The 72089-nt window shown below is 34.5% G+C and overlaps 1 protein-coding gene and 1 non-coding gene across 2 annotated transcripts; one reads left to right on the top strand and one right to left on the bottom strand.

The window, feature by feature from the left end:
- Nucleotides 1-56097: 56097 nt before the first annotated feature.
- Nucleotides 56098-57252, bottom strand: LOC133034554 (uncharacterized). The gene has a single exon (XM_061109660.1). The coding sequence runs from the start codon at nucleotides 57250-57252 to the stop codon at nucleotides 56098-56100; it is 1155 nt and encodes a 384-aa protein (XP_060965643.1).
- Nucleotides 57253-63635: 6383 nt separating this feature from the next.
- On the top strand, nucleotides 63636-63742 carry LOC115721565 (small nucleolar RNA R71). Its single transcript, XR_004012580.2, has one exon. It is a non-coding gene; the product is annotated as a small nucleolar RNA R71 (small nucleolar RNA).
- Nucleotides 63743-72089: the final 8347 nt, after the last annotated feature.

Genomic DNA, 72089 nt, shown 5'->3' with positions numbered 1-72089 from the left:
ACAATATGAAACAAGAAGATTGTATAAATAAGATAACTTTGACTCTCGCTAATCGGAGCATCGTTGGATTCTTATTTAAAACGAAATTATCCTAATTCCTCTTAGATTATTCATTTCGAATTAGCTCAATGACATATTATTGGATGAATGGTTTATAAATCATATAAAGTCATTTTATATTTTCTCTTAAGAAATTAAATGACGAATATGATTATATTCCCGAAATTCTATCCCGAAATGATATAAATCCTCAATCTTAGAAATCTCCTACTTGTATGGGCAAATCAACTTAGAGTTAGATTAGTAGTGGTGGTCCAAGAATGAATTACTCATCATACAGTTACACTTTCACAAGTGTTTGATAACCATTTTCTATCAATGAATTCAAACTGTATGAGTTGAGTATTCTGTGACCAGAATCCACTTGCACTATTCTAAGAACTCTTTGATGTAACTAAATCAAGTCATCAAGAGACACAACCAAATAAATCTATGGCTTTTGTATCTTGTTCATAGTGGTTTTGACAAGATCAATCTCTGCAAAGAGTTAATATGCCTATATCCACTGAAAGTAAGTTCATCTCATTCGCAGATGGATGTAAATTCAGGGGTGGATATGAGTGTTTCATTGTATTCTTAAAACGATCACTCTAGATTTAACTTATGCAAAAGAAATTTGAAATGTTTGAAAAATTTCATGAATTTCTAGCAATGGTGATAAATCATTAAGGAAAGTGGTTAAAGATCTTGCGAACTGATAGGGGTGGAGAAATAGTTAGTTGATATGCAGTTCAAAGATCATTAATTTGATTTTTGAATTATATCCAAACTTACCTCCCCAGAAATTCGATTTGCATATTGATAATTAGTTACTAGTCATTGCCTAAATCCTTCTATGGTAATATAATTTCAAAATGATGCAATAGTTGTATACTTAATGTAAATCATTACTAGATTCATGGATGACCTAATCAAAATCTTATGAAAAGCTAGAACTGCTAACGTTGGTTTGCATGTTTGTTAGCTATTCTAAGTGATTAGGGGTGGACCATTTCATAGTCATTAGATAAGAAAGTGTTTGTTTAAACAAATACTACTTTTCTAAGAAAATGACTAAGTATGAAAATAAAGTAGCAAATAAAGGAGAAATTTTTTTTTTTCTTGATTCCAAAAGTATTCTATCATCTTATTTGACATATGATGATCGCACTGCCTCTATTGTCTTGACACAACCGCAGAGGTCAATACCATTTAGTTTTCTTAGACATAATTCACGGTACCTTGTCGTAGTGGGAGAGTTTCTAGGAACTCACCTTCTTATGACTTGGAAGACACTAGTGATTAAAATTCATTATGAGTTTAAACAAGTAATTGATTGTCAAGATAAGAAACTAAGAAGAAAGCCAATAGAACTATGGTTTTATCCATTCACATGGAATAACCTTAAGTTTTCTATTACAAGGACATAAATGGAAATTTTTGTTAATAAGTCTATTCAATGGACTTAACAAAACTTCCTGTTCCTAGTATTATAGGTTTGAGTTTATCTAAACCTATGGCTTGTGGTATACCTGGTAATTACTTACTCTAATGCAAGCAACTTACTTTAATAAGATGTTGAAGCATTTTCTTTCCAATGGAAATCTATGGAAGCTTCACCACTTCTAAGCATAGATTTTATTTATCTAAGGAAAAGTCTCAACTATTCCAAAAAAGATAGAGCCATGAAAGAATTTCTTAAATCAATAGTGAGAGGTCACCCATATGCTTTAGTATGCCTTAGACCAGACACCTGCTGTTGAGTGGGAGTAATGAGTAGGTATCAGATTAATCAAGGAGAAGAACATTGGAAGATAATCAAGTAAATCTTAAGATTAAGAAAAGGAACTATGTGTTAGTCAATAAGGGTGTGTTTAAAACTCTTAGACTACACCACATCAGATTTCAAGACTTGCCTTTGTGCTAGAAAGTCTGCTGATAAGATGGTGATTACTCTGGGGGTGGAATAGTGATTTTGGAGAAGTGTAAAAACCTATCTGAAGTCTCTTAGTCTACCAGAAAGAGACTGAACGTTAAAGTTGCAGGAAAGGTACTTATTCAGTCTAAGGAAAGTTCTATACATTTGTGGCAGCGTTCCAACTTGCCTTAACTACTAGTGTTACTTCCTGAATAACCAAGAAGTAGTTGCCAAAAATATAGAATCGAGTATCCCAAGAGAGTAGACATATAGAGAGGAATTTCACATTATCAAGGATTTTGTGATTAAGGAAGAGTAATGGTGGAGAAAAGGCTGTGTTTAATTCAACCTGTCGGATCCTATTACGAGGAGTTTACTACTATTACACTTAATTTGTATATCAAGGTGTTAATGATTATTTAAAATGCACATTTTGTTTTATATTAGTGCAAGTGGGAGTTTGTTGGGTTTTGTGCCCTAAACAAAACCCATTTCAATGTAATCAGATTTACTTATTAATAAAGATCAGAAATAACATTTTATGTTGCATGGTTCACATGATTTATTTCATGATTATATATATAATGTATGAATTCTATTTAAGTCCAGAACATATGAATTTGTTAATGATTATAGTGTTGTCAGCACAGTGGAATATAATCATAATTATATGTTCGAAAGTTTAGCCCTGATTTGTCAGAATACTGGATTTAGACTGACATGGTATAGTCAACGATAGGTATTCTTACACCTTGGAAAAGTGTTATGTCCTTTCCAGGACATTGGCAAAAGTTTACCAGTATCGGATGTATGGAGTATACATCGGAAGGGACCGATATTGAACTTTGATTAGATATATTAGAATTTACCGTAATATCTATTCAATTCAATATCACCTGTTGATTCTAGATCAAATGATCTTAATCCTGATATGATTAGATTCAATCTCAAGAGTGTTATTCGTGTTCTTTGATTTGTTAGTTAAGCCTACTTTTGGGTTAGGGTGATACGTATATTTTGGGAACACGGTAGTGCAATTGAGTGGGAGCGCTAACATAAATATGGAATCTATAGCTTCTATCTGGCGAATAGAAAGTAAAGGATGATTTCCTTCGAGCTTAACCAAACGAAAATAAATGGTGGAGTACTCATTTCACTTAGCTGAAATATCACTTATACAGGGTTAAGTGTTTTAAGGATAAAATACATTGTAGGGTGTTACGGTAATTTAATCCCTTTACAGTGTAAATAATCTATATAGAAGATCATTGATCACATTAGGATTATAACAATGGATAACTAATGACGTATCTATATCGTGAAACATATAGAGCGTTCTATATGACTGAGAGTGCGATTCCAAGTTCTAAGAGTGGATTCAATAAGGAATTAATAAGTTAGGGAATTTACTTGGAAAATTCGGTTCGACTTATTGGAAGCTCGGTTATATAGACCCATGCTCCCCATACTAGTTGAGACCATACGGCTTGTAAGACTCAGTTAATTTATTTTAATTAATCAATTATAATTCTAAAGTTAGACTATGTCTACTGTATGGATTTTCACTAAGCAAGGGCGAAATCGTAAAGAAAAGAGATTCTAAATTTATTTATTAATTAAGATACTTTATATGTCTAAATTAATAAATATATTTAATGGTAATATTATTTAATAATTATTTTTAAGTTATTAAATAATTAGAATTGGCATTTGAAATGGTTAAATTGGAAAATTAGCATTTTTGAGAAAATGGGAATGAAAAATAACAAAATGGGAAAGTTGCAAAGTGAGGCCCAATTTCCTTATATGGGCCGCCCACTATGCAAGAGGTTTACCATTTTATTTTTTCTATTATTTTAATGCCACACAATTGTAACCTAAACCTAGAGGGCATTCTATAAATAGAAAGTGTTGGCTTCAGGAAACTCATAACTTTGAACATTGTTTCCCTCAGAGAAAAGCCAAGCCGCCCTTCTCTCTCTTTTCTTCTCTTCTAATTTCGAAATACCTTGAGTGATAGATTAGTGCCGACACACATCAAGTGGTACCTCAATCATAGTATGTAAGACTATGGAAAATCGGCATCAAAGAAGGAGAGAAAGAGATCCAGATTCAGATCTTGATAATGCTCTGCTACAGAAAGGAATCAAGGGCTAGAGATCTGAATGGAAGGAGTCATTATATTCCGCTGCACCTAATGTAAGGTTTTCTTTAAGTCTTATGTGTTTATTTTCTTTGTTTTAGAATTCATATTAGGATGTTAATAAAACATACTTGGTAGTAAATCTAGATCCTGGTAAAATATTTCCAACATAGACTACTTAGACTTGGCAGATATGGGAGTGGAAGGATTTGCAGCAGTCAGCTCCTCAAAAAGGTTAATGACCTTTCCAAAAGGCCTCTTCTCTGAAGACCCTCTCCGCCCTTAGACTTCTTGGCCGGAGGGGAGGCGCTAGAGCTTCCGCTCATCCTCTTCCTTAAGGCGTCGATCATCTGCTGAGACATGTCTGCACAGGATAAAAATAGCGTGGTTAGCAAAAGCTAGCAAAAAATACAAAGTATGAATGTCAAGAAGCTGAGAAAGAAGTAAAGCGCAGAGTGACTGCCCGTCCAGAAAGTCAGAAGTCCATCATCACCTGACATCGACTTTATCTCAGCCATAACGGCCTTCCCTTTTCCAGCATAAGGATGGGATGGCCCAACAGGTGAAATGGGCTCCCTTATGCGAATGGCATGTTCAACGGGCCTGGGCGTGGCTGAGAGTTTCTTCTTCCTCCTCAAAGGAGCCACCTGCTCAGCCTCAGCCTCAGCCTCGGCCTCGGCCTCATCTTCAGGATTCATAGACTCCTGAGCATACTGCTTTGCGAGTACGTCCCTTCAACTTAGCTTCACGCTTAAGTTGAATGAGCTCATCCTCTTTATGAGCTCGTTCAGGCCGGGTACCAGCAGATTTCCCATTCTTCCCCGTCACGGACTTAGAATAAAAGTCATCTGGGTAAAGCCCGTACTGCACCAGATTTGCATCGGAGCTCAACTGGATGATATCCTTATCTTCCGCCAGCAACCGGGAAAGCTTCTGGGCCCTATCCCTAACAGTAAGGGTGAGGGGAGAACGGTGATATGTCGGAATCTACTGAAACCGAGTCCAGGTGATGTTCGGATCCTTCACCATGAAGTATTCATCAACAAAACGCCCTATTTTGCTGATGGCCTTATGGTCCGTCCCGCTCAACCACTTGAAGCCTGGTGAGAGAAGTAGAAATACCCCGACCTGCCTTGCTTGGGGGTAGACTTCAGGTTGAAGAACCAAGCAACCTCGTGGGTAGAAGGAGCGCCCCATCCCTGGGAAGCATAGAGGACGAAGAGAGGGGATAAATACTTAATGCCCTTGGGAGTAATCTGGGCCGGGCAAAGGCCGAAGAAATTTGCCACATCCCGGAAGTACTTGTGCAAGGGCATCAACGGCCCTTGCTGGCCGTGAGCCCCCGACCAGGTGCACATCCCCTTATCAGGGTTTGTAGCGCGATTGTTGTGGGCAGGAATGTAGCAGTCCAGCTCGCCCAGGTATTCGTCCTGGTCGAGAGTGCGGAGGCGTGCCTCCAAAATCTTGGACGGAGGACTCACCCATCTGGCCCCCAACGCACCCTGCCTCCTATGAGGAACCGCCTCGACAAGCTCCTCAGTGACGTAATCAATACCCGCAACCAGGACGTCCCCATCAGCATCAACTGGTTGCCCAGCCTCATTGTACTCCTCGAAGTTAGGGGGTTCAGTCTCTTCCTCTACCTCAGGAGTGAAAGGGCTGCCCGGACGCGCCTCGTCCAGCTCCTCAACCTTCTAAACGTCAGCGTCCCCCTCACGGTCCTCCTCCATTGGGACCGCCAAATCTTGTTCGGCGTCGGGCAGAGTGGCAAGCCGAGCCACCTGGGGATCAGAAGCGTCAGCCAGACGCATAGTTTTCTTAGTACAAGCCATCATCCTATGGCTGAGTACGGAATCAGAAGAATATCCTTCTCTTAAAGGAGGAATATCACGAAGACGAGGATGGACTTCGTGAAGAAGTTGAAGCAGTTCCTGGTCAATTTGATGCTCGGGCTCCCAAGACTCACCTGGGTTCATCTACAAAAGATAACACGCAAGATGTGTTGGGTTTTATGCCCTAAATAAAACTCTTTACAATCTGATTAGTTATCAATATAAGAAATTTGAAGTGATTTATGTTTGCATGAATTTTACATGCTAATGGTTTAATATATTTATTACATTTACCCACAAAATCAGTTAAATATAGATCATATGTTTATTCATAATTATAGTATCGTCAACACAGTGGAATGTGATTGTGATCATATGAATCAAAAGACTAAGTCCCTGTTTCATCAGTGTTTTAGATTTACAGTAATGTGATAATCCGCGATGATGTTTACTTACACTTGGAGTAAGTGTTATGTTCTTTCCAGGACATTAGTAACGTATACTAGTTTCGAATGTATGGAGTATACATTGGACTGGACCGATATTACAACTTAGTTAAGATATTACAAACTTACCGTTATATCTTTCCAAGTCAATATCAGTAGTTGATCTTAAGATTAAAAGAATCTAAATCCTGATATGCTTAGGTTCAACTCAGGAGTGCTATTCATGTTCTTTGATTTATTAGTTAAGCCTACTTTTGGGTCAGGGTGATACGTATATTTTGGGAACATGATAGTATGATTGAGTGGGAGTGCTGAACATAAATATGGAATCTATAGCTTCTACTTGTGTATAGAAATCAAGTGATGATTCCCTTCGAGCTTAGCAAATAGAAGTAAATGGATGAGCTATTGTTTAAGTGACTAATTCTTAGATCACTAAATACCATTTACAGGTAGCTAAGTGTTTTAAGGGGCAAAATACATTGAGGGGTGAGAATGGTAAAATTATCCCATCTCGATGTAAATCATTTCTTGTGTTCCGAGTCGGTTTGACTTTTATACTTAGTCTGCTTATTGCAAGCTTAGGTATGTGTTATTCTTCTCTAGTGCCTCGCTATTATCCCTTAGCGAAATATGGATATGGTTTCTAGTTAATACTCTAAGTACCAGTTTGTACATTGATTCCTCGCATAAGACTTTACAGTCAGCGGGTTACAAATATACTCTAGTACTTACACCATTAATGAGTTGTTCCATAAAAAATATGGCACCGATTCACATTCCCTTTATATTGACACGTGTCCTCCAACTGAATTTCAGGTATAACACTCATGATAGTAGTATTTATTTTCTAAACATTGTGTTATGACTTTAATATATGTTTGTTATGTTTATTTTTCACTTTGTATTTGCTCTTTAGACTTTTTTCTTTATTGAAAATTGCTCTCAAGACTTAATGTTATCACTATTTAAAATAAATATGCTTTATTATTTTTTACTTGTATTTTCTATGAAGACTTTATGGCTATTTGATATCTATATCATATATATATTTTTTTAATATTTACAGGTTTATTTTAAATTAAAAATAATGACAGACACCGATGAGGAGATTGAGTTACAATCGATGTATGTAGCTACATACCTTGTTCAACATTATTATACAATATACATTGAAAAGACTCCTTGTAGGAAAGTAGATGTTATAGAATGTTTAGGATGGAGAAAGATATTTTCATTAAATTATGCAATGAATTGGAAGCTAATTATGGATTTGAAGGTTCAAGGAGAATTAGTGCTCTTGAAATATTAGGCATGTTTTTATTTACATTAGGTCACGGTATTGGAAACTGGTTAACACAAGAACGATTCCAGCACTCAAGCAAGACAGTTAGTCGATATTTTAATAAGGTTTTAGATATTTTATGTCATATGAGTTTAGATGTATTAAAACCACCAGACCCTGAAGTTAAAGATGTTCCTGAAGAGATATTGAAAGATTCTAGATATATGCCTCATTTTAAGGTAAGTCATACTTTAAAATTATATATTTTTTAATAATTTTTTTCTCTAGCTAGAGTATAATTTTATAATCTGGTATTCTTTTTCTAGAACTGTATTGGTGCAATAGACGGTGTACATGTGAATGTCGTAATTCCACCTAAAGTTCAAGTACCATTTATTGGTAAAAAATGTGTACCAACTCAGAATGTTATGGCAATATGTAATTTTGATATGCAATTTATATATGCATATGCTGGATGGGAAGGTTTTGCTCATGGTACAAGAGTTTTTTATTCAGCTTTACGTGATTCAACTTCAAATTTTCCAAAACCTCTCCAAGGTTGCCATCTAAACACATTTATAAATTATTAAAGTCTTTATAATTTTTTAATTATATTTTTTATATTATATTTGACAGGAAAATATTATGTAGTGGATGCGGGATACCCATAAATTATAGGTTTTTTAGGACCATCTAAAGGCGAAAGATACCATCTTCCATAATTTCAACAAGGTAGCAAACCTACTAGTTATAAAGAGGTATTGAACCAGGCACATTCTTCTCTTCGAAGTGTTATTGAAAGAACTTTTGGAGTATGGAAGAAAAGATGAAAAATATTAAGAGATATGCCTAGTTATCCATACCAGAAGCAAGTAAAAATAGTGATTGCATTAATGACCTTGCATAATTACATTCGAAGGCATGCAAAATGTGATTGACATTTTGAGAAAATAAGAGATAATCCAAATTGTTGTGCAAGTGATCTAACTAATATTGAAGATGAAGATGAGACAACTAGAGCTTCAAATTTAAGTTAAATGGATAATATTAGAGATCTGATTGCTGCAAGTTTAATGGGACATAATTAAAATATATTCATGAATTTTTCCTTTTATTTTATTTAAGTTATATTGTCTTTTATTATATTAATTTGATTAAATTTGAGTTATTTCTTATGATTAAAATTTATAATAATTTAAAAATATTTAGTAGACAATATTTATGTAGATTTACTATTATTATTATTATTATTATTATTATTATTATTATTATTATTATTATTAAATGTCTAACTAATTATTTTATTATATATTTAAAATAATTAAATATTATAAGAGAAAAATTATCTTGTAATTAAATAAAAAATAATTATAAATATGTTAATATGTATGAATTTATTTAAATAAATTAGATAACAAATATCATACTTATTTTGGTAATTGTATATTTAACAGATATTCAATCATTTAGTTTATAAAATACTTATATACAACTTTTCTAACTCACAGTTGTTTTAAAATTATCTTTACCAAACACTCAGTAGTTTTTTCTCACAGAACAGCTACAACTACTTTTTCTCACAGCACAGCTACAACTGTTTTTTCCCACAACACAGATGTGCCAAACTTGCCCTTAATTAGTTTAAAATTTTAATTTATTGTTTAATTTTCTTAATCATTCAAAATGATTTTTTCTTATGATCTAAATTATTTTTTTTAAGATTTTACTAAAACAATGTTGAATATTTTTTATTTTTATTTTGAGGGGTACAATTTGATAGTTGTCAAAATTTAAGAGCCAAAGTTGCTAATTTACAAAGACATGTCAACATTCAACGGAATAATAGGACAGAACCTAACAGAAGGACTAAATTTCAGTAAATGTAAAAGTTCAGGGAATTCTTAACAAGCGGTATATTCTAGGAGGTAAAATTAATATTGTCAAAAATTCAGGGACAAATTGCTAATTATTCCAAATATATATATAGGGTTATTCGTAAGGGGGCTACTTTCTTTCCTATACTATGAGGGCAGTTTTTTCACCAATAATAAACCATAGAATTTTAGATTTACATTAAACAAAATAGACTCTTTGCATACAATTTTTTTTTTCTTATTTACGTATAAATATTTATTCTACTTACTATTATATACATTTTTTTATTTGCTATAGAAAAGCAAAAAAGTAGTTTAGTGTGGGTCTCTTTTTAAAGTAAATTAATTTTAAAAATTTTGTCTAACTATTTAAATAAAAAAATATTATTATAATTTTTTTAAAACACAATGCAAATATATAACTCAATATTATTATAAAATTTAATTTTGTTTAATAATTAATTTTGAGATAAATTTATAGCAAACTTTTAAAGGATTATTTCAGTAGATTATTTTATATATTTCGGCATCTAAAAGGGTTTTCTAATCCAATTTTTTTTCATAATCATGTACATTTAGATATCTAAGAAGGACCACCTAAAAATTCTAAGTAATTTACCATGCTAAAAATAAAATTTGAATATTTTGTTATACATGTAACTTTTTTTTTACACACTCACTGTTTAAACCTTAATTTCGACTTTATAAACTATTCACAAAATTTAAATTCATAAGTGACCGTAAATAACTGTAAAAATGAACTAAAAAACTCTTTTGGATTTCAAAACAAATAAAGGGATCTACTAAAACACTCCTTTAGAGAAGTTATACATAAATTTTCTTACTTTTGTAACTTTTAATATGTATTATTAACGAAGTTAAATAGGAGTATATCATTAATTTTATTGACAAAAATTAAAGTATTTATTTTTTTATTATACATATATATATATGGAACACTTCTTAATGGGTAATACCCATCAATGGGTATTAAAAAAAAGAATGATGTGGTAATATGTTGACTTCCTATAGCAGGTTACCAACAAGTATTTTTTTTAAAAAAATTAATATATTTTTTATTTAATAATAGGGAATAATAATTCTAACCAATAATATTAAAGAATTAAAAGTTATTTTTAGAAACTTACTTATTTTGTTTAAATTACTACTTTATCCTTACACCAACAATAGAAATTTATTAAATTATAAGGGTCATTGGTGATATTTCACTCTAACACTCATTGATGAGTTTTTTTTTTTTAGAGTTAAGGAAAAAAAAATTAAGTTGTTTGATTTTATGGTTAGAAAAAGAAAAAAAAAATAGTGGCTTTATCTTTTTAGCTCTTTGTTCTTATTCTAAGAATTATTCTATTACATTTAGTGCTTGAATTTTTTGTTTGGTGCTGGTAAGTAAACAGGTGATTAGTAAAATATTTAAACTAGAAAATGTTTTCTCCAATATTTAATTTTACAAATCCTACATAAATTTTTGACTATGTTTACTTGTTTGCTTGTTAAGAGAGAAGAAGATTGAGATGTGTATTATTTTTTTGCTCCATTAGTTCATGCTCTCTAACAGTGACGGACCCAGAATTTTTGATCTGTGGGGGCTTAATTGTTATAAAAATATTTATTATTTACTTTATATTAAAATTATAACTATTTTGTGGGGGCTTTTTACTATTTTGTTGTATAATTATTTAACTAAATAGAAAATATTTAATTTTTTTTCACACTAACTTTTTTTTTAGTGGGGGCTATAGCCCCCACAATCTTATTAGTGTGTCCGTCTCTGCTCTCTAACTTTATATGGACCAGGACAATAGAACAGTGTGTATAAAATATGATCATTTTAAGAAAATAGACAAATTGACATTAAAATAAAAGATTGTTATATTTTAGTATGACAACTATATTTTGAAGATTTCTTCTAGATAATATTATTATTAATTTTTTTTATATTTTTGAAAGAATGATTAATTTATTGAAAGCTTAGATTTTTATTTTAATTAATTATAAATACTAACTAATGGAAACATGAAAAAAGTAGGAATTAAAATTAAAAATTTCTCTTAAAATGTATGTAAAATTATAAACAGTAAAGAACAAATAATAATAATAAAATCATTTTATATTGATATGAATATTTATTTTTAAAGAATGTACACTAAATAATTTTTAATATTTACTTAAAATTTACTAATCAATAGCACATTATATATAAAGATTTAATTTTTAAAAAGTAAACTAGTTATACAAAATGGAGATTTAGTTTGTCATTAATCGTAGTGTAATAGAAAATATATTATTATATTTAAAAAAAAATTAATTGTGGTAAAAATACCAAATATTTAAAGGTAGTTGATCATTAATATTTAGGATAAATAACGGCGTGAGTACCTAAAATTTTAAGTTTGTAAGTGGCATAAACTCAATATTTATTTTTAGCGGCATAAGTATCAAATATTTATAAAACTGTAATTCTTTTCTAATTTTGTCTGTACAAATTCTGTTATTGTCTTAAACAAGGCATATATAAGGCCTAGATTCTTAATCATTGGGTCTAGACAGAAATATGTAGTAACTAATTTCAAAACAAAGTCTCTATTGACGAAACTGGAGAAAAATTACAGTTTTACAAACATTGGATACTTATGCCGCGAAAATAAAAGGGTATTATTTAGTACACCTCAAAATTTTCTTTAAAGTTTTTTCTTACAAAAAAAAGAGCCTCAAAGAATAAGAAGACTTCCCACGATTTACTCCTATGCATTTAGTTATTTTATGAAAAATGATGCATTATATATATTGCGTTATCAAAATAAAATTAAAAAGCAAAAATAAAGACAAATGGATAAAGATCTAGTGACAATATCCAACATATTATATATTATAAATCATTAAATTTTTGCAGATTTAAGTATAAGGTAAACATAAACATAAATAATAAGAATAGATGGAACAATTTTCCAAAAGTATTATTTTTATATTTGATAATTATTTTGAAATTTCAAAATTATCCATTAATGAACGATTTTATAGTTTAAAAATTTTTAACTAATAATTTTTTTTTCTTAAAAAAATTATGTAACAATCAAATCAGTTTTTTTAGTAGTGGAGTAGAAATAATTATTTTGGTTATTTTACTAAAGTTCAAATATGTAAATATATTATTGGGGTGTAGTTATTATATTACACTCCATAAAATTCTAACTATACCCCATTACTAAATTGACCCCTTTTATTTAATTTAAATTTTACTTTTTATAATCACACACCGTCTCATTTACCAAAAGGGTATTTTCTTACTACATCCCAAAACTTTCAAGTAATACGATGAAGTTGTTAAAAAAAAGAGAAGATTAAGAATCGCACCAGTTCCTGCTATTCTTTTTTAATTATAATTGCTACTGTCACTACAAATTTTTTTACTTTTAGTCACAACAAAGCTTGTGACTAAAAGTAAAAAAATTGTGACTAATTAGAAATCATCATTCTTATGTTGTGACTAAAAAATTTGTGATTAAAAGTATTAATCACAAAAATTACAATTTGTTGTGACTAAATGTATTTTTAGTTACAATATTTGTTATGACTAAAACTAAATTAGTAACAATTTGTAACTAAATGCTATGTTTTAGTCACAACATTTTGTTATGACTAAAAGTTACATTTACTCAAAAAAAAATGTTATGACTAAAAAATTATCACTAAAAGTAACAGTTTTTTATAGTGTGTAAATATTAACGAGCATTGCTATTAGGCACCAGTGGTGTCGAGCACCTTCTCGACATGTCACGTTGCGATTAGTTAGCGATACTTCCTAAAAGCTATTATATTAAATTATGTGGGACCCGATACTTAGTTGGACCAATAGCGATACTGATACATAAGAGAGTACTAGGCACCACTGATGCCTTTTAACATTTCTCATATTACAAAGGCATCTCCATCTATCCCCCAATAATCACAATATAAATGATCCTCATATCACCTTAATTAACATCTACTGAAACTCACCTATGCAAATTGCATTTTTTGAAAACTACAATTCACACTTTGTTTATTAATTGAATATCATCTTCATATTGATTACATTTATCAATATACATGGTTAATTAGGAAAATCGAAAAGACATATTATTATATTTTATAAAGATACTCTTTACATTGATTGATGAATCTCAAAATCTTTTTCATTGATTAATAATGTTAGGGTTGAAAAATACTCTTTACAATCAGTTTTTAATTTTAGAATTATATTGAATGTAAAGTAGTTGGTGTGTTTATTAAAAAAAACGTAAATGAGGATGTATTTTGTTAAGAAAAAATTGATAACTTACATGGTCTAGTTTGGTCATTTCACACAAAATTAAATATATAATTATTTCTTTTAAAATTTTGGGGTGCTGTCAAAAATTATTAGGATATAAATATAACTCCCCTTATTTTATGGTGTGTAATTATAATTTCCTATATATATATAGAATGAGATAAAAATAGAAATAATAGATAAAAAAATGTCTTCCATGTCATCAGGTAGTAGGTTAAAATAAAAAATATTAAATTTAAAAATTTAATTAATAGTTATAAATATCAACCATTAGATTTGATCCAATGACTAATAATAGAATACCCATTCATAGGTAATACCCATTAAGAGTATACCCATATATATATATAGTAATAAATTTAATCAGTGGAAATATGTCCTACACTTTTTTAAAGGATTGTTTCGGTAAATTATTTATCTGCTTTGACATTCGAAAGAGCTTTTTAGTCCAACTTTTTTTTCAGAATCCCATACATAGTTGCTATTTATGATCATTTATACATTTCAGAAAATTATGAATAGTTTATATTGCAGAAAATAAAACTCAATTATTTACTTACCACACGATAAGAAAAAACAATCACGCATGTAAAAATATATTTGAACCTTATTTTTAACACTATAAACTATTCAGAATTTTTTAAAATTTACATGCATGTGATCCTAAATAGCTACAACGTACACAATTATTAAAAAATAAAACTAAAAATCTCTCATTGGTGAAATAAATAGGGAGTCTACTGAAATAACTCTTATCGTATTATCATCTTTGTCAATATTTTAATTTTAAATATATATATAATTATGTTTTCAACACTGCTTATTTATATTTTCCCTAAAAGAATTGTTTTAAAAAATTTTTAATTTTTTTTTAGATATCTTAAACTATTACAACACGCTTTTTTTTAAAAAAAAAAAAATTATGTATTTTTAAAAGACAAAAACACAAGAAGATATATGAGTAAGGTATACTACAAAACCTTCCAATATTGTATAGAAAATAACATCGGACAATTAATACAACATTAAAAAGAAAGCTATTAATAATTAAAATCAAACGAGACCACACCTAACAAAATATATATATATATATATAACAAAATCAAATTAGGTAAATTAATTAAAAAAATATCCTAAAAGTATTTATTTGATTATGTTGTTTTTTCTAAAAAAAAGGGTCAAAATTATTTTAATTTTAACCAAAAAAAAATATTTAAACGACACACAATATGTATATTAAAAAAACATGGTAACATTTTGTAAAAAAACAAAAAAAAAAATTGATAGTGAAATATTATTGAATAATATCTAATTATCTAATTAAATATTATTATTTAAACATATAAAGATAGTATTGCATACCCACGGTGTTAGTCTTAGTAAATTATTTTTTATTTCAAAATAATATCTAATATATTAAAATAATATAAAATATCTAACAAATTATATAATGCACTCACGACCATTTTGGTACAGTACACCTTTGCCTTTAATCTTCATTGGATGCATTATTAAAGGCTGAAAAGTTTCTCCACCTATAGGGTTGTTATCTTAAAATTGGCACTCTGACGTGGCATCACATGAATGGTGACACGTGGCATCTACTTAGAGCACCTAGTCGGATTAACATGCCGAGCAGGATGCCTCGCTGGCATGTCCATAGTGGAATACTCAACGAGCCGTGCAGAATGAGCAACACTTAGCGAATTCAACCAAGCGCATCGTGAGTCACCAGCTCAATCCCTATAACTCAGGGATCAACTTGCATGGATGTGGCATACACACGATCCCACTATCAGTGTATTCAGCCTCAATTCCACGATCCTAGCATTCAGCAATGATCACACGATCTTTCTGTTTATGCGCATTGTAACGAGAGAGGAAACTCTTCCTCCTCAAGATTCCTGCCCTATAAATAGTGAGGAATGTTCACTGGGCAGGGGGGATCGATCGAAAAACTGTAAACAGAGATATTATACGCCGAAATGCTCTAAGCTAAGGCTATCTAAGAATTATATATTCAGAGATATTATTGTAAGAGCTATAAGAAAAGGAATCTTCTTCCTTATTCTTAAGTCAATACAACTAACAAGGATTAGGCTATTACCGAACTGCTCGGGGCTGAACCTCTATAAAATTTATGTGTCTTCTTATTATTGCTTTATTTACATATTCATATTACGACGTATCGTTTATCGCTTATCAAAAAGACTCATTGTCGTTGGCTAAAAGCGAAGTCAACATTTTGGTGCTTTCATTGAGAGTAGATTCACAGATCCCTCTTTCGACACGATGCTGTTAACTCGTAGAGGCCTGTCCGACCCAGCAAACTCACAGACGCTAGATCTGATGCTGCAGGACCTAGGGAGCTCGAGCGTTCCACCCGCTGTCAATCCTGGACAGACGGGAAGCGTGGTGAATGATGGAACAACTCCTGTTACTAAAACTGCGCCTGGTGTGCAAGAGACCGGAAACAACGGTTCTGCACACAGCCAGGACGTTCATAACATGATTGTTCCACCAGGCATCAACGCCCAGACGACCATCGGAGATGCAACCGAATTGCAAAACCTCTCTGCTGCGCTTAGACTCATGGAGGGTCACAACAATACCCTGCATCACGATCAGGAGGAATTACGTGCCGCAGTGAACCTCGCGTTTGACGAACAGAGGCGTATGTTCGCCGAGTGGAGGGACAAAGAGATGGAGGCATTAAGGGCTCACCATGCAGAAATCGAAGATCGTAGTCGGCAAGCCACTGTGCTGATACGAAGAGCTTATCAGACTGTAGGCCAGCAGGCGCCGAGCGTCATTCCCGTTGGAAAAACTAAGGATGACCCAACGGTGAATGCTTCCCAGACAACCAACGGTCAGTCGTCCAATCCCCGGTCACGAGTTCCACTCGTGGGCCAAGAGGTAGGCGGACAGACCTTGTTTGAGAATTCATCAGGAGGAGTCATACTCGATGGATCCACGCAAAATAACGGAGCCATTCCACCTGCCAACCAAGCGAACCAATCGCTGAGGCAGCCAGGTTCTTCTGTGTTTGAAGGGTTAGGAACACCCCATGACCTAAGGGACGACCTAAACAGAAGAAGGGGAACAGACGAGCAGAATACTATAACGAATGTGCAGTTCGGAGCCCATACTCAAATCCCCGCTCAAAAAGACGCTGACGTAGCCCAACCCGACCAGAATGCCAATGTTGTCAGCCCGGCCGTACAGCCCAGCTTGAAGAACTGAAGAATATGTTTCATGACATGGCCAGGCAGCGTAATAATGATCTTGAGTTAGACCGTGCACGCAGAAATCCCTTCTCACCAGAAATCAATCTCCTGCCACTACCTCACAAGTTCAAGATGCCAACATGGAAGATGTACACTAGGAGAGAAGATCCTCTCTCTCATCTCAAGTATTCGAGATGCAAATGGATTTACAAGGGGTGCGAGAGACGTATGTTGCAGAATCTTCCCCGCAACTCTGTCAGAGGCCGCACAACAATGGTATTTCAAGTTGGCTCCAGGAAAGTTTAGTTCATGGAAAACCTTCTCTTTGGAGTTCCATGCACAGTTCTCTTCCTCACGCCAGCTCCCATTGCATCTGGGAGATTTGGTCGATGTAAAACAGCGACCAGGCGAGCCACTCTGGGCATACATCAGCAGATTCATGACGGAAGCGACCAAGGTGTCACGGGTAACCGAGGATGGAAAGTTATTCGCGATACTGGGGGGCATTGAAGTCCTTGGCAAACTATGGAAGGACATAAGGAAAAACAGACCGCTCGACTCAATGAGTGATTTCCTTGACCGGGCCGAAGGTTCATCAAGCTCGAAGAAGCCATTCAGCGAGCAGAAGGTGAGCAAAAGCCGAACAAAACAAAGGCTCCTTCTACTGGAACGTCCGCCCAGCTTCCCCAATATTCCAGCAATTCAAGTGGCAAGCGTTCAGGCAACAACCACAAGCAAGGGAACGGGAAGAAGGGAAAGTTCGCCGAAAAACCCAGACAGACTCCCCGTGATCACGCCAAACACATTGCATTCACTATCCTAACTGAGGATATAGAAAGTGTGTATATAGCGACTCAGTCGCTAATTCCGTACAAGAAGCCCGGGCTTATGAAGAAAGATACCAACAAAAGGGACATGACAAAATTTTGTCGGTTCCATGGAGACTACGGCCACGACACCAACGAATGCTACAAATTGAAGCGGGAAATAGAACTTCTGATGAAGAAAAACAACCCGCACCTACAGAAGTATGTCAAGGCCAACCAAGGTCAAAATAACCAGGATCTGATGACTCCACCAATAGATGGACACTTGCAAGTCATCATTGGAGGCCCGCACATCGCTGGAGACACGGGCAAAGCTCGGGAGCGATATGCCTGCACAACTCAATACGAGCAAGAAAAAGTCATCTTGGCCGTGGAAGAAAGGAAGCCCAAAGTTCCACGAGCAGGAGAGCCCACCATAACATTCGACGACGAAGATGCTGTCCAGATAAGATTTTCGCACAACGACCCGCTAGTCGTGGAAGTCCAGATAGCGAACAAAATGGTATCCAGAACCATGATCGATAATGGGACTTCTTCAAATATTTTGTTTAAGACTGCTTACGAGAAGATGGGGCTCCAGCTCAAGGATTTAACTCCATGCCTTCAGCCCATCTATGGTTTCTCCAGTCAAGGAGTTGCGCCCCTGGGACAAATCTGCCTACCCCTCACAGTTGGACAAGCTCCAACGAGCATAACTATCATGGCACAATTCCTGATATTGGATGTTCCTTCAGCCTTTAACGTAATGCTAGGCCGACCAGCCTTGTATGACTTAAAAGCTGTCACATCAATATTCCACTCGTGCGTGAAGTTCCCAACCAAAAACGGGGTAGGGTGTCTTAGAGGGAACCAGCAATCCACTCGGGAATGTTACAACCTTGCAGTGGCCAAGGCTAAGAAGGAAGTATCCTCCAGCCAGAGCCCAGACAAGGGAATAAATATTCCCAAGTAGGAAACCACCCAAGGCGAGGATGAAGATGTGGATCCTCGACTTGGGGACCCAAGCAGCAATGTTGGACCTATGGAAGAATTAGAAGAGATCAAGGTCGATCCAGCTATCCCGGCCAGAAAGCTGAAAATCGGAAAGGGTTTGCTGCTCGGAGTAAAATCAGAATTGATAAAATTTTTGAGAGCAAACCTAGACGTTTTCGCCTGGTCACATGCGGATATGGTCGAAATTGATCCTTCTATTATTTCGCACGTCCTGAATATCGATCCTAATATCCGGCCAGTTTAGCAAAAGCGAAGATTGCTGGATAAAGAACGAGCAGTAGCCCTGAAAGACGAAGTTGAAAAGCGCACAACAACTTCATCATTGAAGCCTTTTACCCGGCTTGGGTTGCGAACCCCGTACTCGTGCCTAAGCCGAACAAGAAGTGGCGAGTCTGTATTGACTTCACAGACCTCAACAAAGCATGCCCTAAAGACTGTTTCCCACTTCCAAGGATCGATCAGCTCGTCGATGCAACAGCTGGGCACGAAATATTAAGCTTCATGGATGCTTATTCGGGGTACAATCAAATCAAGATGCATCCACCAGACCAAGAACATAGAAGTTTCTGACAGATATGGGTCTCTAATGCTACAAAGTCATGCCATTTGGTCTTAAAAGCACCGGAGCTACATACCAAAGACTGGTCAACAAAATGTTTAAAGATCAGATTGGCAGAAATATGGAAGTATACATGGATGATATGCTCGTCAAATCCAGAAAGGCTGGGGGGCACATAGACGACATGGACGAATGTTTCAAAGTCCTCAGAAAATACAACATGAAACTGAATCCCCTAAAATGCTCCTTCGAAGTCAGCTCAGGAAATTTTCTAGGCTTCATCGTCAACGCTCGAGGAATTGAAGCCCATCCGGAAAAAATCCAAGCCCTCCTGGATATGAACTCGCCAACAAAAACCAAAGAGGTACAAAGCCTAACTGGTCGAATCGCCGCACTCTGCAGATTTGTGTCAAAATCAACGAATAAATGTGTCCCAATCTTCAACATCCTGTGAGGAAACAAAAAGTTTGAATGGACAGAAGAATGCGAAAGAGCTTTCCAAGACCTCAAGGCACAACTCGCAAAACCTCCAGTCCTCTCTAAACCTCTGGACGGTGAGGAACTGGGGATATACCTGGGAGTAACGGAGCATGCCATAAGCGCCGTACTAATCAGAGAAGAAGATGGCGTGCAACATCTAATCTATTACATCAGTAAAAGACTCATCGAGGCCGAAGGCCGATATCCGTTGATAGAAAAGCTCGCCTACTGCCTCATCTTTGCAACAAGAAAGCTAAGACCTTACTTTCAAGCTCATCCCATTCGGGTGTACACCTACCAACCACTACGGCAAATACTGCAAAAGCCAGATGCCTATGGGTGATTAAACCTACAATTTTTGAAAAATTAAGTTTCAACCAACCTAAATATCATTTCAAAAAATATTTGCTAACTACTTTTAAATTTTAAATGTTATTTTATAAATAAAAATTAAATAAAAAATTAGAAAAGATAAATGAATATCTTTTTCAAATTTTAAATGTAACTTAAATAAATAAAATAACAAAATTTAAAAAATTAGCAAAATATCTTATATCATTTAAAAATTACATGATTATAGTTATCTTATTTTTAAAAATAGGATAAGATATAATCAAATTTTAAAATAAGATAGATTTTTTAAGCAAGAAGATAGATACTAATTCTATTCAAATTCAAATTACACTAATATCTTGAATTAAATTTAAAAAATATTAAATTAATTCAAAATGATAATTAGAATTGAATTAGGAATAGTAATAGTATAAATATAGAACTACACAAAAAATCGGAAGTTAATTCCATGAAAAAGCATGAAAAATCGAAGAAAAACGAAAAAATTGTGAGCTGTACGGACAGTTTTCGCGATCCCAGGAAAATTTCAGCACAGCCCCGATTTTTTCAAATCTTTCAAAAATTCATAACTAATTCAAATAAAATTGAAATTGAGTTCTGTAAAAAAGTAACTTGCTTAATTTATTCCATACTATCCAATAAAAATAATTCCAGAAACAGAATCGCAATTATTTTTTACGAAAATTCACAAACATCAATCAATCATCAAATAAGACTCAATACAACGTGATACCATCCAAAATCAAACAAACAATCGTTTTAAAGTCCAAATTTCTTGCAAGTAAATCAATTAACCTGGCTCTGATACCAATTGTTGGAATTATTTTACCAGGATCTTAGATCTACTCACAAGTATGTTTATTAACATCCTAAATAAGAACTTTCTAAAACGATAAATTAAACACATATAAAGTTTAAGAAACCTTACATTGGGTGCAGCGGAATTAAATGACTCCTTCCGTTTAGATCTCTAACCCTTGAATCCTTTCTGTAGCAGAGTATTATCAAGATCTGAACCTGGATCTCTTTCTCTGAATCCTTGATGCTAAATCTCCTTTGCTGATGATCTTTCTTCACGATCTTCCTCACTATGATTGAGGTATTGCTTGATGTGTGTGGGCACTACTCTAATCACTAAGGTACGTTCGAAATATGAAGGAAGAATAGAGAGAGAGAGTGGCGGCTAGAGAAGAGAGAGAAGGCTCAGTTTTTTCTGATTCAGAAAGTGTAATTTTCCTGAAGCCTTCACTATCTATTTATAGCATTCCACTAGGGTTAGGTTTGAATTATTTGGCATTAAAATAATGAAAATATCAACTTAAAAAGCCTACAAAGGTGGCCGGCCATGGCTTAGTGGATTGGGCCTTGCTTTTTGCAATTTTGCAATTTTAACACCTTTTGTATCTGATTTTCTCAAAAATGCCAATTTCCTAATTCAACCATTTAAATGCCAATTCTAACTATTTAATAACTATAAATAATTATTAAATAATATTGTCATTTATCATATTTATTAATTGAACCATACAAAGTATCATAATTAACAAATATGCCCCTATTAACTCTTTCTTTACAATTTCGCCCTTACTTAGTGAAAATTTCAGAAATAGACATAGTCTAACTTGTGAGTTATAATTGATTAATCAAAACCAATTACATGAGTCTTACAAACAATATTATCTCAACTAGTGGGGGGACCATGGGTCTATATAACCGAGCTTCCAATAAGTAGATCAAGAATTTAGCACTAAAATTCACTAACTTATTAATTCTTTGTTGAATCCACGCATAGAACTTAGAATTGCACTCTCAGTATATAGAATGCTCTATATGTTCCACCATATAGACACATCATTAGTTATCCATTGTTATAATCCTAATTTGATTAATGATCCTCTATATGAATGATCTACACTGTAAAGGGATTAGATTACCGTAACACCCTACTATGTATTTTATCCTTAAAACACTTGACCCCGTATAAATGATATTTCAGCTTATGTGAAATGAGATCTCCACCATTTATTTTTGTTTGGTCAAGCTCGAAGGAGATCATCCTTTGCTTACTATTCGCCAGATAGAAGCTATAGATTCCATGTTTATGCTAGCACTCCCACTCAATTGCACTACCGTGTTCCCAAAAAGTACGTATCACCCTGACCTAAAAGTAGGCTTAACTAACAATTCAAGGAACACGAATAGCCTCTTGAGATTGAGCCTAATCATAACAGGATTAAGATCATTTGATCTAGGATCAACTTGGCGATATTGACTTGAATAGATTTTACGGTAAGTTTAATTAAATCTAAGTCAAAGTTCAATATCGGTCCCTTCCGATGCATACTCCATGCATCCAACCTGAGCTTTACTTTAACCAATAAACTGGAAAGAACGTAGTATTTCTCCAAATACAAGTAAACTCTTGTTGCAGATTATCATATCAGTAACACCCTGTGTCTGATAAATCTAGGAAACTTTATTCACATAGTCATGTTTACTTTCCAATGTGATGACAGCACAATAAACATGATCAAGTATGTGAAAAGGGTTTAAGATGAATTTATAAATCAAATAGACAAGCAATTGATAAAGTGAACCAAAACATACACAAATGAATGAAAAATACTTCTGTTTCTTTATTGATGTTGAATAAAATAGATTACATTGAAATGGAGTTTTATTTAGGGCATAAAACCTAACAAACTCCCACTTGCACTAATATAAAACTAATTAGTACATATCAATTAATCCTAAATTCTGACGGTGCTTTTCAAAGGCTGTCACGGCCAAGACTTTGGTAAATGGATCAGCTAGGTTGTCCTCTGTGTCAACTTTCTCAACTAGTACATCCCCTCTTGCCACGTATTCTCTGATAATGTGATACTTCCTTTCAATGTGTTTGCTTCTCTTGTGGCTTCGAGGTTCTTTACTGTTTGTTATTGCTCCATTGTTATCACAGAGTAGTACTAGAGGCTTTTCCATTCCAGGAACAACTCCTAAAGAACTTTCTTAGCCAGACAAGTTCTTTAGCAGCTTCGGCTGCTGCTATGTATTCAGCTTCCATAGTTGAGTCCGATATCGCGGTTTGTTTAGCACTTCTCCAAACCACTGCTCCACCCCCAAGAGTAAACACCATCCCGGATGTAGATTTCCTGTCTTCAAGACTTGCACGGAAATACGAATCAGTGTAGCCTATGGGATTTAAAGCACCACCCTTGTAGACTAACACAAGATTCCTTGTACTCTTTAAGTATTTCAGAATATACTTAACTGCATTCCAATGTTCTTGTCATGGATTAGACTGATACCTGCTCACAATTCCAACAGCATAACAGATGTCAGGTCTAGTGCACAACATTGCATACATTAGACTTCCAACTGCAGAGGCATAGGGAATATTCGCCATGTCCTCTATCTCTTGAGGATCAGTCGGTGACTGTTCCTTAGATAGACGAATACCATATCTAGAGGGCATGTTTGCCCCATTGGCATTGTTCATGAAGAATCTCTCTAAGACTTTGTCTATGTAGGTTGTTTGAGAGAGAGCAAGAGATCTGTTCTTCCGGTTTCTGATAATCTGAATACCAAGAACATAGGCTGCTTCACCCAAATCTTTCATATCAAATTGAGTGTTGAGCCATTCCTTGATGTGAGTCATTTTCTTGACATTGTTTCCAATGATCAAAATGTCATCTACATAAAGGACCAGGAATACTACTATTTGGTCTTCCTTGAGTTGGTAAACACAAGGTTCATCTTCATTCTGAAGAAAGCCGTAGGTCTTGATGATTTCATCAAACCTCTTCTTCCATGAGCGAGAAGCTTGCTTAAGTCCATAGATAGACCTGTTTAACTTGCAAACTTTCTTTTCCTGCCCAGGAAGAACATAACCTTCTGGTTGCTCCATATAGATGGTTTCTTCAAGTACCCCATTAAGGAAGGCAGTCTTGACATCCATCTGCCAGATTTCATAATCGAAAGCAGCAGCTATGGAGAGAAGAATTCGGATGGATTTGAGCATGGCAACAGGACTAAAAGTTTCCTCATAGTCCACGCCTTCTCTTTGGGTATAACCCTTGGCTACAAGTCTAGCTTTAAAAGTTTCGACTTCGCCTCCAGCTCCTCTTTTCTTCTTGTAAACCCACTTGCATCCTATCGGATGATAGTCGTCAGGTGCGTCTACATATTCCCAGACTTTTTTCTTTTTCATGGAATCCATTTTTGAATCCATGCCGGCTGACCATCGTTTCCGTTGCGGACTAGCCATTGCCTGTTTATAGGTTAATGGATCGTCATCAATACCGTCACCTACGACCATATTGATTTCACCATCAAAGCCATAACGAGCAGGTTTTGTTGAAACCCTCCCACTACGACGAGGTACGGTTGTCCTCTGAACAGAAACTTTAGTAGTAGATTTCTCAGTTTGTTCAACTGAGGGAGTGGGATTGTCTTCTTCACGAGTGGAAGAGGACGGAACATTGAAAGGACTTATATCTGATAGCAATTCCTCTAGAATAACTTTACTTTTCGGTTTGTAGTCTTTAATATAGTTCTCTTCAAGGAAAGTAGCATTTGTAGAAACAAACACTTTATTATCCTTGTGACTATAAAATAGTCCACCCCTAGTCTCTTTAGAATTTCCGACAAACATGCATACTTCGGTACGTGATTCAATTTTGCCTTCTTTCTTTCTTAAGACATGTGCAAGGCACCCCCAAATTCTGTAATGGCGTAAACTAGGTGTTCGACCATTCCAAAGTTCGACGGTGTCTTAGGGACTGCTTTAGATGGAACAACATTTAGAATGTCATTTGCCATCTGTATAACATATCCCCAGAAGGACGTAGACAGAGTTGAATAACTCAGCATAGACCTAACCATTTCCAAAAGAGTGCGATTTCTTCTTTCTGCAACTCCATTTTGTTGTGGAGTGGCTGGGGCAGTGTATTGGGATTCAATTCCAAGTTCAATTAAATGATCTTTGAACTGCATATCCATATATTCTCCACCCCTATCAGTTCGCAAGATCTTTAATGATTTACCTAATTGGTTTTGGGCCAAAGCATGAAACTCCTGAAACTTTTCAAACGTTTCAGATATCTTTTGCATTAGGTAAAGAAAACTATATCTAGCGAAATCGTCAATGAAAGTGACAAAATACTCATAACCACCTCGGGCTTTGACATTCAAAGGTCCGCAGACATCGGAATGCACTAACCCTAGAGGGATTTTGGCACGCTCTCCCTTTGCAGAGAAAGAACGTTTAGTCATTTTTCCTTCTAGGCAGGACTCGCATACTGACAGTTCACCTAAGACGACATTTTTCAATGGACCGTCTTTGGTGAGCCTATTGAGTCTATCAAAGCCTATATGACCTAAACGTAAATGCCATAGATAAGTTTGATCGTCATTATCAATCTCTTTTCTTTTTAGGTTTCTAGGTCTAGCTACACTGAAAAGTTCACTATTTAGTGAGATTTGAGTACTCGGTCTTAAAACATAAAGCCCTTGTTCCATTATAGCAACACATATTTGAAATCCATTACGAGAAATTGAACAATTTGTACTCGAAAAATTCAATATATAAGATTGTGTTTGCAAACATGAGACACTAATCATGTTTCTACTAAAGTTTGGAATAAATAAAACATTTTCTAAAATTAAAAATCTTTGTTGAAACTTGATGCGGGCTTTTCCTCTAGCTTTGACCGATACTAATTCGCCATTGCCAACTTTAAGCTTTAACTCTCCCAGACGAGACTTTCCCAGGTTTCAAGCAACTGCAGTGAAGAACATACATGGTTAGTAGACCCAGAATCAACAATCCAGATGGATTTGTCGTTCTCTAAAACACCTGATTCAAAGACAAAAGCATTACCTTCGTTTGAACTGTTTAGAAGCCTGGGACATCGTTCTTCATGATGACCCTTTCCATTACAATTCGAACATAGAAGATTATGTCTGATAATTGTACTTGAAGAAGCAGTTTTGCTAGATCCTTCATACCTAGTCCTTTTCCTTCGATTATTGATTGCAAACCCAGGGGGACCCATTCCAATCAAGTTCCGTTCATGGGCTCGTAATTCTGCTTCGAGCTTGTCCATGTCGGAGGAGTTAGAATTGTTGATCATGTAAGAGATAACAAATTCATTATACTCCGGAGGAAGACTATTAAGGATAAGTTGGACCCATTGTTCTCTTGATAAATCAATTCCTAGTAGATTTGCCTTTTGGAACTTCAGATTCATCATCAACAGGTGCGAGTTAATGCAACTACCAGGATGCATTTTCACACTATAGAGTTCTTTTGCTAAGATAGTAACTAAGAGAAGATCGGGGTGAGGGTTATTCATAATGACACTACAACACATCAATAAAACAGAAGTAATGACATATGTTATAGAAATACTAAATCTAACATAGTTTATTTTCCAAGGTATTTCAACAAACTAATACAGTGTCCCGTTTAGGCGAGAGTCAAAGCATCATCCATTGAATAGAGTTGTCAGCTCATCTAAAATGATAACCATTCTAGCAACCTTTTATTCGATCAAGATTGGAATTTAGCGTTGTCCCGTTTAGGCGAGAGTCAAGGCAATTCTATCTTATGAGCTTCCACCATTGTTTCATAACTTGCAAGTCAAGTATGGTCGCCACCATTAGGGTGATCTATACCATACAAAACACTTACAAACTACTTATCATGCGAGGTTAAACGGTGCGAAATTGCTAATGAATGTTCCTCCATTAGGGAGGATTACTCAGTAAAACAAACGCGGTGTAAAACCCACAATGGAGATCGAATGTCTTTTGATTAAAAGCTCATTATTTAAAAATATTATATGTATTTTGTATAATCATTTTAATTCGATATTATAATAATGAAAAATTACAAATTAAAGTTGGTTTAAATAAAAAATCAACTTTAATTAATTTTCAATTATATTTAAATTTGAAAAATAAATTCAAATAAATATCGAACAAGTTCCATAATATAATAATGAAAAATTACAAATCAAAATTGATTTAAAAAAAATAAACTTTAATTAATTTCGAAAAATAAATTCGAATAATAAATGGAACAAATTTGAAAATATCTTGTTTAAGTTGTTTTAGAAGAATCTAAAAAATCAACTTAAATATCTTTCAAATCAGATTTAATTAAATTTAAAATTAAGTTATAACCACTTAATTTGAAGATATTCCATTTTAAGTTAATATTTGAAAAGATATTAACTTAAAAAATATCTAAAGAATCTTAATAACCAATTCCTAAAATTCCTCAACTTAATTTTGAAATTTTAAATTCAAAAGATATTCAGATTTAAGTTGGTTAGTTGTAGATAACTAAATATCAACTTAAATAGGAATATTTAATGAAAAATTTAAATTAAGCTTTCAGAAAGAATCTAGATGGTTATAACTCTATATTTAATTAAATACAAGAAAATACATATAGTTTAGCTTAGAATATAAAATTCTTTAAACTATGATTTTCTAAATTAATTTCAAAATAAATGAAATTAATTATGTTGCTAATCAATTTTAATTAGGTTAAACTAGTGTAATTAACCTAGTACAGTCATTCAAATCAGGCAAATGGGCCTTCACAATTGGGGTGGTTCATGTGAGGGGGTGCTGGGTTCAGTATGTCGTACCCACTTCTATGGCTCCCAACTCTCACACAAGGCCCAAAAGAGAGGAATTTAACCTTAATAAGAACAACTGTTATTAATTGAATAGGCCCAAAAACTAAATGGGCCTAAATAAATTCTATCAAGAACTATGATAATTTATTTTAGCAACAACAACCTATATGCATCTATAATAAAATTAAACACATAGGCTCACACAGACACACTTTGGATGGGTCCTATCATGTTGCTAGGTCATACACAGAAGAAAGAAGATTGTAAATATACCTGTTACAAATTATTATCTTGACCAAGGGAGCCATCAGATCATTAGATCTGGCAAAAGGTAATCATGGCTATTTGCAATCAAGTAATAATAGGTTTTGAAAACTTACACACAAGCTAAAACACATACTCCTGCAACAAGGTTAGTTGGATAGTTGGATGTAGGATTTATTTAATTTTAAATTAAATAATTAATTTCGAAAATAATTAATTAAATAAAAAAAAAATCGAAAATTTTAAAAAAAATTGAAAAAAAAATTTCGAAATTTAATTAAATATTTAAATTTAAAATTAAACCTACAATTTTTGAAAAATTAGGTTTCAACCAACCTAAATATCATTTCAAAAAATATTTGCTAACTACTTTTAAATTTTAAATGTTATTTTATAAATAAAAATTAAATAAAAAATTAGAAAAGATAAATGAATATCTTTTTCAAATTTTAAATGTAACTTAAATAAATAAAATAACAAAATTTAAAAAATTAGCAAAATATCTTATATCATTTAAAAATTACATGATTATAGTTATCTTATTTTTAAAAATAGGATAAGATATAATCAAATTTTAAAATAAGATAGATTTTTTAAGCAAGAAGATAGATACTAATTCTATTCAAATTCAAATTACACTAATATCTTGAATTAAATTTAAAAAATATTAAATTAATTCAAAATGATAATTAGAATTGAATTAGGAATAGTAATAGTATAAATATAGAACTACACAAAAAATTGGAAGTTAATTCCATGAAAAAGCATGAAAAATCGAAGAAAAACGAAAAAAATTGTGAGCTGTACGGACAGTTTTCGCGATCCCAGGAAAATTTCAGCACAGCCCCGATTTTTTCAAATCTTAAAAAATTCATAACTAATTCAAATAAAATTGAAATTGAGTTCTGTAAAAAAGTAACTTGCTTAATTTTTTCCATACTATCCAATAAAAATAATTCCAGAAACAGAATCGCAATTATTTTTTACGAAAATTCACAAACATCAATCAATCATCAAATAACACTCAATACAACGTGATACCATCCAAAAATAAACAAACAATCGTTTTAAAGTCCAAATTTCTTGCAAGTAAATCAATTAACCTGGCTCTGATACCAGTTGTTGGAATTATTTTACCAGGATCTTAGAGCTACTCACAAGTATGTTTATTAACATCCTAAATAAGAACTTTCTAAAACGATAAATTAAACACATATAAAGTTTAAGAAACCTTACATTGGGTGCAGCGGAATTAAATGACTCCTTCCGTTCAGATCTCTAACCCTTGAATCCTTTCTGTAGCAGAGTATTATCAAGATCTGAACCTGGATCTCTTTCTCTGAATCCTTGATGCTGAATCTCCTGTGCTGATGATCTTTCTTCACGATCTTCCTCACTATGATTGAGGTATTGCTTGATGTGTGTGGGCACTACTCTTGTAAAGCCCGCTTAGTTAATTTGGAAAATTAGCAGTTATTTATGATAATCAGGAAATTATTTATAGATATTTAAATAATTTATCATTGTTATTTATGGAATTCAGATATGCATAATTATATCTTCAGCAGTTTTTATATTTCGCATTTCCGGTGTCCGGTATTTTGGAACGCGGCGTTTGGCTCAGTAGAAATCACAACTTAGTATGTTAGTATTTTTGGGGACGGGTTTTAGACATTGGGAATGTCGGGAATGGCCGGGAATTTAGAATGTCCCAAAAATACCCCTTTAGTATGATTTTAGTGATTTTATGGTGAAGGGGCAAAATGGTCTTTTTGCCCCATTAGTGTTTTGTCTTATATGATTTAATAAATGGATTAATGTTTATTTTTAATTATTTTTCTTGGCTGAAATGGATTTAATAAAAGGTTAATATGTGTTTGAAAATCCTTTTTCCTTCTTTTCCAACACTTAGAAAAAAATAGAAAAGTTTCAAAATAGAAAGCTCTCTCTCTTTTCCTCTCTTTTCGGCTGAGCTTGGGGATTCAAAGCTGGGATTTTTGGTTGGTGATTTCTTGTGTTTTGGCTTGATCATAGTGATTTTAGTTGAGGTAATTCTTGTCTTGCTCTTCTATTTAGTTTTCTTGAATTTTTGTGAAAATTGGATGAAATGCATGTTGGATTTCATGTTGTTGTTGCTGCTGTAATCTGGTGATTATTTTGTGTTTAAGCATGTTAGTTTAGGGTTGTTTTGATGCTTGATTACTAGGTTGAGCATGCTAGAAGTTTATATGTGAAAATATGTGATTTTGAGGAGAAAATGCCATGTTTTGTTTCGTGAATTCTTGGAGGTTGTTGTTTGTTTTCAGAGGTTATATTATGCTAGTTTAGGTTGATTTTAGTTGGTTTGCATGCTTGTTTTGGTGGTTTGCTCAAGCTTGAGTTTGGAACTCAAAGCTTGAGCTCCAATGGTGAATTTTGCATGTGGGGTTTCTGGGTAGGTTTGATGCTCTAGAATAGTTATTTGGGACCTATGGAGGAGGTCTGGAAAGTTTGGGATCAATTGGGTTCGAATTGGTCAAGATATGTGAATTTTTGGTTGCTGCCTGCGAGGAACCGGAATTCCGGTTGAGCATCCGGAATCGGATGGGGGTTCGTATTTTCCCGAACCGGAATTCCGGTTGGGCAACGGACTTCGGATGGGGGATTTTTCGAACCCTAGTTTTCCTCTTTTTGGGTTTTTAGGGGTATTGCCATGCTTTTTATCGATAGGGAAACTTTTAGTTTCGAGTTTTAGTCCCCGGGAAGTGATTTAGCGTGTCAACTTATAGCGTTGTGATTTTTATGGTTTAGGAGCCGCAATCCGCCGTTCGGCTTCGGGCCGGTCGGGTTGACCGGCACACCCGAAATCGGAATCCGTGTAAGATTAGTATAACGGTATGCATATGTAGATTACATGTTTAGCGTGCATGTAGGAAGCCCGTTAGATTACATTAGATATGTATTTAGGCTTCGAACCATCCAACCTGTCACGTCGGTACAATTTGGAGTATGACCAACGGCCGAGTATGACCGGTTTGACCGATCAGCCGACACTTGGTTGGTGGTTCCGTGCTATTGACGTATCCCGTCGGTACAGTGGAGTATGACCAAAGCCGGAGTATGACCGGTTCGACCGATCAGGAGGATATAGTAACACGTCGGTACAGGCTGGAGTATGACCAGCAGCCGGAGTATGACCGGTTCGACCGATCAGGTTGTTACGTGTCAATAGTACCGTCCCCTGAACGTTCAAAACTCAGTACCATGTTGGACATGGCAGTAGTGCTCAGTACCATGTTGGACATGGCAGTAGCGGGACTCAGTATCGTGTTGGACACGGCAGTCAGTTTTATATATGATATTAGTATGCTTTTCTTACTGAGTCTGTCGACTCACAGTTTATGTTCATGTGTAGGTAAAGGCAAGGCAGTTGCTGATGGACCGTGAGCGAGCTTATGGGATTGTACATGTCGGGGCGGTTAGGCCTGGAGCGTACGATCCTCGGGACAGCACGGCTGAGATTTTGTAATTGTCGTTAGACGACTTTATTTTGATGTAAAAGTTGAACAGTAAAAACGTTTGTAAATATTTTTATAAATCGGGATCCCGAGACTTTTTGTAAAAGGGTTTATAAGTAATGAAAAAGCAAAATTTTAATTAATCACGTTTTTCCATAAACCTCGTTGATTAGCAACGAGCTGCACAGTACGTTTAAAAATCACGTAATACGCCTAAGATAGTTAGGGTGTTACAATTTGGTATCAGAGCCGCCAGGTTGTCTTCCGAAGATCGTCACGACATGTACAATCATCATCAGCAGTTAGCTCGGTTCACGGTTCAGTAAGCCTTTATTGCTTTAGTAGTTTATTTTATTCAGTTATGAAAAAGAAAAGCCTGTTAGGAAGCATGTTAGTAGCCTGATAGTAGAATAGGCGCATGTTTCATTTCTAATTTCCAAATTAAGCGGCATTAGTAAGCTCGCCTTGAATACGACCTGATATGCCAACTCTTGGTTTCGCAGGCGGTTCTAACTAGATGGACGCCAGGCGGACTACCAGGAGTCGAGGCAACTCAGTGGGGTCGAATCAGGGAGAGGGAGCTCGGTTTCCCCCACCTGCTAGGGGCCGAGGTAGAGGTCCCCGAGGCAGGGCTCGTGGTCGGGGTGATGAGAACCCGCCACAGGCTGCCCGGAGCCCCGGCCGATCGTGGGAGCCCCGAATTGGGAGATACGGTTTGCGGAGATGCAAGCCCGGATCGAAGAGCAAGACCTCGAGATTCAGAGGTTGAGACAGCAGGGTGCTCCTGCAGTTCCAGTGCCAGTAGTTCCAGCGGCACCTGCCCCTGCTGCCCAGGCCGAGATGGTAGTGGCGGCCCATAGATTGGAGCCTTTGTATGAGAGGTTCCGGAAGCAAGCACCTCCGGTATTCCTGGGAGGTCCAGATGTGTCGAAAGCCGAGCAGTGGCTTACGGTGATCACCAGAATCTTGAACTTCATGGGTGTCACCGGCAACGACAGAGTGGTGTGCGCCACATTTCAGTTCCAGGAGGATGCCCTGGTATGGTGGGACATGGTGTCTCAGATTCACGACATCACCACCATGACTTGGGAGAGGTTCCAGGAACTCTTCAACGCGAAGTACTATAATGAGGCGGTTAGAAGCGCCAAGAGAAAGGAATTCGTTCACCTGACCCAGCGGGAGAACATGAGTGTCACTGAGTATACTACTCAGTTTGACCGGTTGGCGAGGTTAGCCTCGGGAATTGTGCCGACCGACTTCAGCAGAAAGGAGAAGTATCTGGACGGGTTGCATCCCAAGATCAGGCATGACCTGATGATTACCACAGACGACAGCACCACCTACGCTCAGATGGTGGAGAAGGCACTGCGAGCTGAGGGCGCAGTGGGGTGTATGTCAGAACCAGCCAGTACTCCGGTTAGTGGCGGAGCTCCTACCCCTCCTGCATCAGGCTTCAGCAGGGGGAGTAGTGGTTCGGCCATTGACCAGAGGAAGAGGGCACCCACTGCTTCCGGCGGCTCGAGTCAGAACAAGAGGTTCTGGGGGAACCAGAACAGAGGGAGTCGTCCTGGTGGTAATGAGACTCGCTTCTCCTACCCCGAGTGCCCTAGCTGCAAGAGGCACCATCGGGGAGAGTGCAAGGGGCAGGGATGCTTTCATTGTGGCATGCCCGGGCACTTCAAGAGGGAATGTCCCCAGCTCCGGCCAGAGGCACCGAGAGCTCCAGCGATACCCACTCCAGCCAGGGTATTCGCCATCACGCAGGCTGATGCAGATGCCAGCCCATCAGTTGTTACAGGTCAGATTCTTATTAACGACTCGTTTTATTCAGTGCTGTTTGATTCTGGGGCTACACGTTCTTATGTGGCGGCCAGAATCTTTAGTAAGTTGGGTAGACCCTATGATAGATATGAGTCAGGGTTTGGAACCCTGTTACCTGGCGGAGAATTGGTTATCTCCAATAGGTGGATTAGGTCTATGCCGATCAGGATAGATGGTAGAGAATTAAGCGCTGATCTGATAGAGATGAGCTTAGTCGAATTCGATATTATTTTAGGAATGGATTTCCTATCTAAATATTCGGCGAGCATTGACTGTAAGAGGAAGATGGTGGTCTTCCAACCGGAAAGTGAAGAACCGTTCGTATTTGTGGGTTCGGTTCAGGGATCTCGGATCCCGGTGATCTCGGCTATGTCAGCGAGAGAATTATTGCACGGTGGGTGCTTAGGGTTTCTGGCCGTGGTGGTGGACACCACTCGGCCAGACACCATTTGGCCAGAGGATATCAGTGTGGTTCGGGAATTTTTGGATGTTTTTCCCGAAGAACTTCCAGGGTTACCACCTCAGAGGGAGATTGACTTCGTGATTGACTTGGCACCAGGGGTGGATCCGGTTTCTAAAGCCCCGTATAGGATGGCTCCAGCTGAACTTAAGGAATTGAAGATTCAGCTCCAAGGGTTGCTTGACATAGGGTTCATTCGGCCCAGTGTGTCACCTTGGGGAGCTCCGGTTTTGTTCGTGAAGAAGAAAGATGGCTCTATGAGGATGTGTATCGACTACAGAGAGTTGAACAAGCTGACGGTGAAGAATAAATATCCATTACCTAGGATCGATGACTTGTTCGATCAGCTTCAGGGGAAGACAGTCTTTTCTAAGATTGATCTCCGTTCGGGTTATCATCAGTTGAGGATCCGAGAGGAGGACATTCCAAAGACGGCTTTCCGCACTAGGTATGGACACTACGAGTTCCTGGTTATGTCATTCGGACTAACCAATGCTCCTGCAGCATTCATGGACCAGATGAATAGAGTATTCAAGGATTTCCTCGATATCTGCGTGATTGTGTTTATCGACGACATCCTCGTGTACTCTCAGTCAGAAGAGGAGCATGAGTTACATCTTCAGATGGTACTGCAACGACTTCGAGAACATAGACTCTACGCCAAGTTCAAGAAATGTGAGTTCTGGTTGTCTCAAGTGTCCTTCCTAGGGCACATAGTGAGTAAAGATGGGATCAAGGTGGATCCCGGGAAGATTGAATCCGTCAGGGATTGGCCGAGACCGAAGACAGTGACAGAGATCAGAAGCTTCTTGGGGTTAGCTGGGTACTACCGTAGGTTCGTGGAGGGGTTCTCCAAAATTTCAATGCCCCTAACCGAGCTTACAAAGAAGAATCAGCGATTTATCTGGTCAGATAAATGCGAAGCTAGTTTTCAGGAGCTGAAACAGAGATTGATTACTGCTCCGGTACTAGCTTTGCCTTCGGACAAGGAGAAGTTCGTGGTCTTTTGTGACGCATCCAAACAGGGTTTGGGGTGCGTATTGATGCAGGCCGATCGGGTTATCGCTTATGCCTCCCGTCAGTTAAAGGATTATGAACAGCGATACCCGACTCATGATTTAGAATTGGCCGCAGTGGTTTTTGCACTGAAGATTTGGCGGCATTACTTGTATGGTGAGAAGTGCGAGATCTATACCGACCATAAAAGTCTCAAGTATTTCTTTACTCAGAAAGATTTGAACATGAGACAAAGGCGTTGGTTGGAATTAGTGAAGGACTATGATTGTGAGATCCTTTACCATCCCGGGAAAGCCAATGTTGTGGCCGATGCCCTGAGCAGAAAGGGTCCCGGGCAGGTAGCTAGCATGGTTCAGATCTCACCTCAGCTAGCAGAGGATATGGTCAGGTCCAGCATTGAGTTTGTGGTAGGTCAGCTACACAACTTAACGCTGCAATCTGATCTGTTAGAAAGAATAAAAGTTGCTCAGACGACAGATCCGGAGTTAGTGAAGATCCGAGATGAGGTATTGGCTGGTCAAGCCAAGGACTTTTCAGTGTCAGATAGTGGGATGCTTCTGTATAAAGCCAGGGTTTGTGTCCCAAACAGTGTGGACTTGAGAAACGAGATCTTTGAGGAGGCTCATTCTACTCCATATTCTCTGCATCCCGGCACCACCAAGATGTACCAAGACTTGAAACCGTACTTCTGGTGGAGCGGTATGAAGAAGAATTTGGTAGAATTCGTATCGAGATGCCTCACGTGTCAGCAGATCAAGGCTGAACATCAGAGACCAGCAGGGTTGTTGCAGCCTTTAACCCTACCAGAGTGGAAATGGGAGGATATTACGATGGATTTTGTGGTCGGGTTACCTAGGACCACGGGTATGTATGATTCCATCTGGGTAGTGGTGGACCGATTTACGAAATCTGCTCATTTTCTGCCGGTTAGGACAACGTTTTCAGTGGATCAGTTGGCAGAGTTATATGTCAGGGAGATAGTGAGACTTCACGGGGTACCGAAGTCTATAGTTTCGGACAGGGATCCGAAATTCACCTCCAAATTTTGGCAGAGTTTGCAACGGGCAATGGGTACGAAGCTAAAATTCAGTACAGCATTTCATCCTCAGACAGATGGTCAGTCCGAAAGGACAATTCAGATATTGGAGGATATGCTGAGAGCCTGTGTTATGGACTTTGAGGGTTCATGGAATAAATATCTACCGTTGATAGAGTTCTCTTACAACAACAGTTACCAGAGTACGATAGGGATGGCACCCTACGAACTGTTGTACGGTAGAAAGTGTAGATCCCCTATCCACTGGGATGAGACAGGGGAGAGGAAATACCTAGGTCCAGAGTCAGTTCAGCGGACCAACGAGGCAATAGAAAAGATTAAAGCTAGAATGCTTGCCTCACAGAGCAGACAGAAGAGTTACGCAGATCCGAAACGTAGGGATGTTGAGTTCCGAGTAGGGGACCATGTGTTTTTACGAGTATCTCCGATGAAGGGGATTAAACGTTTCGGGAAAAGAGGCAAGTTATGCCCTAGATTTACAGGACCTTTCGAGATTCTCGAGAAGATAGGTCAAGTGGCATATCGGTTAGCATTGCCTCCAGCTTTATCAGCAGTGCACAACGTATTTCATGTCTCAATGTTGAGAAAATACGTTTCAGACCCCTCTCATATACTCAGTTATGAGAGCCTTCAGCTTCAGTCAGATATGTCTTATGAGGAACAGCCAGTGCAGATCCTGGATAAAAAGGATAAAGTCCTTCAGAATAAGACCATAGCGTTGGTCAAGGTTCTCTGGAGAAACAGTAAGGTGGAAGAAGCCACCTGGGAGCTAGAATCAGATATGCGAGCTCAATATCCAGAGTTATTCAGGTTAGATTTCGGGGACGAAATCCTTTTAAGGGGGGGATAGTTGTAAAGCCCGCTTAGTTAATTTGGAAAATTAGCAGTTATTTATGATAATCAGGAAATTATTTATAGATATTTAAATAATTTATCATTGTTATTTATGGAATTCAGATATGCATAATTATATCTTCAGCAGTTTTTATATTTCGCATTTCCGGTGTCCGGTATTTTGGAACGCGGCGTTTGGCTCAGTAGAAATCACAACTTAGTATGTTAGTATTTTTGGGGACGGGTTTTAGACATTGGGAATGTCGGGAATGGCCGGGAATTTAGAATGTCCCAAAAATACCCCTTTAGTATGATTTTAGTGATTTTATGGTGAAGGGGCAAAATGGTCTTTTTGCCCCATTAGTGTTTTGTCTTATATGATTTAATAAATGGATTAATGTTTATTTTTAATTATTTTTCTTGGCTGAAATGGATTTAATAAAAGGTTAATATGTGTTTGAAAATCCTTTTTCCTTCTTTTCCAACACTTAGAAAAAAATAGAAAAGTTTCAAAATAGAAAGCTCTCTCTCTTTTCCTCTCTTTTCGGCTGAGCTTGGGGATTCAAAGCTGGGATTTTTGGTTGGTGATTTCTTGTGTTTTGGCTTGATCATAGTGATTTTAGTTGAGGTAATTCTTGTCTTGCTCTTCTATTTAGTTTTCTTGAATTTTTGTGAAAATTGGATGAAATGCATGTTGGATTTCATGTTGTTGTTGCTGCTGTAATCTGGTGATTATTTTGTGTTTAAGCATGTTAGTTTAGGGTTGTTTTGATGCTTGATTACTAGGTTGAGCATGCTAGAAGTTTATATGTGAAAATATGTGATTTTGAGGAGAAAATGCCATGTTTTGTTTCTGTGAATTGCTGGAGGTTGTTGTTTGTTTTCAGAGGTTATATTATGCTAGTTTAGGTTGATTTTAGTTGGTTTGCATGCTTGTTTTGGTGGTTTGCTCAAGCTTGAGTTTGGAACTCAAAGCTTGAGCTCCAATGGTGAATTTTGCATGTGGGGTTTCTGGGTAGGTTTGATGCTCTAGAATTGTTATTTGGGACCTATGGAGGAGGTCTGGAAAGTTTGGGATCAATTGGGTTCGAATTGGTCAAGATATGTGAATTTTTGGTTGCTGCCTGCGAGGAACCGGAATTCCGGTTGAGCATCCGGAATTCCGGATGGGGGTTCAGATTTTCCCAGAACCGGAATTCCGGTTGGGCAACCGGACTTCCGGATGGGGGATTTTTCAGAACCCTAGTTTTCCTCGTTTTTGGGTTTTTAGGGGTATTGCCATGCTTTTTATCGATAGGGAAACTTTTAGTTTCGAGTTTTAGTCCCCGGGAAGTGATTTAGCGTGTCACTTATAGCGTTGTGATTTTTATGGTTTAGGAGCCAGTAATCCGCCGTTCAGCTTCAGTTCCAGTCAGGTTGACCGGCACACCTGAAATCGGAATCCAGGTAAGATTAGTATAACAGTATGCATATGTAGATTACATGTTTAGCGTGCATGTAGGAAGCCTGTTAGATTACATTAGATATGTATTTAGGCTTCGAACCATCCAACCCTGTCACGTCGGTACAGGCTGGAGTATGACCAGCAGCCGGAGTATGACCGGTTTGACCGATCAGGCTGACACTTGGTTGGTGGTTCCGTGCTATTGACGTATCCCGTCGGTACAGGCTGGAGTATGACCAGCAGCCGGAGTATGACCGGCTCGACCGATCAGGAGGATATAGTAACACGTCGGTACAGGCTGGAGTATGACCAGCAGCCGGAGTATGACCGGTTCGACCGATCAGGTTGTTACGTGTCAATAGTACCGTCCCCTGAACGTTCAAAACTCAGTACCATGTTGGACATGGCAGTAGTGCTCAGTACCATGTTGGACATGGCAGTAGCGGGACTCAGTATCGTGTTGGACACGGCAGTCAGTTTTATATATGATATTAGTATGCTTTTCTTACTGAGTCTGTCGACTCACAGTTTATGTTCATGTGTAGGTAAAGGCAAGGCAGTTGCTGATGGACCGTGAGCGAGCTTATGGGATTGTACATGTCGGGGCGGTTAGGCCTGGAGCGTACGATCCTCGGGATAAAGACGGCTGAGATTTTGTAATTGTCGTTAGACGACTTTATTTTGATGTAAAAGTTGAACAGTAAAAACGTTTGTAAATATTTTTATAAATCGGGATCCCGAGACTTTTTGTAAAAGGGTTTATAAGTAATGAAAAAGCAAAATTTTAATTAATCACGTTTTTCCATAAACCTCGTTGATTAGCAACGAGCTGCACAGTACGTTTAAAAATCACGTAATACGCCTAAGATAGTTAGGGTGTTACAACTCTAATCACTAATGTAGGTTCGAAATATGAAGGAAGAATAGAGAGAGAGAGTGGCGGCTAGAGAAGAGAGAGAAGGCTCAGTTTTTTCTGATTCAGAAAGTGTAATTTTCCTGAAGCCTTCACTATCTATTTATAGCATTCCACTAGGGTTAGGTTTGAATTATTTGGCATTAAAATAATGAAAATATCAACTTAAAAAGCCTACAAAGGTGGCCGGCCATGGCTTAGTGGATTGGGCCTTGCTTTTTGCAATTTTGCAATTTTAACACCTTTTGTATCTGATTTTCTCAAAAATGCCAATTTCCTAAGTCAACCATTTAAATGCAAATTCTAACTATTTAATAACTATAAATAATTATTAAATAATATTGTCATTTATCATATTTATTAATTGAACCATACAAAGTATCATAATTAACAAATATGCCCCTATTAACTCTTTCTTTACAATTTCGCCCTTACTTAGTGAAAATTTCAGAAATAGACATAGTCTAACTTGTGAGTTATAATTGATTAATCAAAACCAATTACATGAGTCTTACAAACAATATTATCTCAACTAGTGGGGGGACCATGGGTCTATATAACCGAGCTTCCAATAAGTAGATCAAGAATTTAGCACTAAAATTCACTAACTTATTAATTCTTCGTTGAATCCACGCATAGAACTTAGAATTGCACTCTCAGTATATAGAATGCTCTATATGTTCCACCATATAGACACATCATTAGTTATCCATTGTTATAATCCTAATTTGATTAATGATCCTCTATATTAATGATCTACACTGTAAAGGGATTAGATTACCGTAACACCCTACTATATATTTTATCCTTAAAACACTTGACCCCGTATAAATGATATTTCAGCTTATGTGAAATGAGATCTCCACCATTTATTTTTGTTTGGTCAAGCTCGAAGGAGATCATCCTTTGCTTACTATTCGCCAGATAGAAGCTATAGATTCCATGTTTATGCTAGCGCTCCCACTCAATTGCACTACCGTGTTCCCAAAAAGTACGTATCACCCTGACCTAAAAGTAGGCTTAACTAACAATTCAAGGAACACGAATAGCCTCTTGAGATTGAGCCTAATCATAACAGGATTAAGATCATTTGATCTAGGATCAACTTGGCGATATTGACTTGAATAGATTTTACGGTAAGTTTAATTAAATCTAAGTCAAAGTTCAATATCGGTCCCTTCCGATGCATACTCCATGCATCCAACCTCAGCTTTACATTAACCAATGTTCTGGAAAGAACATAGTATTTCTCCAAATGCAAGTAAACTCTTGTTGTAGATTATCATATCAGTAAAACCCTGTGTCTGATAAATCTAGGAAACTTTATTCACATAGTCATGTTTACTTTCCAATGTGATGACAACACAATAAACATGATCAAGTATGTGAAAAGGGTTTAAGATGAATTTATAAATCAAATAGACAAGCAATTGATAAAGTGAACCAAAACATACACAAATGAATGAAAAATACTTCTGTTTCTTTATTGATGTTGAATAAAATAGATTACATTGAAATGGAGTTTTATTTAGGGCATAAAACCTAACAAGGAATTGCCCTCGTCACACATGGGGGCAACACCTGCATGCAGCAGTCAAATTCGGATTCAAAGCCTCCAACAATGAGGCCGAATACGAAGCCCTAATCGCTGGACTCAAACTAGCAAAGGAAATGAAAGTCGAGCACATCGAGATCTGCAGTGACTCACAGCTAGTGGTTAATCATGTATCTTGGGTAGACCACATTAAAGTACTATTGAACATTCTCTTATAAGTGAATGGCCTCTTGGGCGGACTCCGCGCAAAGGCTTCAGAAACAAAAGTACTCAGGTCAGGTAGACCACTTTAAAGTACAGTTTCTTATTTGTTTTATGTCATGTTAAGCTAAAAAGATCCATTGGATCACTAGCTCTGATGTAAGTTACTACGGTAACAAATACATTTTCGATCAATAAAAGAGTAAAGATAGTATTTCCAATTCTATTGAGTCGAAAAAATCAGCATGATTATAATTTACCTAAAGTACGTACAAAAGGTTCAGTCGAACCCAAAACACCGAACAGAAAAGCAATATATTTGCGAAAGACAAGTGACCAAGAGTCATACGTCTGCTCGGTCACTTGGGGGGCGTCTATACCTGGACAAAGCATTTGGTAAACATAAAACAATCACAATTGCACTGCAATTATAAACAGAGAATGAAATTCATTAAGGATAACAAGAGCATAAAGTACCGGGATTAAAAGCTGCCCGGTCAGCCCGTTGTATGAAAAATGAAAAATAATTCCAAGTTTAAAGACCGCTTGGCCGGTCATGATGTCTTAAAGGCCTTAAGGCCATATAATATATATATACATAGGAGAGATAAAAAGATCAATGTTCAAACGGCTGGAGTCCCGGGCTCTGGGTTTGATTCTTCTGAGCCGACTGGAGCAGGAGGATCTGTTGTTCGAGCAGGAGATGTTGGAAATATTTTACTAGGATCTAGATTTACTACCAAGTATGTTTTATTAACATCTTAATATGAATTCTAAAACAATGAAAATAAACACATAAGAGTTTAAGAAAACCTTACATTGGGTGCAGCGGAATATAATGACTCCTTCCATTCAGATCTCTAGCCCTTGATTCCTTTATGTAGCAGGGCATAATCAAGATCTGAATGTGGATCTCTTTCTCTCCTTCTTTGATGCTGATTTTCCATAGTCTTACATACTATCATTGAGGTACCACTTGATGTGTGTGGGCACTACTCTATCACTGAATGTATTTCGAAATTAGAAGAGAAGAAAAGAGAGAGAAGGGGCGGCTTGGCTTTTCTCTGAAGGAAACAATGTTCAAAGTTATGAGTTTCCTGAAGCCAACTTGGCATCGAGGTACATGTCCTTGGCGTCGCCCAAGTAGTCGAAGTTGGCCTGGGGATTAGCCTTCCAAAAATCAAAGAAGAGCTCAAGGCCGACAGTCTCCAAAGCATTGACCTTCTCCTTCAAGCGGTCCACCTCGGCAGCCTGAGCGTCCTTTTCTTCCTTCAGCCGAAGAAGGACCTGCCGTAGAGAAGTCCTCTCATCCTGAAGACGATCAAGTTCAGCAGATAAGGTCTCGATGGTTTCCACAAAGAGATCAGCAACCTCGAGGTCCTTGTTCAGCACGGTGATCTTCTTCTCAGCGGCAAACAACTTCTTGTTGGCCTCATCCAACTCATGGCGAACAGCTGCAGTCTCCGCCCTGGCCTCCTCAGCTTCCTTCTTGGCCAAGTCTGCCTCCGCCCTCAAGGTGTCGGACAGAACTGCACTCTTGGAAGTAGCAGATTTAGCCCGGGAATAGGTGTAGGCCAACTTCAAACTGGCCTGCATAAAGGAAAAGGTCAGCATATGAAGCTAAGTATGAAAACCTAAAAGGGAAGTGTCGAAAAGAAAAGACTAACCCTGGTCAACTCCTTCAAAACTCCGCCCACCAACACATCCAGAGATGAGTCGTCATCACCGGCCAGTTGCTCATCGACCTCAGGAATCAGCCGGTTCATGTGGTGAGCCATCACCTCTCTGCCCTTCTTCACCTCAGGCGGCACGGGCATGGGTGGAGTTAGTGTCTGCACCCGTTCAGGAATCCTCCTGACCAGTTCGGACCCAAATGTTGGTGGCCTAGACTGTTGGGTTTTGTTCCCTAAATAAAACCCATTTCAATCTAATCAAATTTACTTATTTATAAAGATCAGAAATAACATTTTATGTTGCATGGTTCACATGATTTATTTCATGATTATATATATAATGTATGAATTCTATTTAAGCCCAGAACATATGAATTTGTTAATGATTATAGTGTTGTCAGCACAGTGGAATATAATCTTAATTATATGTTCGAAAGTTTATTCCCTGATTTGTCAGAGCACTGGATTTAGACTGACATGGTATAATCAGCGATAGGTAGTCTTACACCTTTGAAAAGTGTTATGTCCTTTCCAGGACATTGGCAAAGTTTACCAGTATCGGATGTATGGAGTATACATCGGAAGGGACCGATATTGAACTTTGATTAGATATATTAGAATTTACCGTAATATCTATTCAATTCAATATCACCTGTTGATGCTAGATCAAATGATCTTAATCCTTATATGATTAGATTCAATCTCAAGAGTGTTATTCGTGTTCTTTGATTTGTAAGTTAAGCCTACTTTTGGGTCAGGGTGATACGTACATTTTGGGAACACGGTAGTGCAATTGAGTGGGAGCGCTAACATAAATATGGAATCTATAGCTTCTATTTGGCGAATAGAAAGTAAAGGATGATTTCCTTCGAGCTTAACCAAACGAAAATAAATGGTGGAGTACTCATTTCACTTAGCTGAAATACCATTTATATAGGGTTAAGTGTTTTAAGGATAAAATACATTACAGGGTGTTACGGTAATTTAATCCCTTTATAGTGTAAATCATCTATATAGAGGATCATTGATCACATAAAGATTATGACAATGGATAACCAATGACGTATCTATATCGTGGAACATATAGAGCATTCTATATGACTGAGAGTGCAATTCCAAGATCTAAGAGTGGATTCAATAAGGAATTAATAAGTTAGGAAATTTACTTGGTAAATTCGGTTCGACTTATTGGAAGCTCGGTTATATAGACCCATGGTCCCCATACTAGTTGAGACCATACTGCTTGTAAGACTCAGTTAATTGATTTTAATTAATCAATTATAATTCTAAAATTAGACTATGTCTACTTTATGGATTTTCACTAAGCAAGGGCGAAATCGTAAAGAAAAGAGATGCTAGGTTTATTTATTAATTAAGATACTTTATATGTCTAAATTAATGAATATATTAAATGGCATTATTATTTAATAATTATTTTTAAGTTATTAAATAAATAGAATTGGCATTTGAATCGTTAAATTAGAAAATAGGAATGAAAAATAACAAAATGGGAAAGTTGCAAAGTGAGGCCCAATTTCCTTATATGGGCCGCCCACTATGCAAGAGGTTTACCATTTTATTTTTTCCATTATTTTAAAGCCACACAATTCTAACCTAAACCTAGATGGCATTCTATAAATAGAAAGTGTTGATTTCAGGAAACTCAGAACTTTGAACATTGTTTCCTTCAGAGAAAAGCCAAGCCGCCCCTTCTCTCTCTTTTCTTCTCTAAATTTTGAATTCCCTTGAGTGAATCGGTAGTGCCCACACACATCAAGTGGTACCTCAATCATAATATGTAACACTGTGGAAAATCAACCAACAAGAAGGAGAGAAGGAGATCCAGATTCAGATCTTGATAATCCTCTGCTCCAGAAAGGAATCAAGACATCAGATTGACTTATTTGCACACTTTGTTTTATGTTAGTGCAAGTGGGAGTTTGTTGGGTTTTATGCCCTAAATAAAACTCTTTACAATCTGATTAGTTTGCATGAATTTTACATGCTAATAGTTTAATATGTTTATTACATTTACGCACAAAATCAGTTAAATCCAGATCATATGTTTATTCACAATTACAGTATCGTCAACACAGTGGAATGTGATTGTGATCATATGAATCAAAAGACTAAGTCCCTGTTTCATCAGTGTTTTAGATTTACACTAATATGATAATCAGCGATGATGTGTACTTACACTTGGAGTAAGTGTTATGTTCTTTCCAAGACATTAGTAAAGTATACTAGTTTCGAATGTATGGAGTATACATTGGACTGGACCGATATTGCAACTTAGTTAAGATATTACAAACTTACCGTTATATCTTTCCAAGTCAATATCAGTAGTTGATCTTAAGATTAAAAGAATCTAAATCCTGATATGTTTAGGCTCAACTCAGGAGTACTATTCATGTTCTTTGATTTATTAGTTAAGCCTACTTTTGGGTCAGGGTGATACGTATATTTTGGGAACATGATAGTATGATTGAGTGGGAGTGCTGAACATAAATATGGAATCTATAGCTTCTACTGGTGTATAGAAGTGAAGTGATGATTCCCTTCGAGCTTAGCAAATAGAAGTAAATGGATGAGCTCTTGTTTAAGTGACTAATTCTTAGATCACTAAACACCATTTACAGGTAGCTAAGTGTTTTAAGGGGTAAAATACATTGAGGGGTGAGAACGGTAAAATTATCCCATCTCGATGTAAATCATCTATATAGAGGATCTTTGATTACAATAAGATTATAACAATGGTTAAATGAGATAGCATATCTATATCGTGGAACATATAATATGCTCGATATAAGTCTGAGAGTGCAATTCTAAGTTCTAAGAGTGGATTCAACGAAGAATTAATAAGTTGGAATTTACTTAGTAAATTCAGTTCACTTATTGGAAGCTCAGCATATAGATCCATGGTCCCCATTCTAGTTGAGAACATACTGCTTGTAAGACTTAATAATTGATTCGTGATTAATCAATTATAATTCTAAAGTTAGACTATGTCTAATTTGTGAATTTTCACTAAGCAGGGTCGAAACTGTAAAGAAAAGAGATTCTAGGTTTATTTATTTATTAATAGACTTTATATGTCTTATTAATAATTAAACTAAATGACAATATTATTTAATAATCTATTTTAGTTATTAAATAATTAGTTTTGGCATTTAAAAGGTTAGAATTGGAAAATTGGCGTTTTTGAGAAAATAGAAATAAAATTTGTGAAAACTGCAAAACTAAGTGGGGCCCATTACTTACACCTTGGTCGGCCACTTTATGTGGAATTTCAAATTGATATTTTCATTATTTTAATGCCAAATAATTCCTAACCTAAACCTAGTAGTTGCCTATAAATAGAAAGTGATTGCTCTGTCAAAATACACTAGTTTTCAGAAAAACAATTTTTCAGAAAAACTGAACCTTCCCTTTTCTATTCCTTGGCCGAACCTCTCTCTCTTTTTTCTTCTTCTAAATTTCGAACCTTAGTGATAGAGTAAGTGCCCACACACAACAAGTGATAACTCAATCATAGATTGGAAGACTGTGAAGGATCAAACAAAAAGAGAAGGACATTCGGGCTCAGATCTTGATAATAACTCTGCGACAGAAAGGATACAAGGGTTAGAGATCTGAGTGGAAGGAGGCATTAATTCCGCTACATCAATGTAAGGTTTTCCTAACTTTATATGTGTTTATTTTATCGTTTTAGAAAGTTCATATTTAGGGTGTTAAACAACATACTTGTGAGTAGATCTAAGGTCCTGGTAAAATAATTTCCAACAGATTATCCATTAGGGATTTATCTCATTAGAAAAACAAGCCAAGTTAGACCAACAATGAAGATTCGAAATTAAACTACAATTTAATAACAGAAAATAACATGGTTCAATATAAATTCATACACAATTCAGAAATTATTAATCACATAGCAAGTAGGAATGATAAGTGAAAATACTAAAATATACAATCCTAAATAATTTCCAAGGTCTTCAACAAACTGATATCAGTGTCCCATTTAGGCGACAGTCAAAGCTACCATCCATTGAATAGAGTTGTCAGCTCATCTAAAATGATAAACATTCTAGCAACATTTTATTCGATCAAGATTGGAATCCTCGTTGTCCCGTTTAGGCGAGAGTCAAGGCTATTCTATCTTATGAGCTTCCACCATTGTGTCATATTCTTGCAAGTCTTATACAGTCGCCACCATTAGGGTGATCAATACTATATAAAAAACTTACAAGATTACTTATCTTTCGAGATTAAACGGTGTTAACTTGCTAATGAACGTTCCTCCATTAAGGAGGATTACTCACTAAAACAATAGCTATGTAAAACCAACAATGGAGATCGAATATCCTAATAATAAAGCTCATTATTTAATGAAAGTTGTATTTTCTTCTGAAACTTATTTTAATTAATGTATTTTAAATATATATATATTTATTTAATTAAAATTTTCAATTTAGTATGAAAAATTATAAATATAAATTTTAATTTAATATTTATAAATTATACTTAGATGGATATGAAAATAACGTGAATTATTTCCATCTTAGTAATAATTTCCATAAATATTTAGAAAATTATTCAATTTAAGTTGTTTCAAAATTAAATTAATTTACAACTCAAATTTAATTTACTATAAATATATATTGCAATTCAAAAAAATGAACTGTATAAGAATACTACTATCGAAAATGCTTTAAAATAAAATAAAAATAAATCCTGAAAAAATTATCTTAATTTTATGTTAACCCAAAATTAATCAATAAAATTAATTTACAACAAAAATATAATTTTCCTATTTAATTAAATATTTAAGAAAAATTTCAAATATTTAAGTATCATGATTAAGAATCAACTTAAATATTAATTTTCTATTTAATTAAATACACTAGAAAAATACTTCAAGCAAAACAGATAATATCTATCTAGACTTTCATTGACTAGTTAATTCAATTTCTAATTATAATATATTTTAGTTCATTTATTTTAATTAATCATTAAATGAAAAAATCATTGATTTAAGTTGGTCCAAAATTAAAATAAATAATTTTCAACTTTAATCTATTTTTCAAATAAAATTCGAAATTTCTACATTTAAGAAATGCAATTTCGAAATTGTGGGAAAAAGATTAGTAAAATAAAATAAAATATATTTTGAAAATTATTCATATTTAAGTTATTCTGAAATAAAATTCCAAACTGAAGATAATTTTCAACTTTAATTAAATAACATGAAAATAACAATATTTAAGTATCATGATGAAAATCAACTTAGATATTGAAATTTTCAATTTAATTAAATGTATTAAATTCAAGAAATTAATAATTAAGTATAGAGAAAACTTAATTATTAATTCTAGTTTAATACTAGGAAAATATTCTAAACTTAGATTCTACCAAAATTAATTATTAAACAATTAATTTCACAATCAATGATATTTTCCTATTTAATATTAGAAATAATAATTAGTATAGAAATAACTATCTAGAATATATATCATTAAGTAAGTGTTTTTCTAAAATTAACTTTAAAATATTAAAATGAAAAATAAATTTCATATATTTTAAAAGTTAATTATGTTGCTAATTTAATTTTAATTAGGTTAGACTAATATAATTAACCTAATACAATTATCTAAATAAGGCAAATGGGCCTTCACAATTGGGGTAGTTCATGTCAGGGGGAGCTGGGTTCAGTATGTCGTACCCACTTCTATTGGCCCCCAACTCTCACACAAGGCCCAAAAGAGAGGAATTTAACCTTTAAATAAACAATTGTTATTCATTGAATAAACCCAAATCTAATTGGGCCTAAATAAAATTACGTATGTCAAATTTTATTTTAGCAACCTAGTCCATTTACTTAGTAAAACTTAAATGGGCTTCCTATATGCATCTAAGCCCAATAGCAAATATATAGGCTCACACAGGTCAAATGATTTGGATGGGCCCTATCATGTTACTAGGTTTACACAGATGAAAGAAGTACAAAATTTACCTGTTACAAATTATTTATAAGATCTATTGACAATCGGACTATGATTAAAATCAGATCATTGGATCTGTCAACAAGTTAATCATAGCAATTTAGATCAAATAAATAATAGGTTTGTTAAAAAAAAAAATTGAATAAACAATATAAATAAATAAACAAACATTGTCCATGTAACAGATATAAAATAAGGTATTAATATAATTAAATTATTATTCTTAAACTAACCAAATAAATTTTGAAAAGTTAGGGTTGTTAAAAAAAATCTTAAAATCTCAAAATAAAGGAAACTAATTTTAAAATATCTAGGTTTATCAAATTAAATTAAATATCAAATAAGATCAATTATTTGAAAGAAAGAATCTTCAATATCACTTTCAAATCTTATCATTTAATAAAATAAACTAATTTTAAAATAGATTTGGTTGAATAATTATTATTTTAGGAAAATAATAATTACCATAATTATATGTCAAAATATCTCGAATTAAGCAATATTCAAATTTCTACAAAATATCTAAGTTATTTAAATATTTAAGATATGATTTATAAATTTTCAATAAGAAAAAAAATGATATATATATATAGAAAAATATCATTTTTCAACTTATAATTTATAAATAATTAAATATTTAACAAAATAACAAATTTTGAATTTGAAAATATTATGGTAAGTGTATCTATAAATATATCTATGTTAATTTCAAATTTATTAATTATTTAATTTGTCATATAAGATAATTTTAATATAATATTTTAAATAAAAAGATAAAGTTATCTTTTAATTTAAAATATGTTAAATATCAAAATATCTAATCTTATAATTAAATAATATATAAATATTAAAGAAATTAACAAATTTTTAAATCTTACCATAATTGGAAATATTTAAAAAAGGAAATATTTCAATTTGGAAAAATCTAAAATTGGAAAAATTGAATTTCGGAAAAAATCCCATGAAAAAATTGGATTTTTGGAAAAAATCCAAAAAATCGCAATTTGTGGGGGACACCATTGAATCCCGATTTTCCAAAAATCATAACTCTTTCAATTTTTATTAGAATCGAGTTCCGTAAAAAACAAAAATTGCTTAATTTTTCACAAGGAATCCAAATAAAATATTTTCAAAAATAGAAAAATTATTTTTATGGAAAAATTTTGTACAACACATATATTCATCACATAAGCACATAAACCAACATGAAACTATCCAAATCAACACAAAACATATAAAACATCGTTTTAATTCATATTACATGAAAGTAAATCATTACCATGGCTCTGGTGCCAGTTGTTGGAAATATTTTACCAGGATCTAGATTTACTACCAAGTATGTTTTATTAACATCCTAATATGAATTCTAAAACAATGAAAATAAACACATAAGAGTTTAAGAAAACCTTACATTTGGTGCAGTGGAATATAATGACTCCTTCCATTCAGATCTCTAGCCCTTTGATCTTCAGATCAAGTGTAGTATATTTGAATCCACCCAAGTTTTTGGAAACTAGTTCATAAAAACATTTATGAAACATCCTTTACTATATGCATGACTCATCAAGGGATACTGAAATCCTTACTGTTTTAAAGTACATCTGAATAAACAGAAGACATATCTCTCATATTTTAAAATATGAAATTAAGATAATACAGTGTAGACTTTTCTTCAGTAATATAACTTTCTGGTAATTTCGAATTTACAAAGCTATAATTTTTCTCTGGTAGAGCTTGAATTATTATAGAATAACTCCTCCACCCCCAAAGTAAGCACCATCTCATAATTTCGAATGAGTTGGTGATATACAAGGATAACTGATATACAGTTCCTCTATATCTAACATATAGATCACTTTCATAAATCTTTCTTGAATATCTTCTAATGCTCCTTATTTGATTACATCTCAGATAGCTCCCACTCAATAGCAGATGTCTGGTTAAATAATACTTTTAACCTCTTTATTGTTTGTAGAGTCACCTAGTTGTGACTTTTTGTATTAGTCCAAAACTTTAAGTTAAGACTAAGTCATCAACATAGCAGACTAGTATTTGAAGTGAAAAATACATGCGAGAGATTAAGTAATCAAAATTAAGATACCATAAAATTTTATGAGGATTAAGAATTCTTGGTTCAAGTCATTCGAATAGACTGAACTAGAGTTCTTTATCTTATTCTCAGAATTCTGATAAGTTATACCTATCCATGTGAATGGTTAGATTTTCTTTTCAGTAGTGTTCTTAAGTACCTATCACAAGTATCAACCTAATGAAGATGGGTATAGAATTTTAAAATTCTCCCACTCAATTAAGGTAGTGTGAAACTTTATCAAAGAACTTATATAGGTATGAATTTTTACTACAACAGTAAAACTAATTGGAACAGACAATCAAGATCAAGGATTTATATTGATAATAGCTAAGTCATTATATTACTACCATGTTTAAAGAAAATATGTGTTACATAGGGTATTGTGGAATATATCCACCCCTAAGTAAATAGAGATTATGATCCACCCCTAAAGGTTGTAAAGGTCATGATTCTCTAAGTGTAATAGAGTTTATGTGGAGTTGAATACTATCCAGAGTTCATTAGATATAAAAGATCGTTGAACTGCATAGTTTTCTTAACTTTTCTCCACCCCTATCAGATCAAAAGATCCTTTTATTTAACAAATTCTTAATAATTGTATTAGAATTAACAATTATTAATAAACATAGAAATAATTTCTAGTGTTTATTTAATATAACTCTATGAAGAGTTGTAAATATTATAGAATTTGCATCAATAATAAAAACACTTACACATACAAACATATAAATATAATGTGGTAATTGTGTTGAAAGATAAAGTAAATGAAGCTCATTCTCATAAATTGCAATTGGTTTGAATTCGAAAATAAAATAAACTTTATTAATAATAAAAAAAATATTGAAACAATATGAGAAAAACAGGGATAAAAATCCCTAACTAAAATTATAAATCCAAATTGTCTTTAAACTAAAACAATTAATTCAAAAACAGATAGAAGAGCTTCATCTTCATCTGGACGATTTCACCCTTGGTCCAGCTTTCCGATCCAACTCAGGAAGATAACATCTGAGTTCAAGTAGCTTGGCCTATAAGAAGAAGAAACAAATAAACAAAGTTAGTCAAGAATCATAAATCCAATTGGATAATAATTCACTAAAACTCTTAAAGTTTATAAATAGAATTACCTTGTTTCTTTGCAAGAATTTTAGGACATTGGGGTTTCCAATGACCTTTCTCATTGCATTAGAAACACTTACCTTTGAGTGTAGCGTCACCAGAAGCAGCAGCCTTTTTGTTTTTCATGGCTTTTGCACGCTTCTTGGTGTTCTTCCACTTCTTCTTCGATTTGGGTTTAGAAGTAGATTCAATATTTGCTCTAGGTTTGACCGTCCCATTACCATTCTAAGAATTTTGAGGCTTACTCCCTTTCTTCTTTGGTCCTCCAATCAAATTTTCATAAGTTTGAAGGTCATTGACTAATTCATGAAACTCTATGTCCTTCTTATTCATGACATAACTTGATGTATAGGGCAGAAATGCTGGAGTCAGACTATTCAAGATAAGACTTACTTGAGTAGTATGATCCATTTCAGCATCATGATCCTAGGCTTCTTGGAAATAACTTGCCATGAGGAGAACATGATCACACACGTTTTGATGGGGTTCCATCCGTGCATTGATATACTTCTTAGTCGCGTCAAAGCGTGACTGAAGAGATGCCCTACCGAATAGCTCAGTTAACTTCGTCATTACTTGAGCAGCCTTTTCGGTTTTAGAAAATCGAGTTTTAAGGGTGTCAACCATGCTGGAAAGCATAAAGTATAGAGCTTTGTCATTTGCTTTCTGCCAACGCTCATACTTTTCTTTCATAGCTTTGGATGCATTATCCCCCGGCACTTCAGGATACGGCTCAGTTAACACAAACAAGGCACTTTCTCCTTTGAGAGCAATGTTAATGTTCTCATTTCATTTAGGAAAGTTAGATCCATTTAGCTTATTTTCAGTCAACAGTGATAACATGGAATTCATCATGATTTTACAGGATACTACAAAATAATAGAAATCAATAAATAGAAATCAATAATGGTTTTACACAAAATCAATTCAGAAATTATAGGCACATAGCATGTAGGAATGATAAGAGAAAATACTAAAAAGTACAATCCTAAATAATTTCCAAGGTTTTTAAACAAACTGATATCAGTGTCCCGTTTTGGCGAGAGTCAAAGCTATCATTCATTTTATAGAGTTGTCAGCTCATTTAAAATGTAAACATTCTAGCAACCATTTATTCGATCAAGATTGGAATCCAGCGTTGTCCCGTTTAGGCGAGAGTCAACGCTATTCTATCTTATCAGCTTCTTGTTGGGTTTTATGCCTTAAATAAAACTCATTTCAATATAATCAGATTTACTTATTAATATAGATGAGAAATAACATTTAATGTTGCATGATTCACATGATTTATTTCATGATTATATGTACATAATGTATAAATTCATCTAAAACCCTTTTCACATACTTGATCCTATTTATTGTGCTATCAACACATTGGAAAGTAAACATGACTATGTGAATAAAGTTTCCTAGATTTATCAGACATAGGGTTTTACTGATATGATAATCTACAACAAGAGTTTACTTGCATTTGGAGAAATGCTATGTTCTTTCCAGAGCATTGGTTAAAGTAAAGCTCAGGTTGGATGCATGGAGTATGCATTGGAAGGGACCGATATTGAACTTTGACTTAGATTTATTAAACTTACCGTAATATCTATTCAAGTCAATATCGCCTAGTTGATCCTAGATAAAATGATCTTAATCCTGTTATGATTAGGCTCGATCTTGAGAGGCTATTCGTGTTCTTTAATTTGTTAGTTAAGCCTACTTTTAGGTCAGGGTGATACGTACATTTTGGGAACACGGTAGTGCAATTGAGTGGGATCGCTAACATAAACATGGAATCTATAGCTTCTATCTGGCGAATAGTAAGTAAAGGATGATCTCCTTCGAGCTTGACCAAACGAAAAATAAATGGTGGAGATCTCATTTCACATAAGCTGAAATATCATTTATATGGGGTTAAGTGTTTTAAGGATTAAATACATTGTAGGGTGTAACGGTAATCTAATCCCTTTACAATGTAGATCATTCATATAGAGGATCATTGATCAAATTAGGATTATAACAATGGATAACTAATGATGTGTCTATATGGTGGAACATGTAAGCCCAAGTTCTTGTCTAAGCTATCTTTTTCATATTTAGATTGATTTTATATTGATTTAAGCTTGAATATGAAAAGAACAAAATCAAAGATTCAACACCAGAATTTTACAAGCTTCACCTGCCCTAGAAACTCATTCTAGGCGGCTAGTGCTTGGGTTCCCCGAACCAGGGTAAATTCATCCACTAATTCTCAAAGGTTCATATTACAATTTCCAATTCTCTCTAAAGGAATCAAATACAACCTTAATAGCAATTAGTAATGAATTACGAACAACAATCAAGAACACTGATTGTTAATGCACAATCCCTTGTGCTGCAACTGAGCTCTTCTTCAACATGTCTTCAACCTGAAATCCCTTCAGATCTGATGATGAAGATGACACTTAACTCCCTTCAGTTTGAACTCACCAAATTCTAGATTCAGATCATTCCGCCATTGATGAACATCCTCAAGCTCCAAGATCTGACCTGCCATGGAACATACAGAAGAAACAAGAAAAAAGAAACGTAATCCCAAATCTCCGATAAAAAAGTTCGTCAACAAAATACCCAGAAATCGTACTTATAGCCAGCTAAACCAAGTAACCCGAAATAGACAGCTGTTACCATCTGAACAATTGAAACCTAAAATATCTTTGCTGACGTGGACTAACACTAACAGTACGAACCCCATACAAAACACTACGAGTCCCAACCGAAATAGACAGCTGCCCATTTTTTTTTTTTTTGCCTTTTTTATCTTTAGACACTCCGGCTCTTTCTTTTGCAACCAGCTACCGCTTTAACTCCCCTCAGAGATGTAGTCGTCCTCTTATAATCAGAAATACTAATATAGAAGGAGCATACTACTTATTAGTAAATGGACTAAAGAAAGCTCTTCCATTGCATCTAAAAGAGGTAGCATTTTTAGCTGGGAAAAATAAAGGTTCAAAAGATCCTGAAAAATTCACCTATTTAGAGCTTCCTCGATAGAACTGGAGAACCTGTAGATGGGACATGAAGTGCCTCATAGAAAAAAATGATAGCAATCAAGGCTTAGTTGAACAAACAGAGAAAGATAATGATCATATACCACAACGAATTAATCAGATAGAACACATAAAAAAAAACTTCCCAAGTTGCACACATTAATATGAGAATTCAAGGCTTTATTAAACAAAAATCCAAGAGAGCATCAAGAATAATATGTGATTATCCAATGTATTTTTACTCAACCAATTCTAAAAAATGATATCCGTTATCTATATATTTTGAGTCAACGTGCATTTTGAGAAATGTTTGTGGAACTTTCATTATCACACATGAAGACACATAAACAAGCAATGAGGAACACTAGACAACATATCATGTGTGTATCATATTTCTTTTGAAGCAAGGGAGTACGATGTACAACATGATCAAAACCAGCATACACTAGGACAAAAACATCATCATTTCTTTGTTTAAACCCAAGATTCAACAATATAAGGTTTAGAAGACCATACCATAGCACTAATAATAGTGAATGAGCTCTTGAAAGACGAGGTGATGATTTAACACTCTTATTTCTTTTGGTTAAAACTTTTGGAATAGCAGTAAAGTCTCCAATATCTGATTTATCCAATGATGCACTATTACATAGGACAACATTGTCCAACAAATAACTACCATCACTAGATCTCTTCCCTGTTAAGACTGAGCACCCATCAAATGAAACTAAACAATGAGTTTTAGAAAAACTTACAGTGTAATTTGCATCACAAAGTTGACCGATGCTTATCAGATTTTCCTTGAGTCCTTTCACATACAGTACTTTAGTAAGAGGTGCAGCTCTACTCATCACCAATCCTCCTTTTCCAATAATATGGCCCTTATTTCCATCACCAAAAGGGACAACTCCCTCCTTTGCTTCTTTGTAATTGACTAACAATTTCTTGTTGCCCGTCATGTGTCGAGAGAAACCACTATCCAAGTACCACTATCCTTCCAGAAATGCAGAAAGTGAAACTTGAGCTACCAACCCAACATTCGATTCACGATCAGCCCTCAATCTCCACTCACATTGAGATCCTTCCTTTCGAGTTTTATTGGGTTTTTGAAAACTCATAGGTCGATTGATCATATCTTTCAAGTAGTTCTGCAGCTTATAGTATCTGGGTCAAATATGACCCCTCTTGTTACAGAAGTGACACAGTGGGATGAATCTCTCCATCTGAGATATATTCTCTGGGGCAATTCTTCTTCCTTCTAACTTCACCTTGGTAGGTCCAGATGGAACATGGAATTTTCCAGTGGGGTCTGAGGACTGAGGTGTCGAGGGAAATGATGATTGCTTGTCATCCTTTTTGTCTAGGTTGATCACTGGTGTAATGGACTCTTCTACCCCCAAGTTATCTCCTTGCTTATACAACATCTTGTATCCGATAGAGGTTGGATCACAATAAGGTTTTTGAAGTTGAAGAGTTTGATTGATGGCAGCCGTTCCTGGAGGGATAAACTCTAAAGCCTTTTTAGCTCTTATGAGTTCAGCTGAAAGCTTGTAGATCTCATTGTCATTCTCATCAAGAAGTTTGTTGAGATTCTTAACAGTGTCCTCCAGCTTGACTTTTTCAGACTCTATCTGCTCCTTGGCACTATTCAGACCTCTAATCTGCTTGGTCATATATTCCCATTGAGCAAACATCTCTTCATATGCATTTTGTCTTCCATTACTGTCGACTTCAGACACAGTGGAGACTCCATCATCCTTAGATTGAACAGACTGATGACTTTGAGCCATGAAAGCCACTACCTGTCTATCCTCATTAGAACTTTTGCTTGCAATAGAGTCTTTTTCTTCGTCACTATCGCTCCAGGTGGCAACAAGGGCTTTCTTCTTTTTGAGAGTGTTAGCACACTCGGCCTGAATGTGTCCGAACCCATCACATTCTCTACACTGAATGCCCATGCTCTTATTATCACTGGGTTGCTGACCATGCCAGAAGTTCCCAAGAGGATTTCTTTTGGAAGCATTTTCCTTACCTTCAGAACACAGTTTCTTATACTTCTTTTTCAAGAATTTTGCATAGTTCTTGGTCAGCAAATCTAGAGCTTCATCTGAGAAACCAGCAGACAAATCTGGGATAGACTTATTTTCTTCTTTGTGAATGAACGCAATATTGTTGTCCCCTTTTTCTTTGTTCACATCCATCTTCTTTTTTTCTTTCTTCCACCTTGTTAATGACATTTCATTATTCTGCAAGGATCCAATCAGTTCATCAAGATCCAGTTCCTCCACGTTTCTCATTTCTTCAATGGAGGTTACTTTATACATAAATCTCCTAGGTAGAACTCCAAGGACTTTACGAACCAGCTTTGCATTAGAATAAGTCTTTCCCAAAGCATAAGATTCATTTGATATGTCACACAATTTAGCATGGAACTCAGCCACCGTTTCTTCTTCCTCCATTGATAAATCTTAAAAACGCTTTTGCCAAAGCACGAAGACGGGATTTCTTTACAGCATCCGTTCCTTCATTTTTAATTCGTAGTTTTTCCCAAGCCTCTTTGGCCATCTCACAGTTTGCAATGACCTTCAATTGATTTGTGGATACTGCATTGAACAAAACATGCATGGCCTTCGAATTAAAATTGGCCCTCTCCATCTCATCTGGAGTCCACAAGCTCGTAGGTTTTGGTTTGGTGACACCGTTATCCATCATCGTTGGGCATGTCCAACCATCTTCTATGGCCATCCAAACTCTTTCATTCACCGCCCACAAGAATGCTCGCATTTTGGTTTTCCAGTATGGGTAATTAGCACCTTCCAACATTGGGGGTCGTGATGTGGACCCTCCTTCTCTGAACATCTCCATTCCTGTACTAACAAGGAAAAACAAAACAAAGATAGAGAGCAGTTAACTCCCAGAGTCATGTCTGGAGAGGGGGTTAGTTCCAACTGGGTGTTGCAGAAAGAAAAAATGCAAAAAAATAAAGAATTGCAGCAACAATAAATTTCAGAATAACGAATCTTGCAAGAACCCTAAGGATCAATATTTCTAAAAGAATTAGCTGGCTCTGATACCAAATGTAAGCCCAAGTTCTTGTCTAACCTATCTTTTTCATATTTAGATTGATTTTATCTTGATTTAAGCTTGAATATAAAAAGAACAAAATCAAAGATTCAACACCAAAATTTTACAAGCTTCACCTGCCCTAGAAACTCATTCTAGGCGGCTAGTGCTTGGGTTCCCCGAACCAGGGTAAATTCATCCACTAATTCTCAAAGGTTCATATTACAATTTCCAATTCTCTCTAAAGGAATCAAATACAACCTTAAGAGCAATTAGTAATGAATTACGAACAACAATCAAGAACACTGATTGTTAATGCACAATCCCTTGTGCTGCAACTGAGCTCCCTGAAATCCCTTCAGATCTGATGATGAAGATGACACTGAACTCCCTTCAGTTTGAACTCAGCAATTCCAAATTCAGATCATTCTGCCATTGATGAACATCCTCAAGCTCCAAGATCTGACCTGCCATGGAACATACAGAAGAAACAAGAAAAAAGAAACGTAATCCCAAATCTCCGATAAAAAAAGTTCGTCAACAAAATACCCAGAAATTGTATTTATACCCAGCTAAACCAAGAAACCCGAAATAGATAGCTATTACCATCTGAACAATTGAAACCTAAAATATCTTTGCTGACGTGGACTAACACTAACAGTACGAACCCCAGACAAAACACTACGAGTCCCAGACGCAACTAGAATGCTACTTGACATAATTTGTCACTACAGAAAATAATAGTTCTAACAGAACATATAGAGCATTCTATATACTGAGAGTGAAATTCTAAGTTCTTTGCGTGGATTCAACAAAGAATTAATAAGTTAGTGAATTTTACTGATAAATTCTTGATCTACCTATTGGAAGCTCGGTTATATAGACCCATGGTCTCCGCACTACTTGAGATAATATTGCTTGTAAGACTCATATAATTGGTTTTGATTAATCAATTATAATTCTCAATTTAGACTATGTCTATTTGTGAATTTTTCACTAAGTAAGGGCGAAATTGTAAAGAAAGAGTTATTAGGGGCATATTTGTTAATTATGATACTTTGTATGGTTCAATTAATAAATATGATAAATGACAATTGATGTCGCCCAATTAGTTACACTGCGGTCGCGGTAGTAAACGGGCTATATGTCGTATCCACAGGGAGGAAAAATACACACAAAAGGACAGTTAGTAATTTTACGAGAATAAAATAAGAACCTTGAATGTGATGTGAGAATATTGAGAAAATGATTTTCAAAAATTAAACAAGTAATTAAAATGAGAAGTGATCAGAAAATGATTATGGAAGACACAAGCTTTGTACATGCAATTATATTTTCCTAATAAAATTGATTCTTTAACCTCAACTATAATTCTACACCATTAATTATAGTTGGAAAATGTGTATAATTAAGCCCACTAGAAAAATATGTTCTCTAATTAAATTAATACTACTTCTAAAAATACTATCATATCATATAATTTAAATCGACAAAATACCACCGGCAGAATGCAGTAAAAATCATATAATATAATAAACACCCTAATAATTAATAGCCTAACTTACATAAGAAAAGCATGACTGAACTTATATAAAAGGTACTATTAAATTTAAAGTGCAATATAGAAGAAGAGAAATTTAATATAATAAATATAGAAATGAAGAACAAAGAGAATCAATATATTAGAAAAATAAAAATTACATGAACTTACACTTGAGTCTTGCCAAAGAAATTAGCCTAGAAAAGGCATTGTCTTTACACCAAAATTAATAAAGTAAAATAAAGACGAAGGAAAGAAAAAGATAAAATTTTTGGTATAATAACACTACTAAAATCTGATTTTTGCTCTTCTCAATGGTCCTATTTATAGAGCCAAAATACTTCCAAAAGTGGTATTTTTCGTGTTACATTTAGAGGAGAAAATGGCACAAAAAGTTGAGAGAGTGGGAGTCTTTGACAACTGGAATTGTATGCGTTACTTGCAGCTGGGGAAATGGCTTCGTGGGTCTTGTTGAAAGAAGACGTGGACTCACAATTTTTGAATTTCATTGATGAAATGAAATATTTATACATATATATTCTGGGCCATTCGATAATGAGTATGGGCTTTGGCTAGTTGCCAAGACTCAAGATTAAAGGAGTTGTCCATTTGCATTGATTGAATTGAATCTTCAATTTGTATATGGTGGGCTTGGACGTTGGAACCAATTGACAATTGGATGGACCCCAGAGAGAAATGCATAAGATAAATAGTTGGAGTGGGTCAATTTCATTGGGCTTGCCATTATTTTATCACTTACTCAAATCTGAAAAATAACACAAATTTTTAAAATAAATTAAATATTTCTAACTAAAATAAATTTACAATTAAAACCATGAAATATTTAATTTACATTAATTATATATGTATTAATAAAGACTTAAAATGTATAAATTTGAGCCTTAATCACAACCCCAACTAGCTTATAGCTAGTCTCTAGCAATTCAAGCGAAAGAAAAGAATGTCAACATGATATTTTCAAATCAAAATTTTCAAAAATGACACAAATATTCAAGCAAAATGTTAATAACAAGCCAATAAGAACTATACAGAATTACCTTGAATAAATCTAGAGTGTGAGTGTGTGCACCAAACCTGAACATCCTTACCACAAACCATAACACATAAATGCTTTCGAAAAATGTACCAAGTAGAAGTCTCAACTCCATTACCCTCACAGGTTTTTGAAAATATTTATTCATGGCTAAGGATTTCACTCATGGAGTTGGAAATTGAGAAGTGAGCACTCGAAAAAGATAGATCAATTTAGGACAAACATTTGAATAAACATTGAAACAAAGATAGGTTATGAATTATTTGGACAACCACCATAAAGAGTACCACAAACCAGCTTTTCGGGACTTTTAAGCGAAAATAGACAATCTTTTACATTTATTCTAGGAGCCAAAAAAAAAAATAAAAAGAAAATAAAAAAAATAATATACTATAATTTTTTTTGAACAAGAGGCAACATATTAAACAAATGAATAGAAATGTTGCTCTTGCAATTTTTTTTTTCTTTTTCTTTTTTTTTTTTTTTTGAAGAACAAGAGGCAACATGTTGGATATAATGATGGAAATGTTCCTCTTGTAATTTCTTTCACTTTTTTTCACATAAAAAAAAAATAATTACACAAAGGCTCCCTAATAAGATTTGTCTATAAAAAAAAAAAATTATCCCTTAAAGCAACATCCAATCAAACCCTAGTACCATGTCCAAAATAATTATAACCATTTCTAAGAATCAATGAAAATCCAAAAGTTATTTTCTCAAATCTCGCCACTCAAAAAAAAAATGAACACTTAAACTTGGCAAAATTTCTAAGCAAATATGTGCTAACAACCATCTTACCACAAAGTTTGGCATGTGTATTTTGTAACTCTAGAAAAATTCTAAGTAACAAAGATAGCAAAAATTGGCTTAAAATAACATTTTACAAGAATAAATGAGTAATTTTTGAAAAATTTGACCATGAAAATATTAATATGACAAAAGTAAAAAAAAATACTTGAATATGCTCACCACCCCCAACTAAAATCAGACAGTGTCCTCAATGTCTAAAGATATAAAAATTAAAAGAATAAGGAAAGAGAACACCTGGAGAGCAAGCAACCATGGATATCAGCGATATTGATCCTCTAAAAAAACAAAAAAAAATGATAACAAATGAAATAAATAGCGAATAATATATAAACATAAACAGAAATAGAAACAACCTGATCATTCCGGGTAGGCCAGAGTCACAAAGATGATCTCCTTAGGTAAGCCTACCCTCTTACCAAAATTTGTCAATATCGCACATGGACCCGAAGAAGCGTTTCATAGATCGGGTCTGGAATCGCAAATTCTCATATTGAGACGGTGATGCTTCATCCTGGGACATCTCAAGAATAGAAGAAATATTGGCTTCCTCAAGTGGATAAAGCATATTTTCAGTATCAAAGTCATGGAGGAGATCATTTAAAGAATCAGAATCATCATGAATAAGAACTTCCTCCTCAACAATTGTGTCTATCACGTCAGTATGATAGCAATCTTTCTCCTCGTCTTGTGGTTGTTTCGCAACATGAAAAATGTTGACCTCCATAGTCATATTCCCAAAAGATAATTTCATGAGACCATTCCTACAGTTAATGAGAGCATTGGCTGTTGCAAGGAAAGGCCTACCGAGAATGATGGGAATTTTTGACTCAGTATTAACCTCAGACTGAGTGTCCAAAATCAAAAAGTCAGCGGGGTAATAGAATTTTCCAACTTTACTCAAGACATCTTCAACTATTCCTCGTGGCTTTTTGATTGAGCGGTCAGCCAATTGTAGCCCCACAGATGTGGGCTTGATTTCTCCTAAACCTAGTTGCAAGTAAATTGAATAAGGCATGAGATTAACACTTTCGCCTAAGTCTAGGAGAGCTTGACCAAATCCTTGTGTCCCAATTCGGCAAGCAATAGTAGGACAACCTGGATCTTTGTATTTGATCGGTATCTTTTGTTCGATCACCGCACTTACTTGTTCTGTCAAGAATGCAGTTTTCTTGACATGGTGCTTTCATTTCATGGTGCATAAATCCTTGATGACCTTGGCATATGCTGGTATTTGTTTGATCACATGCAAGAGAGGCAGGTTGATCTTCACTTGTTTTAAATTTTCTAGGATTTCACCTTGATTTTCCAGTACCTTCCTAGAAGATTTCAAAGCCTGAGGGAAGGGCACCTTCACTGGAAGGTTTTGTGGCACATCAACATCTGGAGCGGGCATTGGTACACTAGTGGTCTTAGGTAATGGTGATACTGTTATTTGACCACTTCCAGTAGTAATGGCATTAACCCCCTTTATATTAGACTCTGAAGAAGTAGAGGTTTGTGCCATATGTTGCCCTTTGGGAGTGATTAGAGGTTCAGTGGGAAGCTTACCACGCTCTTGAATGGCTGAAGAATCATTTAACTTTTTTAATTGAATCTTTATGTCCTTCAATTCCTCTATCACCTGAGCAAAATAAGTCTTGAACTCTAGTTGAGAGTCTGCGAGAATTTTCATGGAATTCTCAAGAGAATTATTTTGTTGATCAGGTTTCCATTGGCTCCCAAATGCTTGATTTTGACTTGTATCCTTCCAACTGAAATTGGGATGGTTACGCCAACCAGGATTGTATGTGTTGGAGTAGGCATTATAAGGCTTCTTGTAATCCCCTAAGGCATTACATTGTTCCTCATCTCCTCCCCTCAACATACTAAGATTAGGGCACTCTTGTGGTTGATGATCAGTCCCTCCACAAATGAAGCATGGTTCTTGCTTTTCCACTTTTGCAACCATTTGGAGTGCTTTACCTTCTTGTGTTTTGAAAGTCTCAAATTGTTTTTTCAGAGCTTCAAGTTGAGCTTTCACACTATCCTCATCCTTCAATTGGTAGACTCCGGCTGTTCGTGGCTTATCCGTAGGACTTGGTGCACTCCATGTGTAGGATTTTTCAGAGATTTCTTCAAGATATTCCAAAGCGTCTTCGGGATCTTTTTGAAGGAAGTCGCCATTGCACATCATTTGTACGAATTGTCTTTCGTCGGCTGTGAGACCGTAGTAGAAATAGCTGACAAGACGCCAACTTTCGTATCCATGATGTGGGCACTGGCCCATCAAATCTTTAAACCTCTCCCAGACCTGATGAAATGTTTTGTGGTCCTTTTGGCTGAAGGTAGAGATTTGCCTCTTAAGGTTGCCAGTCTTATGGGGTGGGAAAAATTTAGAGAAAAATACTTTTGTCATTTCTTCCATGTCCCAATAGACCTTGGCCTTAAAGAATACAACCAACTTTTGGCTTTATCCTTGAGTGAGAAAGGAAAAAACTTCAATCTCACCAAGTTTATGATGTCAGCATGGTTGTTGAATGTGGCCACCACCTCTTCGAAGGCCTGAATATGCACATATGGACTCTCATTTTCCATACCATGAAAGGTTGGTAAAAGTTGAATCATGCTAGGTTTGAAATCGAAGTTGGACATATTCATGGGATACATTATGCATGAAGGTGTGGCCGTACGCGTAGGATGTAGATAATCCTGTAGCGTTCTTGGTTGGATTTCCTGTTGTTGAGCCATCATTGGCAGTGCAGGAAGTATGGGTGATGGTGGTGAATGAGAATGAGTGGAAGAAGACAATTTAGGAGAGTTTTCTAAAATTTCAATTTGTTGTTTTACAAATCTCCCTAATTTTTCTCTATTTCGTGACATTCACTTTTTTTTTTTTTTTGTATTTTCACTTGTTAAATAATGTAAATTACAACTATGTAATAATGCAAGGGTATTCACACAAGATATTCCCAGGCCGATTGGGAAGGTTGCCAAGGTACCGCTTCGTCAAACACTTTTACTAGAACTCCCCGGGGTTGCTAGAAAGTGTAGAGGGTACTCTACCACAAACCTTTAAAGCCAATCTTTCTTAGATAGAATAATCTCAGTTTGTACCACTAACAAAAAAAAATAATAAATAAACTACTTGCTTCTTTTTTTTTTTTTTACTAAAAGAGTACAGAATAATAATAATAATAATAATAATAATAATAATAATAATATATAATATATAATAATTTTTTTTTTGAATCTATATATAACTTAAAAAAACACTAAATTATATTATATTAACTAAAAAGTTTTTTTTTTTTATGTAAACAAATAAAGAGAGACAAAAAAAAATAAAAAAAAATAAAACTACTACACTAACCACTTGTAGCGCAGAAATCTCCCTGGCAACGGCTCCAAAAATCGATGTCGCCCAATTAGTTACATTGCGGTCGCGGTAGTAAACGGGCTATATGTCGTATCCACAGGGAGGAAAAATACACTCAAAAGGACAGTTAGTAATTTTACGAGAATAAAATAAGAACTTTGAATGTGATGTGAGAATATTGAGAAAATGATTTTCAAAAATTAAACAAGTAATTAAAATGAGAAGTGATCAGAAAATGATTATGGAAGACACAAGCTTTGTACATGCAATTATATTTTCCTAATAAAATTGATTCCTTAACCTCAACTATAATTCTACAGCATTAATTATAGTTGGAAAATGTGTATAATTAAGCCCACTAGAAAAATACCACCGGCAGAATGCAGTAAAAATCATATAATATAATAAACACCCTAATAATTAATAACCTAACTTACATAAGAAAAGCATGACTGAACTTATATAAAAGGTACTATTAAATTTAAAGTGCAATTTAGAAGAAGAGAAATTTCATATAATAAATATGGAAATGAACAACAAAGAGAATTAATATATTAGAAAAATAAAAATTACATGAACTTACACTTGAGTCTTGCCAAAAAAATTATCCTAGAAAAGGCATTGTCTTTACACCAAAATTAATAAAGTAAAATAAAGACGAAGGAAAGAAAAAGATAAAATTTTTGGTATAATAACACTACTAAAATCTGATTTTTGCTCTTCTCTATGGTCCTATTTATAGAGCCAAAATACTTCCAAAATGGGTATTTTTCGTGTTACATTTAGTGGAGAAAATGGCACAAAAAGTTGAGAGAGTGGGAGTCTTTGACAACTGGAATTGTATGCGTTACTTGCAGCTGGGGAAATGGCTTCGTGGGTCTTGTTGAAAGAAGACGTGGACTCACAATTTTTGAATTTCATTGATGAAATGAAATATTTATACATATATATTCTGGGCCATTCGATAATGAGTATGGGCTTTGGCTAGTTGCCAAGACTCAAAATTAAAGAAGTTGTCCATTTGCATTGATTGAATTGAATCTTCAATTTGTATATGGTGGGCTTGGACGTTGGAACCAATTGACAATTGGATGGACCCAAGAGAGAAATGCATAAGGTAAATAGTTGGAGTGGGTCAACTTCATTGGGCTTGCCATTATTTTATCACTTACTCAAATCTGAAAAATAACACAAATTTTTAAAATAAATTAAATATTTCTAACTAAAATAAATTTACAATTAAAACCATGAAATATTTAATTTACATTAATTATATATGTATTAATAAAGACTTAAAATGTATAAATTTGAGCCTTAATCAACCATATTGTTTAATAATTATTTATAATTATTAAATAGTTAGAATTGGCATTTAAATGGTTGAATTTGAGAACTGGCGTTTTTGAGAAAATCAGATGCAGAAAAGATAAAACTGCAAAATTGCAAAAAGTGAGGCCCAAATCCACTTGGCATGGCCGGCCACTTTTGTAGGGAATTTAAACTGATGTTTTCATTATTTTAATGCCAAATAATTCAAACCTAACCCTAGTGGAATGCTATAAGTAGATAGTGAAGGCTTCAGGAAAATTACACTTCTGATTCAGAGAAAAACCTGAGCCTTCTCTCTCCCTATCTGGCCGACCACTCCCTCTCTCTTTCTTCCCTCTTGAATTTCGAAATTCTTAGTGTAAGAGTAGTGCCCACACACAGCAAGTGATACCTCAACCATAGTGAGGAAGATCGTGAAGAAAGACTTTCAGCAAAAGGAGTTTCAGCATCAAAGATTCAGAGAAAGAGATCCAGGTTCAGATATTGATAATGCTCTGCTATAGAAAGGAATCAAGGGCTAGATATCTGAACGGAAGGAGTCATTATATTCCGCTGCACCCAATGTAAGGTTTCCTAAACTTTATATGTGTTTATTTCATCGTTTTAGAAAGTTCATATTGAGGGTGTTAATCAACATACTTGTGATATTTAGTTATCTCTAACTAATCAACTTAAATCTGAATATCTTTTGGATTTAAAATTTCAAAATTAAGTTGAGGAGTTTTAGGAATTGGTTATTAAGATTCTTTAGATATTTTTTAAGTTAATATCTTTTCAAACATTAACTTAAAATGGAATATTTTACATATTTTTTAAGTTAATATCTTTTCGAATATTAACTTAAAATAGAATATTTTCAAATTAAGTGGTTACAACTTAAGTTTTGATACTTAATTAAATTTAAATTTAAAAAATATTTAGGTTCTTGATTTTTTCTAATCCAACCTAAATTAGATATTTTTTTAAATTTTGTGGAAAAGATACTTAGTCAAATAAGATATTTTCTAGATAGTTATTTCTAGACTACTTATTATTTCTAATATTAAATAGGAAAATATTATACATTGTGAAATTAATTATTTAAATAATTAATTTTTGTGCAATTTATTTTAAGTATATTTTTTCTAGTATTAAACTAGAGATTAATAATTAAGCCATCTCTACACTTAATTATTTATTTCTTGAATTTAATACATTTAATTAATTTGAAAATTAAATATCTAAGTTGATTTTCATCATGATACTTAAATATTTCTTTTTCATGACACTTAATTAAATAGAAAAATATTTTTAGTTGAAATTTATTTTTTCAACTAAATTTAAATAATTTTCAAAATATATTTTTTCTTTATTTTATTAATCAAATTTCGAAATTGCATTTTTTAAATGCTGGAATTTCGAATTTTATTTGAAAAATAGATTAAAGTTGTAAATTATTTATTTTAATTTTGGATCAACTTAAATCAATGATTTTTTCATTTATTGATTAATTTAAAATAAATTGAATTAAAATATATTAATAGAAATTGAATTAATTAGTCAAAGGAAAATCTAGATAGATATTATCTATTTGCTTGAAGTATTTTTCTAGTGTATTTGATTAAATAGAAAATTAATATTTAAGTTGATTTTCATCATCATACTTAAATATTTGAAATTTTTCTTATATATTTAATTAAATTGGAAAATTATATTATTTGTTGTAAATTAATTTTATTAATTAATTTTGGGCCAACATTAAATTAGAATAATTTTTTCCAGGATTAATTTTTTATTTTAACATACATTTTCGAAAATTGTATTCTTAAATACTTTAATTTTTCGAAATGCAATATATATTTATAGAAAATTAAATTTGAGTTGTAAATTAATTTTGTAACAACTTAAATTGAATATTTTTTTAAATATTTATTGGAAATTATTACTAAGATGGAAGAAATTCATGTTATTTTCATATCCATCTAAGTAAAATTTATAAATATTAAATTAAAATTTATATTTAGAATTTTTCATTCTAAATTGGAAATTTTAATTAAATAAATATATATTTAAAATAAATAGATTAAATAAAGAGTTTCAAAGAAAATTCAACTCTCTTTAAATAATGAGCTTTATTATTAAGATATTCGATCTCCATTGTTGGTTTTACATCGCGTTTGTTTTAGTGAGTAATCCTCCCTAATGGAGGAACGTTCATTAGCAATTTCGGACCGTTTAATCTCGAAAGATAAGTAGTTTGTAAGTGTTTTATATGGTATGGATCACCCTAATGGTGGCGACCATATTTGACTTGCAAATTGCGAAACAATGGTGGAAGCTCATAAGATAGAATTGCCTTGACTCTCGCCTAAACGAGACAACGCTGAATTCCAATCTTGATCGAATAAAAGGTTGCTAGAATGTTTAACATTTTAGATGAGTTGACAACTCTATTCAATGGATGGTAGCTTTGACTCTTGCCTTAACGGGACACTGATATCAGTTTGTTGAAAACCTTGGAAATTATTTAGGATTGTATGTTTTAGTATTTTCACTTGTCATTCCTACTTGCTATATGTTTATAATTTCTGAATTGTGTATGAATTTATATTGAACCATGTTATTTTCTGTTATTAAATTGTAGTTTAATTTCTAATCTTCATTGTTGGTCTAACTTGGTTTGTTTATCTAATGAGATATATCCCTAATGGATTTTCACCATTAGACATTCATAATAGTGTTAGATCCCGAAAGATAAATATTGTATATGCGACATCTAGCTGTTCATCAATTGATGACACCTTAGACTAGTATTTTTACGATATGAAACAAGAATATTGTATAAATAAGATTACTTTGACTTTCGCTAATCGAAGCATCGTTGGATTCTTATTTATAAACGAAATTATCCTAATTCCTCTTAGCTTATTCATTTCGAATTAGCTCAATAACATATCATTAGATGAATGGTCTATATATCATTTAATGTCATTCTATATTTTCTCTTAAGAAATTAAATGACGCATATGATTATAATCCCGAAATTCTATTGCTAATTGATATAAATTCTCAATCTTAGAAATCTCCTACTTGTATGGGCAAATCAGACTTAGAGTTTATATTAGTAGTGGTGGTCCAAGATAGAATTACTCATTATATTTGGTATAAATTTATGTCTTTGACTTTAATTTTAGATTCCAAACAGAAATTTTCTTATATTTCTAATTCCAGGATGCAATACAGTTACACCTTCAGAAGGGTTTAATATCCATCTTCTATTAATGGATTCCAACTGTATGGAATATGAGTTAGGTATTCTATGACTAGGATCCACTTGCACTATTCTAAGAATTCTTTGATGTAACTAAACCTAAGTCATCAAAAGATAGTACCACATTTTTTTTAATCTATGGCATTTGTATCTTGTTCATAGTGGATTGATCCCTGCAAAGAGTTAATATGCCTATATCCACTGAGAGTAGTTCATCTCATTCGCAGATGGATGTACATTCAAGGGTGGATATGATTTTTTCGTGGTATTCTTAAAACGATAACTCTAAATTATACCTTTTAGCAAGAAATTTGAAATGTTTGAAAAATTTCATTAGCAATGGTTAAAACCATTAAGGTAAGTGGTTAAAGATCTTGTGAACTGATAGGGGTGGAGAAATAGTTAGTAGATATGCAGTTCAAAGATCATTAAATTGATTTTTGAATTATATCCAAACTTACATCCCTAGAAATTTCGAGATGCATATTGATGATTAGTTACTAGTCGTTGCCAAAATCCTTCTATGGTAATACAATTTCAGAATAATGTAATGGTTGTATACTTAATATAAATCATTACTAGATTCATGGATGACCTAATCAAAATCTTAAGAAAAGCTAGAACTGTTAACCATGGTTTGTTAGCTATTCTAAGTGATTAGGGGTGGACCATCCCATAGTCAATAAATAAGAAAGTGTTTGTTCAAACAAATACTACTTTTCTAAGAAAAAATGACTAAGTCTGAAAATCAAGTAGCAAATAAAGGAGATATTTTTCTTGATTCCAAAAGTTATCTATCATCTTATTTGACATATGATGATCCCACTGCCTCTGTTGTCTTGTCACAACCAAAGAGGTTAATACCATTTAGTTTTCTTAGACATAATTCACGGTACCTTGTCGTAGTGGGAGAGTTTCTAGGAACTTACCTTCTTATGACTTGGGAGACACTAGTGATTAAAATTCATTGTGAGTTTAAACAAGTAATGGATTGTCAAGATAAGAAACTAAGAAGAAAAGCCAATAGAACTATGGTTTAATTCATTTACATGGAGTAACCTAAATTTTCCTATTACAATGACATAAAAGGAAATTTTCGTTTATAAGTCTATTCAATGGACATAACAAAACTTCCTGTTCCTAGTATTATAGGTTTGAGTTTATCTAAACTTATGGCTTGTGGTATACCTGGTAATTACTTACTCTAATGCAAGCAACTTACTTTAGTAAGATTCTGAAGCATTTTCTTTCTAATGGCAATCTATAGAAGCTTCACAACTTCTTAGGCATAGATTTTATTTATCTAAGGAAAAGTCTCAACTATTCCAGAAAAGATAAAGCCATGAAAGAATTTCTTATATCAACAGTGAGAGGTCTCAGATATGCTTTTGTATGCCTTAGACAAGACACCTGCTGTTGAGTGGGAGTAATGAGTAGGTATCAGATTAATCAAGGAGAAGAACATTGGAAGACAATCAAGTAAATCTTAAGATTAAGATGAGGAACTATATGTTAGTCTATAAGGGTGTGTTTAAAACTCTTAGACTACACCATATCAGAATTTGAAATTTGCCTTTGTGCTAGAAAATTTTTCTGATAAGATGGTGATTACTCTGGGGGTGGAATAGTGATTTTGGAGAAGTGTAAAAACTTATCTGAAGTCTCTAGGTCTACCAGAGAGAGACTGATTGTTAAAGTTGCAGGAAAGGTACTTATTCAGTCTAAGGAAAGTTCTATACATTTTTGGCACCATTCCAAATTGCCTTAACTACTAGTGTTAATTTCCTGATTAACCAAAAGTAGTTGCCAAAGGTATAGAATCCAGTATCCCAAGAGAGTAGACATATAGAGAGGAATTTCACATTATCAATGATTTTGTGATTAAGGAAGAGTAATGGTGGAGAAAAGGTTATGTTTAATTCAACCTTTCAGATCCTATTACGAGGAGTTTACTACTACACTTGATTTGTATATCAAGGTGTTGAGATTATTTGAAACGCACATTTTTTTTTATATTAGTGCGAGTGGGAGTTTGTTGGGTTTTATGCCCTAAATAAAACTAATTTCAATATAATCAGATTTACTTATTAATATAGATCAGAAATAACATTTAATAATGCATGGTTCACATGATTTATTTCATGATTATATGTACATAATGTATAAATTCATCTGAAACCCTTTTCACATACTTGATCCTGTTTATTGTGCTGTCAACACATTGGAAAGTAAACATGACTATGTGAATAAAGTTTCCTAGATTTATCAGACATAGGGTTTTACTGATATGATAATCTACAGCAAGAGTTTACTTGCATTTGGAGAAAAGCTATGTTCTTTCCAGAGCATTGGTTAGAGTTGTTGGAAATTATTTTACCAGGACCTAGATTTACTAACAAGTATGTTGGATTAACAACCTAATATGAATTCTAAAACAACAAAAATAAACACATATAAAGTTTAGAAAACCTTACAGTGGGTGCAGCGGAATATTATGACTCCTTCCGTTCAAATCTCTAGCCCTTGATTCCTTCCTGTAGCAGAGCATCACCAAGATCTGAACCTGGATCTTCTTTTCTCCTTCTTTGATGCAGAATTTCCATAGTCTTACATACTATGATTGAGGTACCACTTGATGTGTGTGGGCACTACTCATCTCACAAGGATTTCGAAATTTTCTCTCTTTTTCTCTCTTAATTTCGTGGCTTATGATGCATACAAGAGAAGAGAACTGTAACACCCTAACTAGCATAGGCGTAT

The sequence above is a fragment of the Cannabis sativa genome, chromosome 2, assembly GCF_029168945.1.
Source record: "Cannabis sativa cultivar Pink pepper isolate KNU-18-1 chromosome 2, ASM2916894v1, whole genome shotgun sequence".
NCBI classification, from domain to species: domain Eukaryota; kingdom Viridiplantae; phylum Streptophyta; class Magnoliopsida; order Rosales; family Cannabaceae; genus Cannabis; species Cannabis sativa.
Note: the sequence above shows the minus strand (reverse complement) of the source record. Positions and strands in the feature narration are given on the sequence as shown.

Coding starts and splice junctions, on each gene's coding strand:
- LOC133034554 (XM_061109660.1), bottom strand. CDS start 57,252: ATGTATAAAGTAACCTCCATTGAAGAAATGAGAAACGTGGAGGAACTG.